The sequence below is a fragment of the Struthio camelus genome, chromosome 4, assembly GCF_040807025.1.
Source record: "Struthio camelus isolate bStrCam1 chromosome 4, bStrCam1.hap1, whole genome shotgun sequence".
Classification (NCBI taxonomy): Eukaryota; Metazoa; Chordata; class Aves; order Struthioniformes; family Struthionidae; genus Struthio; species Struthio camelus.
Window position 1 is genome coordinate 8,179,436 of NC_090945.1, and position 70,881 is coordinate 8,250,316.

The following is a 70,881-nucleotide window of genomic DNA, read 5'->3' on the forward strand; positions in this document are numbered from 1 at the left end:
CGCCAAGAAGCTATCGTCAGCTATTCCACTGACAGGCAGATAAAAGCTTGAGCTGTAGCGCTTCAACAGACCTTTGAGCCCTTCCAGAGGAACAATGCTCTGTGCGCATTTATTCTATCAGTTACTGATCCCCCCACTACTAACTCCTTGCACTAACTTCTGTATGCGCTTAACGCAACCAGACCTGTTTAACATCCCCAGGTAAGCTAGAAGTCCATTCCAATTCATTACATGACCAGCGACCTGCAAAGGCCGTTAACTCGGCTGACTTACCAAAAGGTGTTTTCAGGCCTTACCTGAAAAGCTCCAACTGCTTTGGACAATACTGACTTTTCCATCAGTCTTTCAGCTGCACAGGTATGGAAAATAATTTAACAGGCTGCATCAGGTCAACAACGAACGCGGAAGACAAGATAGTCCTATTGCTGTGGTCTGTCCACTTCTTCTGACTCACTGTCTCTTTGAAAACCACCGCAGCAGCCATATCCACCAAGTGCTCCATCCTGAGTCCGAGAATACTGCCTGTATTGCTGCATACAAACAAAAATCCCTCCTTACTGTAATTATTAGCCCCATTAAGCTGCTTAAATAGGGTAGAGCATGAGAAGGAAGGTAAATCTTCACTTTGGGATTATTTCAAGTATGTGTTCTCAGATTAACTCCTTTTCCATTAATTATAAATGGAAACAAAAGCCCTGAGAAGAGCTGGTGATGCTTTTCTCCATAATTGTTTGCACCTATGCACATTTCTGCCTGCATTTTCAGGAGCGAAAAACAGCCTAAAGTAGTAAACAGCTCTAAATATCCTACCACTTCCTAGCATGTTTCGCTACGTATTTGCTCAGAACCAGCAACAGATCTGCGGTGGGGTGAGGGAGTTAACTTACCTCAAAACCAAGCCCCTCCTGGAGCCTCAAGGGATTTATGTGCCCAGATCAACTCTGAGAATAACTTCCCGACTTGGAATTTAGATGTTTTCTTATAATGGAACAAAAAAATTGAAAAAAAAATCAGAACAAATATAAGAAAACTACAACATTCTTTAAGAAGCCAATCAACTCAGGGACAGAAGCTTATCCACATACCAGTTACAGTTCAGTCTAAGAGCAGAGCAACAGATAGTGACATCTCTTTCAGATGCTGAAGTTTCCTTCATTGGATGGTGCTCTTGTAGGCGTTTCTGCATTCCACGCTGAGGAACAATATCCAAGCAGCAGTGCGCCAAGTGAATCAAGTCCCCCCGTCATCTACAAGGCATTTTATCTGCATACCAGCTTCCAGTCTAGTGTTTCCCTCCTAGTTACTGATGGAATTTTTGGTTTGGGTTTTCCTCTGTGCACTTGCATATCAAACAACAGCAATATTTTATAGCTAGAGTAGCAAATGAACACAGAAAGGAACTGCTAATTTTACTTGAGACTAAAAGTTGTCACTGGAACATTAGATTTCCATATTCTGTTTTTAAATTGCCTTGGAATGAAAGCAACTTGCTATTTAGATGTGTGGCCTATACACTTCCAGACTAGGACTAAATTAGGACCTTACAGCTCTAAGGTAATCATCTGCTACAACTGCTACTGCTTCCTGAAATTATTAGCTCAATACTGAGGTCTTAAAGTACTTACTGTTAAATTAACACGGTAATCTATTTTTAACCGACTAAAATAGGCTAGGGTTGTTTCTAACGTATTTTTAGGAGACCCTTCCCCATGAAACAAAGGTAACACATACAACTGTTTGTCACTTTCTACTCACTGAATTCATGGCACAGTTGCTCATTTAATTTCAGGGAGAAAACTCCCTTCTTTTCCAAAGAGAAAGCCTGTACAGTCTTCCCCTTCCACCCCAATCCCTAAATTTATTCCTACTATCAGCATTTTACACTCAGCTGTCTGTGACTATGAAGTCCCCACAATAGGGAATATGTCCTCCTGTTCTTGCGTCCCAGGCTTAGGACAGCTGGCTTCTGCTAGACCAAGATGGGATCCTCAGCCATACAAGTGCATTCTATCTCCAGAGTTACACATAAGGTCAGCTATACTAAAACATTATGAAACAAGCAAACCAGCTTTCCACGTATCTGCTGTAATTCTGAATATATTTTAGTGGACCACGTAACCTTTTTTCTGTGAGAGCTTTTGGGTTCTTCTTCTCCCCCCATCAGCTGAAGAATTAACACACATTTAGATTGAAATGCATAATCGAAACTAAACACTGCAAGTGAAGTGAGATAACTTGCTCTTTCCTTAAATTTTTCGACTTACGTGTTACTACATAAAAGGAAAAGATGGAAAAAAAAACACTAACAGCAATACTTGGATATCAAGTCAAAATAAAGCATTTTAATTGTCTAAATCACGGCTTCCTCCTCCATCTACACGGAGGCACCAAAACCAATATATTTGTCAAAAAGATTTGCTATCACAAAAATCATACCAAAACAGGCTTCAGTGAAACAATTTTATTCATTGATAACTACATTTCCATAATGACAGAAAGGTAAGCCATAATCACCCCCAGTCCTCAGGGAGCTACACAGGCTTTTGGATGTGGCAAACGTCTCAATCTAATAAAGAGAAGGCACAGGACACGTACTTCTCATTTCCGCAAAACTAAACAAACACACACTTGCAATTCATCCTTCACCTGCACTGCATTCTCCCTCTTGGAGAAAGACGCCCCTACTAACCAATTGCCTTCTCTCCAGCATGAGCTTCCCTGAAGGACTCCCAAGCCCCAGCTTTCTCTGAAACTACAACTTCCAGGGTGCTTTGCTGTGACACTAGACTTGTACTGAAACCTTAAAGCTGACCACACATTTTCTTTTCCGCTGGTAGATGGAATAAAGCAGTGTAAGACAGCCTGGCCTTCCCTGTATGGCTATCAGCTGGCATGGGGAGCAGAAGATTTCGAGCTTGCTGGGCAGCAGGAATATCATTTGCTGAGGTCTGCTCACCTGGTAACAAAAGCCAGGCAGGATGTTTTATAGCAAACAGGGTTGTGTCAGCAGTTTCCCGGGCCAAAGCAGGAAAAGGCTGATGTGCATTAGCAGGACACATCTAATGCTGGCCTAGCTCTGCTCTTCCCACCCAGTGCAGTGCTGCAGGTTGCACTGGGGTGAGAGGGGCTGATCTGCAAGGCCTTTGCCATTACAAACTATTTGCTCACTTCCTCGCGGTAATTTGGCTTTACAAAATTTAGCTGTAACCAGGCCTTCGCTTTTTGCCTATATCCAAGAGTGGAATCAAAAGGACAAACGTAACTCTTATAACACGTGTGATTATAAAACAGGGCCATAAGGCAGCTCCTGCATTATTTGCATCTGTCCTAGTTTGTGACTTTCTGGGATGCTCTCTCATACTAAATTGCCCAATAACAGCAAAAGAGAAGGGGGGAAGAAAAAAAAAAGTATGCATTTCTCAAGAAAAGGGCCTTGGATACCACAATGGTTAAGAAAGGTCTGCTGAAACCTTAAAACAAATAGGACACCAAAACCAAAAGTGAAGGGAAGAAAAAAATAGTTACTTCAGATAATATACATGACCTGTAACAGCAAATAAGTAACACCTTAAGACAAAGGCAGTTTTGTTCCAGAAAACGCTTCGCCTGACACAGACTTCGGGGATTGCTGGGCGGCTTCTTTTCCTAGGATGCTTCTTTGTTGCAACCTTTACACATGCCCCCACAGAGTCCATACCATTTCCATTACTGAATACAAGTTACAGGTGGTGATTGTAACAGCTCTTGGGAAAATTGTACCTCCTGCCCTTGCCAGGGAGGATGGTTTAAAGTACTTTCTGAGGCCAGTGGCAAGCAGAAAAGACTTAACTCATCAAAAATGCTGAAGCTGGGCAACAGGCACCAAAAATCAAGGGTCTCCTTCTAAAAGACTGAAATTTTGATTGCCAAGCTCCTTACATCCAGAGCTTCAGTGAAAGAGGTGATTTGCTCCCAGAGTAGGTGTTGGCTGTGCCCTGGCACACACCCTCAAGTCTAGCTTGTCTTACCTTGGGAAGGAGGTACTGCAGAGGTAACTGTGTTTGCTGCTGGCCTACTGAGTTGATATTTGAATATTTGAACCTCAGAACTATTAGCTATTTTTTTAGTATACCTCAAATACACATACTGAAAAAGGGCTTCCTCAATTTTGCTGAGAAATCCTGAACTAAGCAAGCTATGAACAGGGGAAAGCTTCGCATGGGACACTGCTTTTAGTCCAACTTCATTTGCATCCTCTTATTTATTAGGTGGCTGGAGAGTCCTGCCAAATGCAAAACACTGCACCATTTAGCTGAAATCAGCCTCCAAAAAGAGAAAGGGGCCAACGGTGAAAACACCGGCGTGAACATAGCGAGCCTGACTGCCAACAAGCCCGCGCGCTGCTTAGCCGCACTGACACCAAGGACGCCCCCACCTCGACTCCACCACACTCGACAGCGCAGTAAGCACCTGCTGGAGAAACACACCCTTCTGATATTACTGCAAAACAGAAAAAAACGTAAGTCAAGCAGTACAAAGAACTCCTATAGCAAAGCCGCAGCAGCTGAGGAAAAGGCACCTCAGCGGCACTCGGGCGAACCATCGCTCGCCCCACCGCCTTCTCTGCCGCCCAAGAAGCCGGAAAGCGGTTGCCCCCGCGGGGGGCTGCGCGCCCCGAGCCCCGCCGCCCGTTGGGCCGCTAACGGTCGGCGCGCGCCCCGCCCACCTCCGTTCCGCCCCCGCGGGCTCGGCGGGAAGCCGGCGCCCCCCCCCCCCCGAACGTCACCGCGGCAAGCCACACGGGATTGGCGGAGAGCGCCCGAAAGGGGTTCCTGCCTGCTCACGCAGGGGCAAGACAGTACGGCCGGCGCGGCGGCGCATGCGCGCCCGCTCTCCTCCCCCTCCCTTCGCTTTTGCCCCCTCCCCTCTGCGCACGCGCGCGCACGCGCGCACGCACGGCCGCACGCGCGCACGGCCGCACGCACAGGCAGGCGCGCACGGGAGCCCCGGCCGCCCCTCCCCCGCCCGGCCGTGACATCGCTGCTGCTGCCGCCGCCGCCGCCGCCGCCGCGCCCCGATCGCCCCGTCCTTCCCCCCTCCCCCCGGCTGCGGCACCCGCCCGCGGACAGGCTCGCCGCGCCCGACACCGATCAGGTCCCGGGGGGGGTCGTGCCCCCGCCCCACACACCGAGACTTTTTCCCTGGGTGAGTGAGGGGCGAGCGGGGAGGTAGGCCCGGCGGCCGTTTAACGGTCGCGGCCGTTTAACGGTCGCGGCCCGCGCGCGCGCGCGCGGGGTCGGGGGGGAGGAAAGCGGCGCGGCGGGGCCCGGCTTCGCCCGGCGAGAGCCCTTCCCTGCCTCGGTGCGGCCCCGGCCCCGGCCCCGGGCCCGGCCGGCGGCGGCGGCGGCTCCCGGCCCGCCTCGTCGCCCGGTGCGCGGCGGGGGCGGCGGAGCGGGGCGCGGGGGGAGGCTTTTGTTCGCCGTCACCTTGGCGGTGCGTCGCCTCGGCGGCGCTCCCCCTTCCGCCTCGCCCCGGGCGCTGGCGGGAGGCGGGAGGAAAAAGCGCCCCCTCGGCCGCCGCTCCCAGGCGTGACGCCCCGGGCCCTGCGTTGCTTCGTGCTCTGCTGCAGCGTTCGTCCCTTTCATCCCTTCCCGTCGCTCGATTCGTGCGCTGCCTTCCGTGAGCCCCTAGAGGTATGTGGACTCCGGCGTGTACAGGATGCTGTTTCCCAGCCTCGTCTGTACTGCAGAAGCGACCTTAGTTTTTTATCCTCAGCTCACTGGGCTGCCCCTTTCCTTTTAGGGTTTGGTTCTGTGATAGCGTCACTGGCTTTAAAACCTTTTCCAGCCCAGGTCTTGCTAATTCCATGGACCGTGCCATTCTGTGCTCCCTTTTGCTCCAATCACACCCCGAGCTTTTCTGTTCTCACTCATAACATGGCTGAAGTTGCAAGCATCTTTTATTCTGCAGATCTAGATACCCTGAGCAGCCCTTTTGTGAGCGTCTCTTATTTCACGTCTGAGGTGAATATGGTATTCTCTGGCATTTCCTTCCCTTAATCCTGGATGGGTAAAGTAAAAGTCATTACAGTTCCAGAGTGGGTACATAGGAACGTCCTCTAGCATGAGTATTTTAACTTCCCTGGTTAGCTGAGTAACGCTTAGGATCTTGAGCGCTGTGCCAAGCACTGCTGCATGAAGGAAAGAACACTCTGTGGGATGAGAGAAGATGAGATTGTTGCTTGATCTGAAGCTAGACCGACTGACTCCAACCTGCAAGGTTTTTGATTGTAGCCTTCCATGTGGGTTTGGCAGTTCTTGAGCCCTCATTATATATTAGGCATTTCAAGTTCAGTGTACAAGCGTTCCTCTTCATTACAACAGGAAGTGTAAAGATACTAAAGCTAGTTTTCATCTCTTGAGAAACAGGATAAATTATTTTGTTCTTAGCGCAGTACTTGTGCAAGTCCACTACTTCTTATACTCAAGCTTCATATTTAAAGCCAGATCAGTGTCTTTGATCTGTAATTGGGTGGACCAGTAAAAAGAGAAAGACAACTTGTCATAGTAGGATGTTTGGGGCAAACATCCTACTAAAGCACTCACTGTTGCCTGAGGTATATCTTCTTTTCCTTTTTCTTGTTTCTTTTATTGCCAGTTTTAACTGGGGAGCACTAGTAAAGTAAGATCAGCTTGGTAGAAATGGTTACTCTGCAATTTAGGCTGCACTGTCCTACTCGATGGCCTGTAGGAGACTTAAAATGAAGTAATAGCAAGCAAGCACTACTCTGTATATCCAAGTCCCTGCGAGTAGCATAGTTGTGTTACCTCAGCTTGGTGAGTAGGTAAAGGGTTTGTCAACCTCCATTCTTAGCCAAGAAGGTGTTGTTACTGGCAACTTTTGCTTCTGGAGTTAATTTGTAATTAGCAAGACGTTCTCTGTTCATTCTGAACATAAGTACGCCTGCAGGGCCATATCTGCCTCTGGAAAGCTTTTTCATTCTTTAGGAAACATCCTTCTTCTGAACCTATTCCGGAAACTATTAGCTTGGGTTTAAGAAGTGTAATCCTTGTTTCCTGTTTTAAGTGTTCTTGTAATGTTCTAAGTGGTAGATGTGGGCTCACTGTATGGAATTATGATCCGTATCGTATGACTATTTTTCACAAGTAGAGTAAAATGTCTTCTATGATAGCTAACTTACTGGAGAGGGAAGTTACTGACCTTTCAACCCACTGATCCGCTGGTGTCCTTATAGGTAAACTGTTTGTATGGAGTTGAGATTTCAAATTTTACACCTGCTGTCACACTGGAAGTGTCTTACCGTGCTGAAAATATGCTGAGGAAACACAGTATCTTAACGCAGGCGGTTTTGAACTTCTTCACTTTTACTGTAGCGTTTGTGACACTGGATGTCATTTCTTTTGAGAGTATTGGACAAATGAAGAATTGCATCCCAACTCAAGGAGCACGTGAAAAGACTTAATATATCAGACTAAAATATATCTATCTGATGAACTGTCAGAAGAAGGACACTGACCCTGGCTTTGGCTGGTAACCACCAGGGAGAGAGTTGCAGTAGCTACCACAAAATGTGGTGCCACTGAGGACAGTGGCCATTGTTATTCAGGTGGGCGTTAGCTGTTCTGGATGATGCAGTTTAACTGCCCAGAAGATGGTCCTTTGTAGTAGTCCTGTGCCTACACTATGTGGTGCCATTCAGCTTCTCTCAAAAACAACAAAAAACACAACTGCTTGATTTGAAAGAACTGTATGTTGCACCCTGGGGCTCAGCCAATTCAGATTTTATTGGATTAGGCAAAGTAGTTCCTAAAGTAAAGGGATTCTCTTAGATTATACTGGTTTGCTAGCATTCACTGCTGATGGAGGATGATCTGAGCACTTGCATAGCGTGAAAGAGAGGAGATAGTTTCAGTTGCTTGGGATTTGAAATTACTTCCCCCCCCTGCTTTTTTTTTCTTTTCCCTTATTTTAGTCAATGCTCATTTTACATTGCCATGGAACATAAGCCAGCCTTTGCAGGGCTGTATTAGTTACAGATGCCCTAGCTTGTGCCAGTTGTACGGTCAGTTGCAGTTCAGTTTTTTAGCTTTTTTTGAGGTGTGGCTGTCAACAGAATGTGTTGCGGTATTGTGATCTGAAAGTCACAGTTACGGATCACAGTAGCAAGCACGCCCTTGAAGCCATTATTTTCCTGTCTAGAGTCAGTGGGAAACGCAGTTCAAAAGTATCGTTGGTTCTTGACCTTCTGCAAACCCCAGGCTTACCTTCTATAAGCTGCATTTAAGGGAAATCTGTCTCCAAGTTCGAAAAAGCTGCTCTCTCCTTCCCCTCTTTTTTTCCCTAGGCTCCTGTGATATGGGAATCGACGCAGTGTCCCTTCAGTGCTTTGCTTTGCGTGCTTACTGTGTGAGGAGCATTCTTCTGATCTTCAAGAGTGCTTGGACAGATTTTATTTTCAGTTAGAGGGATGTGTCCAAATCCTGTGATTGACTTGGATGCAAGTTGCAAACCTGTGGATTTGAGAATGATGACGCTGTGGCCGTCTTAGGAGAAATGAGACTTTAATGCCCCAGTGGCTTTAGTCATGGAAGAATTGTTGTAGTTTTTGAATTCAGAGAATGAAACTTGCATGTCAGTAAAGCAAAATATTTTATCTGCTTAATTGTTTCTTAGTAAAACAAATTATAAAGTCTGCATCTCCCTCCCAGAGCTTTAAAGTTTGCGTCTTCCATGCCTTGATAGAGGTTAACTTTCAGTTCAGATTACGCTTTCTTGAGCCGCTTTCAGAATACAGCTGGGTATTTTGAAGCTGTTTTTTGAACTAAAACTGGTGAGACATTCAGGCAGTGTCACAGCTTTAGATCTATCTTGAAACACTATAGAAGTAGATGTGAACTAATCGGTTGTGCCAAAGTTGATTACCTGGATACCTAAATTTGAACATGTAGCTCCGTTGCCATCTCGGATAGCTTGCTCTCGAAAGCCTTGTCACAGATGACTGGTCATGTTTTTGCTTCTACAGGTTCAGGGAAATAATAATAGGAAAGCCTACCTATGTTTTGGAAAGCAGGTTTCTCTAACATTAGCGCTGCTTATCCAGCAAGATGCGTGCCAGTGAACATGTTGAATAGTCGACACTTAGCATTTAGTGGCCTTCAGTAATTCTTATCGAACAAAGTTCCCCTGCCTTCCTGTTTCCGTGGAGAATGGGTGTTAGTGGCTTGCTTCTTTGAAGAAGTGACAAACACGATTTAATAAATGAAAATTTTATTTATAAAGATGAGTACAGGCCGAACAGGTTCACACAATTAATTCACTGCGGACTTGAGAAATTACTGTTGCGGTTGATTCCAAAGTGCTCCAGCACAATTGTCCTAACATCAGCCGTGTCCGGTCCTTTTAGCTCTTAAAAGTTTCGTTTACTTGCAGGGACTGACTTCTTCCTTTATTTGCCATGGCTGGCATTTGTTATCCCAAGCCTTTGAGCCATTGAAAGATGTTGTTTGCAGAGCTGAACAAAAGTCGGAGGACTCAAGGAATCAAGCAAAGTATGGTTTTGATGTTGTCACTGAGTTAATTTACAGTTACTCGTATTTCAGTACAACCATGCTGTTGCACTTGGTGTTGCTCTTTGAAAGAAAATATGCTTTCTGTTTTTGTTCATTTGCTTATCTTCGCCTGCAAAAAAACAGGAGTCTCCTTCCTGCGGTTACTTTTCCTTTGTTTTGGTTTTCTCGAAAGGAGTGAGCGGGGAAAGGACTCAAGTTTTTCAAGATACGGATATGGTTGTTTGAGGTAAAGGTGACAGGCTTATCTAGTCCTGCCTGTAGGCTTAGGTTGTTGTGAAATTGTTACGAATTTGAGTAATGTGAATCGAAGTTGCAGGGAGTTTTGCACTGGTGCATGTGTATGTTCCTTTAGATTCAGAGTCCAGTCCCTCGGGTAGCCACATATTTGTCCTTTAGCTGAACCTTGTCTGGAAAAGACAGGGTTTCCACGTTTCTTTGGGGCTTCAAGCGTGTTAGTCTAACATGAAGTACAGTGAGTGGCTACCAGTTTTCCTTGGGAGTGCAGTGCAAATGCAGTATGCCTCCCTGGAAGCACGTGAAGCAGGTGTAGGGTGGAAGTTGAATGGTACAGATGGATGGTTATGCTGGCTTGATGTAGGCAGAATTACCTGTGCAACAAGAAACAATTGTACACGTGTTTGTGTTGCTTCACCTGTATGACTTACTGCTTTTATTTGTGTACGTGATTGGGGAGGGGGATGTTCTTTAACACAGCAGTTGCATTGTAAAGAAATTAGCAGATAAACTTTCTTACTTTCTAGTGGTTGTCGTCCAAAATTCAGTGCTTCGTTTCTGGCTGGTGTGTGCTCTAGTGCCTTGAACGATAAGGTCTCATTAAGACACTTTCCCAATGACTTAGGTTGATCTGATAATGTGGCTCATTTTATTCAAGTGAAAAAACTACTCAGGTTCTTCTTTCTGTCGTTTCTTGATTCTTGAATATGCAGCTATGAAAACTTGAGAAATAGCTTTAAAGGAGTATGTATATCAATGGAGCTGTCTTTAGTGTCTGGCAAATCACGGAGTTACTATTCTTCTTGAGTTTGGCCTATTTAAACTGTTGATGCGATGCTGTGGCTTTTAGCTTTAACTTCACTTGTGCGTTCGCATCCAAAACCACCAGGCCTGCCAGGACTCGGGTCTTTGGCTTTAAGGAGGTGCTGTACTAATTGGGACATGTGGAATTTTAAAAATCTGTTTAAAGCCTGATTTCACAGCACCCGTGTTGAAGGAAAGGAGTACCTGCGTTTTCATTTTATTGCCTTTTTAATGACTTGGAGACCTGAACAGATCATTAGGCCTCTGCTGCTTTTATACAGGTCTCTGACGAGATGATGAGGCAGGAAATAATACCGAGATAGCTGAAGAATTGTACTGAGACGTCCTGTAAAATACTGTGATTCTGTGATATAAATCAATAGTGCTGTCACTTGAAATATGGGCAGAGGTGGGACTATACTCATCTGTTTTAGCACGTGAACCGGCTTCTGTTTAAAGTCGTTAGGGAAGAAATTTGCTGTGTGTGATTATCCCATACTTGCCTTTCTCGGGTTTTCTGAAAGGTTTCGGAGGCCTGAGCTGAAATAACACAGCTTCCAAGGAAGAAAAGATCTAATGTGATACAGATCTGATGTAGTGTAATGGCTTCTCACCGATTATTATGTTTTGTACCCAAAGGCATTTTCAGTGTTCCGTGTGGTATGCCAACAATTTGTTAACATATGTACTTTTGCTTCATGCTGTATTCATAAGAACATGTGCTGGCTATGATCTGCTTTTTAATAAGTTCTGTAAAAAAACGTCTTTTGTTATGAAGCTCTGTCCTTGTGTATTTGCACAAGTGCTTATAGTGGTTACTGTATCATCAATTTTGTGTTCATTACCTGCTGTGAGGGGGAGGGCCAAAAATGAATGATCTGTAGAAACTGAGGTCCTTGTTCTTTGAAGGCTGCTGTCTAAGTCAAATTCTCATATGCATGCCTTTGCTGTAGTAGGAGTCATGCTAGGAAGCTCCCCAAATCACTTTTTCTTTTCTTTTTTTTTTTTTTTTTGGAGGTTCCTTCTTTGAACATGCAGAGGAGAGGGCTCAAGCCTTTGGTATCTCATAGTATTCTTGACTGTTGTTTTTTAGGTCTGATCATCAAAATGACTTCCAACTGGAATTCCCAGCTAATTAGCTGAGACTAGGACTCTCAGCTAATACTATGTTTCAGAGAGTCTTGGGAGATGATAATGAAATTTTTGATAACCCTGAAATTTCTGTAATCTCGTCTCCAAGTTCAATACTTGTATTTTGGACTTAATTTGTTTGCCTGCTGCCTTGCCTACAGGTTTCTTTTTAACACTGTTGATTAAAGTGTGATAGCTGGCTAGCTGTAATGGGGAATAGTCCTTGATCTTAGCCTTTGGCTTGGATTGCTGGGCTGAGGTTATTTTGATAAGAAAACAAAGCTTATTTTACGGTTATTTGCAAGTCTGAAACTTCTATTTTTGACTTCTTTGCCTGATGCCTTGCCTCCAGGTTTATTTTTTAAAACAGAGAAAGTGGGAAAAGCCTTCTGTAGACAACTGGAGGCAATCTCATGACTGCAGACCCCGGTATTCATGGGTGACATCAGTCACCCTGGCATTGGCTGAGAAGGCAACATGATGAGTCTGGGAAAATGTCAAAAAGATTTCCAAAATGCTGAAGATTATTCCCTCGCACAGATGATCTGCGAGCCAACTAGGGGAGCTGTGAGCAGAGACGTGAAAAAGATCTGGTGGGGAAGGGGTCATGGACGGTGTCAACCTCGACAGCAGTGACTATGAGATTGCATAGGTTAAGATTCAGAGAGAAGCAAGTAAGATGAATAATAGCATTACAATCCTGGACTTGAGGAGAACGGATTTTGACTTGTTCACAGATGTTTTTGGCTGGATCCTACGGATACTGTCCTGGAAGGCAGAGTGGCCTAAGAGAGCTGAATGATCTTCAAAGACAACATTTTCAAAGCACAACAGTTTGTTTAAAGATGCAGAAAGTCGAACAGGCGTTGCAGAAGGCCATTATGGATGAACGGGGAATCGCTGACTGAGCTCAAATGGAAAAAGGAAGTATACAGCAGTTAGAAGAGAGGATGGGCTACCTGGGAGGAACACAAGAGACGTGATCTGAGTGTTCACGGATGATATTGGGAAAGCCAAAGCTCAGCTGGAGTTGCAACCAGGCAAGAATGTGAAGGACAACAGAACTGGTTTCTGTTGCTACAATGGCAGCAAAGGAAAGAAAAGGATGGTGTGTCCAGTCCAGTCTTCCCTGTCCAGTCTTCAGGGAATGTGAATCCAGCCCGTACAGTAATTTCAGAATGTCACTGCTACCTTCTGTGTATTTAGATGTCACGGTAGCCTTTTGAAGGAGATGTGCTTTGAGCTGAAAGACTGTTACTGGCTTTCTACATAATAAAGCGTATTCCTCTTTGTTTCGTAATACTGTTTTAACTTGGATTTCAGTTGTTCATCGGTTTAGAGCTAAAAGGTTAAATAAATTGTTCTAGACATTATTAGCAGTGTTATTTGGAAAGAAAGCACCTGTTCTGTAAGGATCTTAGCAAGAAGTAGTTACTCAGAGTGTGGGGGGGCAGAGTTTGCATGCATTGATGGAGTAGTTCTCTGCGCATACAATTCCTGTTTCCATAATTCCTTAGATTGTAAAATCGTTATGTTCTTCCCTTTATGAGGGGGTTTGAATATATAGAATTGTCTTTGAACTAATGTAAATATTTTTAATTACAGCATTTGACACTGTGTACCAAAGAAATGGTGATGGAGAAGCCAAGTCCCCTGCTTGTAGGGCGGGAGTTCGTGAGGCAGTACTACACTCTGCTAAATAAAGCTCCTGACTTCTTGCACAGGTAACACTTCCATGCAAAATTAACTTATATGCTTGAAAGAAAGTGTCCTGTTCATCAGAAATTAGATAAATTTTAATTCTTGAGCGTGGCAGAAGAATTATCCGAATAATTTTGGTGCTCTTGAAGGCTATTTCAACTTACTGAAAACTCTTTAAGTTCTAGAACTAAGTCTGGTCATATCCTTGGCATATATTGCATGTTATCAAGTTATTTCCTATGTGGAAAAGTGAGCTGCTTTTCAGCTGATAAAATAGTAACATTGACGTATTACAGAAATACTTTTCAAGATAGATTGACAGCAAAGCACAATTGCAGAGAACTCACTTGCATGTAGTACCTAAGGCAAGCATGCTAACTATTTCAGGATACCATATTTTGCATTGCTTCTGAAATGTTTTATCCAGACCACAGTTGGAGATTTAAGTATAAATGTCAAGGATTGGACAAGGCAGGCGGAAAATGAAGTTTTTTTTATTCACCTGCAACTACAATTTAAGTTGTATTCTGAAAGTGTTCCTTTTCTTTTCTGGTTTTGATTGGCATATCACAGCATATCACTTAAGATTTTGCATTTCCACATTTGGACTTAGAGCAGCACAAACTTATAATAAATGAAGGTGAATATAGCTTTGCCAGCATTCTAAAAAACAATTGCTTGTGTGGGTTGCTCTGTCTTGGGCCTTAGCATAAGGTTGACGGTGAAAAATTGGACTGTTTGACTGAGAACAAGTTAGAGCTCTCAAACAGCTTTCCTGAAAATAGAGCTTTTGAATAGGGCTTCTTTTCATCTATAGTACTGAGGCAGGGAAAAAGGAATGGTGTCAGTTTTAGTTAAACAACCGATTGTTTTGATGGCAGTGAAACTGAATATTGGGGTAGATTACCCATGCTTCCAGCTTAGTGTTGCAAGTGGTCTTTGATTTTGCTCATAAGAGATTTACCTGTAGCAACAGCGATTGTAACCTTCGCAAGATGAGGGGGGTGGTTTAAAAAGCAGACTACTACTAGTATATTTTTCCTCCCTGGCTGCATGAGTCAATGAAGGGCAGCTAGCTGTTGCAGGTTTGCTTTCCACCCTCCTTCCCCTTAGTGTTGCAATATTACTTCCCTGTTTCATCAATATTAACGCATGATCTGGGAGCATTAAAGAACTAGCGTTCCTGATACATGTGGGATGTGGACTGATTTCTCCAGGTTGGGGTGGCATGTAATTCACAGAAGGACATGTGTGAGAAAAATGGTAACTGTGAAGGCATTTAGCATGTTGAAGGCAACTTTAGTGCTTTAAGAGAGAACTAGATATTACCCACATCCATCTAAATCTCGAGCTTTATTGGAGGAACCCTGAAATGCAGTCTACTGAATTATGCTGTATGCCTGGTATGTTGAGTGGAAATGGGAAATGTCTATAGAGTATTCCTTATTGAGGGAAGTGAGTTTTCAGTACGGGCTCTTGACCAAAAGTATTAGGTTTCTTTTTTTTCTTCCCCTTCCCTTTCCCCTTCCCTTTCCCCTTCCCTTTCCCCTTCCCTTTCCCCTTCCCTTTCCCCTTCCCTTTCCCCTTCCCTTTCCCCTTCCCTTTCCCCTTCCCTTTCCCCTTCCCTTTCCCCTTCCCTTTCCCCTTCCCTTTCCCCTTCCCTTTCCCCTTCCCTTTCCCCTTCCCTTTCCCCTTCCCTTTCCCCTTCCCTTTCCCCTTCCCTTTCCCCTTCCCTTTCCCCTTCCCTTTCCCCTTCCCTTTCCCCTTCCCTTTCCCCTTCCCTTTCCCCTTCCCTTTCCCCTTCCCTTTCCCCTTCCCTTTCCCCTTCCCTTTCCCCTTCCCTTTCCCCTTCCCTTTCCCCTTCCCTTTCCCCTTCCCTTTCCCCTTCCCTTTCCCCTTCCCTTTCCCCTTCCCTTTCCCCTTCCCTTTCCCCTTCCCTTTCCCCTTCCCTTTCCCCTTCCCTTTCCCCTTCCCTTTCCCCTTCCCTTTCCCCTTCCCTTTCCCCTTCCCTTTCCCCTTCCCTTTCCCCTTCCCTTTCCCCTTCCCTTTCCCCTTCCCTTTCCCCTTCCCTTTCCCCTTCCCTTTCCCCTTCCCTTTCCCCTTCCCTTTCCCCTTCCCTTTCCCCTTCCCTTTCCCCTTCCCTTTCCCCTTCCCTTTCCCCTTCCCTTTCCCCTTCCCTTTCCCCTTCCCTTTCCCCTTCCCTTTCCCCTTCCCTTTCCCCTTCCCTTTCCCCTTCCCTTTCCCCTTCCCTTTCCCCTTCCCTTCTCTGCTCCAGGGGTGTTTTTCGGGGGGATGTTGTTGATGACTGGTTAACCGCCTCGCAGAATGGCCCTGCCTCAGGTTGGGGGAGCTGGGTTGACAATTGTCAGGCAAGTTCTGCTGATGCAGGTGATATTCTGTGCTTGAGGAATGACTTAGGGCAGCTTGTTTCCTGAAAGTGTTAGATTGCTTTCTCGCTCTCTCTCGAACTCTGGACTCTTAAAATTCTTACGGACAACATAACGGCATGAAATTACAGGGCTGCCTAACCGTAGTCACCTTCATTCACTTCAAATGTCACACAAGTGTCACTAACAATAGTATCTTAAGTATTTCTGTACAGAACCCTCCTAGTGGCTATTTTGATCTGGTTTTGTTGAACAGGCTACAGGCTGTTAAGATCATAGCTGATTCTTGAGCTAGGTGGTGGAAACATCTTTTAGCCTGTTTTACTCTGTCTGTCTCTCTCTCTCTCTTTTTTTTTTTTTTTTTTTTTTGGCTGTACAGGTGGCTATTCCTCCTGAGGGTCAGATGTGGAAGACATGTTTGTCTCTTCTTTGGACCCACATTGTATATGAGTGATGGTCTTCTGACAGGGCATCTTATATTCCGTTTTTCTCTTGCTGTTAATTGGATGAACAGCAACATATTTACTATCATAAAAAGATTTCAGTTTTAAAGGTTCGACAATTTGGGGCTAAAATACTTGTTAGATAGGGTTTTGCTTGATTTCTTTTTTTTTTCACAGCTATAAACTTTACTTCTCTCTGCTTTTGCAGGTTTTATGGCAGGAATTCTTCTTACGTCCATGGAGGACTGGATGCCAGTGGGAAACCGCAAGAAGCAGTGTATGGTCAAGCTGTGCGTATCAAAATTGGTGATGTACTCCTCACTAATGTTCAGAACTTATTGTATGTGTCAGTCTTTTTTTTTTTTTTTAAATCTGTTGCTTTTCTGTTTATCTGGTAAATAATGGATTGTGATCCTGCCTGCTGTTCAAAGGCCAATACAAATTTAATTACTTATTAGTTTGAATTTTTTAGTTGATTGTTGCTGCTGTGATTGTGAGTTATATTTGATGCTCACATTAGCTTTAGCTGTGTACTTGGAGTGTAGAACATATTTTTAGGACAGGAAGCAAAGCATGTGTTAGACTGGCCTCTTGACATATCTGATTTCATATAGAAGTGGTTCTTTGGGAAAGGACCTGCGATCTTTGGGACTTGCATTGGATTCTGCATGTTACCAAATTCTTCTGTGGGTAGACTTCTCTTAAGATAATTTCCCTCTTAAGATAACTTTTGAAGAATTGTGCTTCCTGGAGTAAAGCCACATGCTTCTTTTAGGTTGTAGCTGCTTTTTGGAATGCCTGCCACTTGGGAGCATCTTTTCCTGTGGTAGCTTCTTTTGGGCAATTGTTTTGAGCAACAACCTTAAAGTTTCAAGTCTTAAAATGAGTCGTATATAGTGATGCAGCTGGAAAATTGGATAGCAAGTTGTGATGTACTTTACTCCTCTGATAAGTACTTGAAAAGTGCAGGAAAAAAATTATTTAAGCCCAGATAGGCTGTTCTAGGTGAAAGACAATGTTTTGTTCCTGTGTTTACCTTCTGAGCTTGAGTAGGGTGGGTTTTTTTGCATTAGTTCAGGTTCAGGTACTTAAAAAGTGCAAAGCTCTGTACAAAACCCCATGAAGCTAAAATGTAACTCTTTATTTCTAGGAGATACACAAAAAAGTGATGTCATTACAGTTCAGTGAATGTCACACCAAGATTCGTCATGTGGATGCTCACGCTACTTTGAGCGATGGGGTGGTTGTGCAGGTTATGGGAGAGCTGTCAAACAACGGGCAGCCGATGAGGAAGTTCATGCAGACTTTTGTACTTGCTCCGGAAGTAAGTATATCTAAGATTGGGTTTGACTTCAAGTAATGATGACGAAAGCCTGGCCTGTAGCTATGATCTGTCTTATTGGGCCCAACGATACTATCTGGCTTTTAGAGCTTGGCCAAAGGCTATGATTAAATGTGTCACGTTACATGAATGCAGAAGAATGAGTGTATTGGACCTGTCTCAAGCTGTTAAATTTTCTTAGACTTGAGGTGCTGCAGCAGTAATCCAAATCAAATTGGAAGTTGTGTTTGGGAGCTGTGTTTCCACCAGCGAAGGAAAATAATGGCCAGCCTTGTAGATTAGCACTCTAATGTAGTTCTGTCCTTTCTTCGAGTCTGCTGACAAATATGCAGTGCAAGTCACTGCTCAAATTCATTTCTTAGCGAGAGTGGAGCCCTATTTTGGTAAAGGGTTTCTTTTATTCTTTCTACATCTTTCCCCCCATCTCATCAAAAACTATTGTCTGGTCGATTATTAACGCTTCAGAGCTTTGTTGAATTTCTTCATTGTTTTCTTATGCGTTACTGTGAGCATACAGACACCCTGCGAATATTCAGTGTGGTTTTTGGTAAGTTTTTTTTCAATATGGAACATTTCACAGGTGACCTGATGAAACTGATGAGCTTAATGTTTAGTTAGGACCTATGATTACCATGCATTACCAAAAACTGTGTTGTTTTGTCTGAAACTTTTCGTCTTTCAGGTGGGTTGAAGTTTTTGTTCAATTATTTGCTTAGAGAAGAGATGCCACTTGAAAAGCAATTTTAGTGAAATAGTCCTGTTCCAAAATGCAGGTGTTGACCCCAAAGCTTATAACACTAATCCGTCCGTGTTGTTAACTGCCAATATATCATACATGCAAAACATGTGCATGTTCCTCTTTTACAGGGATCTGTTCCAAACAAGTTCTATGTCCATAATGATATCTTCAGATATGAAGATGAAGTATTTGGAGATTCAGAAGGAGAACTTGATGAAGGTGAGAAGAATTGTACTTCTGACATAACAGAGCTTGTCTTGTACTTGTTCCTCCACTGTGGGCACAGAGTTTTTGGAAGTGTCTAGAGGACAGGGAAAGAAACAAACTGTACCGTGTTATGGTGGAGTGCAGTAATTTAGAAGCGGGGAGAGGGAGAGTCTAGGTTATGTTGTTGTGACTGTCTGCTGGTCCAAAACAGTCCATGTAAAACGAAGCTCTTGTTGTAGTGCCTTGTTCCTTGAAAGACTAAACTTGCTTAGGCTGGGCGAGGCTTAGTGGAGAATGGCAATGAAGTGAGCAATTGTACTTTTTCTGCAATGGAGTGGCGTTAGGTAGAGTTGATTTCTCTTGTCAATTGGATTTGCAGGTGAAGTGATTTGAATAAAATCTAGCTGGCGTTTTTGAATACATGGCATAGTTTGCTTTCATATCATTACCACCTTCAGTGATTAATTTCTATTCACGGGCTTTACTTGAGTTTGTTCTCAAGGTTTTTTTTCCTGTTCATTGAGCCAAAGCAAATCGGAGAAGAGTACAGACAGAATGTGTGTACATGTGTTCACTGGGTTTCTGCTGGAATTTCCGTCATCTTATTGCTGTGGAACAAAGAATCTTGAGCAATCATCCTTCTTGTATTTGAGGTTAACCTTCTTAGTTTTAGGTACTGTGATTTATGAGCTAGAGAGTTAAACTTCCTTTCCTACTGCCAACATACGGAAAGCACCTGATGCTTAAAAAGACCTACAAACCCTCCTCTCTGAGCTTTCCAACAGCGATGCAGCTCCATTTCCTTCTTTTGTGAAAATGATAAGAAACAAAGCTTTCTGAAAGAGCAGAACGGTCCTACCTCTCTCATTGTAGCTCTTACTGATGAAGCTTTACTTAGATTGCTACCGGTTGAATCTGCTTATATTTTAAGTGGGGTTTGTGTAGACTTGCAGAGATGTTAAGGAAGTTTTTCTCTTGTGTCAGAATCTGAGGAGGAGGTGGAAGAGGAGCAGGAGGAAAGGCAGCCATCCCCTGAACCCGTGCAAGAAAACGCAAGCAGTGCTTACTATGAAAATCACCCTGTAACGTAAGAAGTTCATTTTATTACATGAAGTTGCTTTTTTAATAAAACCAGAATCGTTTTGGCTTCTGGATTCTGGATGTGATTTAACAGGTTTAGAAAACGATACTAAATTTGCTGTGGATTTATGTTACGTTGCCTTGTATTACTCTAAACATTGATTCTTGAATGAAGGGAGGAAGTGGGGTATGTTCTGGTGTTTGTTGGTTACTTTCACTTCTGGTTGCAAGTGTGAAGTGAGAAGGTAGCATATGCATTTATGTATACACTTATTTTAGTCTCTGTTATATAAAATTATAATAATGAGTTGGTATGATGTAATTCATATTGAACAGATGGTTTAACAAAGGGATGGTTGACGATATCCTATTGCTTAAATTTGGGTAGCCCCGAAAGTGAAAGGAAGGACTAATTTTTGAGAAGCCGCTCTACAGCTGCATTGGAAGAATAGGTTTGTGCCTCGGGTGTCTTAGAATCTAAACTAGAGGAAAGAAAAAAGTTCCTTTACATTCTTATAAGAAAAATATTTTTTTTAACGAATTACACTTTTTTAAACATGGGAATGCCCTTTTAAAGGCTAGAGCTTACTGTCTGGTTTCCTAAATCAAAAAAACATTTACAAAATCAGTAACGATGTCTGTTAAATGCATCAGTGAGCATGCTAAATACTGTTCAAATAATGATTTCATTGAGATTTCTAAATGAAGAGAGGAGTGTGCTGGAATTCTGGCAGCAACTTGCTCGAGGTCATGCAGGAAGGTTTAGATACCCAAAAGAGTTCAGTGAGGTCTTATTCATGGGGTATGATGCTATTCAGCAGGAACACGAAAATGTGAGATTCAGCCAGTCACTTAGGCGTGTGCTCTCACCTATGACAGGAGTTGCATAGATGCAAGTATTTGGAATTTGATAAACTTTTGGGGTGTCTAGAAGAGAAAAGTAAGGAACTTCAGACCCCTTATATGGAATACCCACAGATTGGAAAATGAGTTGCATGAAACTTTCAGTAAACAAAACTTGCAATTCCTTTGGTAATGAACTTGTATGGCAGTTGGCTAAGTAGGGTGCTGGTATGCTTCCAAAATCAGCCTAATTTATGTGTGTAGCTTAATCTTCTGTTGGTCTGTGCTTCTCGTCTTGTAGGAACAGCGCTTCTTGAGTTTAGCATCTATTCCTTAAAGGGTTTGCGTGCTTGGTGTTATACCCAGATTCTCTGCAGGGAATTGCAAAACTTGTCTTCGCTTCTGTAGAAATACAGTTTGATTCTGTATGCAACCAGAGTGGTAGAGCTTAACTTCTCACAAGATCATATGTATAGATAACATACAGTAGCAATTTGACACAGAATAATCATTTTAATACCGATCTTTACTATAGTATAGCCATTAAAAAAGTCAGAAAACACTAAGCAATTGATTAACCATCAAATGCTTCTGATTATTGTAGTAATGGGATAGAGGAGCCGCTAGAAGAACCGTCTCATGAGCCTGAGCCAGAACTGGAATCTGAAACAAAAACTGAGGAGCTGAAAGCAGAAGCAGAAGAAAAGACCCTTGAAGAGCTAGAAGAGAAGTCTCCGTCTCCACCTCCTGCAGAACCTGTTTCGCTACCACAAGAACCACCAAAGGTGAGTTAAAAGTCATATCTGTGCTTCTAGGTGAAAACGGTAAACCAAAGCATTTGGTTTTGAACTTAGCCTTTTTGAGTGGCCGGGCTGGTATCTGTTTTCAGTGTCATGCTGTATGAACAGCTAACCTTTAACTTACAAAAATGTGAATTTTCAGCAAAAAAGGAAATAATGTTATTTTAAAATGTTACTCGGGTCACCTTTTGTAAATATAACGCTCTGCTTGTAAAGTGTGTGTGTGTGTGTGTGGTTTTATGCATGTGTAAACCTTTTTAAATGTGGAGTTAAAATGTGTTTAAAAAAAAAACCCCAAACCACCACCACAAAAAACTCAAATAATGAGAACCACTGTTCTTCATGGGGGGCGGGGGAAACATCGTAATGCATTGAAGCTTGCAGAGTTACTGGCAGTATAGCTTTAAAATGAGTATGAGGGCTTTGACTGTCTGCCTTAGAGGCAAGATGCCACATCTTACAAAACATGATGTACATACACATCATGAGTCCTGCGATATGGTTACACCTAGGGTGGTTTGAAAGAGATGGGAGGAGTCGATGAAAACTGGAGAGGTCATTTTCTAGCTCCAGTGTCAGTCTCCCCTATTTTGCCAATCCTTTTTCTCTTTTCCATTTTAAGTTCTAACTTCCGGCGTCCACTTTCTTTCTTTCTGCAGAAGACACTTAATAGCACAGGGTTTTCAGTCCTAGGTTTGGTTGCATCATGGAAAGCAGTGATCTCGGGATGCTGAGGGAACTGAGCTCACTCAAATAGTGATAGTGAGTATGGTACATGCTTCATCTAAACTGTTGGAGTCCACAGATGGTTAGAACTGCAAATCCTTCTGTATCTTCGATGTAATGCTAGCACAACAACGATTTAATAGCTAGATGTGAACCAAAAGTATGTTTTCAGCAGACAAGTTTCCCTATAGGAATGTCAGTGGTTTGCCATGATTAGTAGCCTAGGTTTGTTGCATTTCCTGCAGGCTTTCTCTTGGGCTTCAGTGACCAGTAAAAACCTGCCTCCTAGTGGTACTGTTTCTTCCTCTGGAATTCCACCCCATGTTAAAGCACCCGTCTCACAGGTAACCCATCTGTGAACACCTTGGATTGTCTCATAACTTCTGCAAACTGCTTCAGTTTTTAAATTAACAGATCAAATGGTATGATTTAAATTGCACAAGTTAATTGTGTCTTAAATGTTAATGCACTCACCTTCTTGTCACAACTGAAGGCACGTACACTTAACAGGTGTAACTTTGGGTGATGGTAAAGTTAAAATCTGTTCATATGCAATCAGGAAATGACTACTGAAGTTTTTTTGACCTACCTTATTGGGATATGGTTTGGATTAAAATGAGAAACGACAAAAAAACACAAGAGAATCCCCAAAATAGTAGTTTTCTAATGCGTGTGCGAAGCGGGTATTTCATTGGCAGAAGTGCCCCAGCAGCAAAAGCGATTGTATCATTTTTAAGGGGTGCAAGTTTGCCTTGTAAGCCTTATCTCTACAAAAATATTTCGGACTCCATTATCCATTTTTATAGAACCCTGTACCAACTTATGACTGTGTGAGGAATGGAAGGATTCACATTTCCTTGCCAGGACAATGCTGTCTTCCCATTCCTAGGTTGACCGGGGGAGGAGGGAAAGGAGGAAAGAAAGTTTGACCGGGTGATAGCTCATGTCCTGCACGTGCCAAGTTGATGTGAGATGACCTGAGACTCTCAATTCAGCTGCCTCCACGTAAAAAAAAAAAGCCCTTGAAATAAAAAAATCCTGTGCTTTAATCTGTTCTACTGATGGTATTCCGCAAGCGTATTCCATATTGCGTAGCTCACGTCCAACTTTCTACAAAGACTGCAAACTTTAGTAGAGCAGCTGTGTTCCTGCAGCTGTTGTTTTTGCAGTGGTTTCTTCTCCATTTTTTACTGACAGAGAGGAACCTATCTAGGATTGCTCTTAGCCAAAAGCATGTTTAAAAAAAAAAAAAATCTGCCTTGTATGGTATTGCTTTTGGTCCAACCAGGTTGTTGTGGAAATCAGGTAATGGCTACATAATGAGCTGGGAAGCCTGTCTTTTTCCATCAGCTTCAAAAGGGCTTTGAGCATTCAGGTGGCATTTGAGCCGTCAAAACAGTGCTTCTTTTTTAGGGCAGAATAGATTTTCCTTACACAAAACCAAAATAGGTTTTTCAGTGCTGTTTTAGTTGCAGCAGAGAGAGGAGATTTTTGTAATATGACTGAAGAATCATTTAAAATGGTCTGGACCAGGGAATAGAATATAGGTTGTAGGTGTCCGCTTGAACCATCTTGCTGTTGGCTCTGCAGCTTGTTGTGCTTTCCGCCTTTTAGATTACATGTGCTGTGACTTCATGTTTAAGTAATTTTGCATGGAAGTTTTTGAACAATAGGGGAACAGGCAGTATCTTTACTCTCTTAACTCTTTTGGAGACAAGATAGTCTGTTCTCAGTTCCTTTTCTTGCATGCTTTTCAGACAGGGTGTACAGAAAGCTGGTGGAAAAGGCACCCAAACTATTTCTACAAGGGCTTACTAAGCAGCAGCAGTTTATTCCCGTTCTCTTGCCTTCATTAATGTCTGATACTGTACATGTAAACAAGGATATTAGATTGCACCAGTGGGTGGGTAGGTCCTTGGGGATGCTGTTTAAACCAGCGTCAGTGATGTTACAAAGCAGACAGCAAACTGTTTTTCTCACCCCTCTCCTCGCATCACTCCAAATTTTTTCCCCGTTTTTTATGAAGTTTCAAATGAAACCTCCGTAGTATAACTCAGAACACCTTGGAGAACGTCATATGTACTGTTTCAGTATAAACCCATTCAGTTCTTATCTGTTGACAGCTGTAGAGTTAAACAGGTCAGCATTCCTTGTTGAGGTAATCCTTGCTCTTTTTCTCTTTGTGAGCGATTAGAAACTGTCACTGAGTAACAACAGCCTATAGTGACAAGTTGGACCTTCTCTTTACAACAAAGAAGAGACTTAGTTTTGAACCTCAGGATAGCTGATATTTGTGAGTTGTCTCAGAGATCCGGTGCAGACCAGGCACTTGGACTTTTGCCATAAACTTAAAAAACTGACCTGCCGCGAGAGTGAGAGATGCCCTTGCCTGTTACCAGAGTGCCTTTACTTCTCCTACACTCATTAGCTGCATGTCTTGTTCTTTAAGGTAAACGAAAAGCCATTCTGACCTTCCACAGGCATTAATACAGTAACTGTCCTAGAGGTGGTGGTGGGGTACTCTTTGACTCTTTCCTTTTGGCTTGGAAATGGTGAGTTCAAGATAAGGTTGATGTTTATACAGGCTTCATTCCCCTCACCACCTGAAATCTCTTTAGACTCTAAATAGATATTTTTTCTGTGGAGGGATCTGTTCATTAAACATAACTTTACTGGAAGTCCTAGGTATTTTAAGGCTTACTCAAGTTTTATGGACCAAGGTTTAACTGAGGAGAGGGATCTGAAAGCTGATCCATCCTCTCTTGGTTTAGGATGGTCAGTGTTTTTGGCTTGGTCGCTAGTGTAAGTCTACGATGCCTCTGTGGAAGTGATTGATGAGTGCCTTCTAGAGTTCTTATGTGGTCCCCAATTACCTCGGAGACTGTGGTATCCATCTGAGGTATACATCCTGTGTCTGCTGGAATTCAGGTGAGGGAATGTGCTTTTTTTTTTTTTCTTCTTTTGTTTTATGTGATGCGGTTGGTTGGTTTGCTTGGCTAGTTGGTTCTTTGTAGGCATGTGTTTTCATTGTGGCAGACATCTCGCTAGGGAGAAACTTTTAAACCTTGAGGATGTCCAGAATAGCATTGTACCAGCCTTTGGAGCCACCTCTTGTCTTGCTCTTTCTGCCCCATCCTCCTCTGTGTGAAGGCGGTGTTCTGTTCCAAAGTGAGTAAAGGCTTGTGGCTAACTATTTTTGCCATGGTTGCCAGTAGCATTGCAGTGGCAGAGAGAGGTCCATTTCCTTCTTTCGAGCTCTAGGAGAAAACGGAGACGATGTCGTCTTCTCTGGACTTGTTCTCAAGGCTCCAGTAGGTTGAGATTTGTGGCATAATTTGCTCCTGGGCTGAGCGCTCCTTTAGTCTTTGAAATCCTTATTCTGTGACTTCTGGTCCACTTTGTGTGCTCTCTGTGAAATAGAAGTTGCAATTAGCTGCTGCTTGGACTGTAACTGGCTACAGGAATCTTGTGCTGCGGCTAATGATGACAGTACTTCGGCAAAGCACAGTTTTGCAGAAGGGTTGACCTCTTCAAGCGGCGCCAGAGAGCACTGAGGCAGTTTTTCTCTGTGAAAGGGGGTGGTGCTGACTGGAAAGCAACTCATGAGATTAGCTGTTTTTTCCTTAGGTAGAGAGAAAGTACTTATGTGGGCGATGAGAAGTTCAGTGAAATGCAAAGCAGTTTTCTGTTACACAAGGTTTAGAAGACGGACGTCGGTGACTGAGCAAATTTTTGCTATGGCTGGGCTAGGGAGAGAGTATTTAATCCTGATACTAGTAAGAGTCTAAGCAACGGAGGATCAGAAGGTCTTGAGTTTCTCCTGAGAGGTAAAATTTTTAATGCAGTAAAGATGGTGGTGATCTTATGACCCGGAAGGAAGTATTATGATTTTTCCGGCTAGTTCTTGGAGCTGAAATACTGATCCTAGAAATGTTTGAAAGCCAAGGTAATGCCTAGCTGAATAGAGCACAAGCGATATGAGGACTGAGACATTTATTTGGTGCATGATACCTGGGTGTTTCATGTCTTTTTTTCCCCCGTGAGGTGTTCTCCAGTTGCAACTGTCAGTTGTCGTGAGTCCTCAAAGGAAAACTGGGGAGATGTTTAACATAAACTCCTTTTCAGCAGCAGTCTGACAGACTGGGTTTATAGCCATTGTGCTTGTGCAATCGTACTCGGAAGCTAGTGTTCATCTTTATGCTTCTGTGAATTGTTTTGGTTTTCCAAGATAAGAACCCAGTACAGCAGCAGCTACTGGACTGTTGTACAAAAAACGGAATTCAAAAAATGTTGCAAATTACTTCAGTACCCAACAGGCTGCTTGGCAATAGTTTTGAAGGTTCTGTCTGTCTCTTCCTCAAATTACCTTTAAAAGCTTTTTTTGCTTGCAAAAGTTTGAGTTAGATGTTCTTGTGCCTGAGAATTTCAAGGCTGTCCTCTGTACATCATGACCTTGACATAATGAAAGCTGAGGAAGAATCTCAGCAGGTAGTCTGTAGAAATTATTGTTTCAGGAGGCTTTTTTATGTCAGAAATGTGCTCCTGACGGCTTTTGTTTGGTTTTCCTCTTGCTTTTCAGTAGTTGCCTTACAGTTCTACAGCACTCTAAAAAATCCTTCAGAGGCTCGGACAGAAAGCGTGATTTCTCCATCTCTTCATGTTCCATCTTGGACTACCTGCTAATCCTTGAACTTTGAGCTTGGCATGAGGAAGCTTTATTTGATCTGTGTGGGGTTTTCAGTCAGGTCAAGGGATTCTTGAATTATGGGGCGTTGAGGGTCTCAACGCCTGGTCAAACACAGAAAGTTCACTTTAGCTATGCTTTTGGGGAATAGTTATGATTCAGAGATGTTTGCTTTGCACCTTTTAGCAGACAAAATTGAACACTGCAGTCCTGGATTGGTACAGAGGAATTTATAGAGGTGAAAAAAAATGTATTTCTAGACACAAACACATTGACATGGATGCATATCTTCCTGAGTTCGTCTTGTGCATGCCATCTATCTGTCTTGAGTGGTTTTTGTTCTTTTATTTTTTAACTGTTTTTTTTCTTTAATACGTGGTGTTTAATAACGGATATTTACCTCCTGTTTCAGCCAAGAGTTGAAACTAAACCTGAAGCTCAGTCTCAGCCTCCTCGTGTACGTGAACAGCGTCCCAGGGAAAGACCAGGTTTTCCACCCCGAGGACCTAGACCAGGTAATGCTGATCAGTTTGTGTGCCTCCTTGGGGCTAGTTAGTGAGATGGGTCTCCTTGAATGGTCTTGCCTGTAACCATGAGCTGTACTTGGCTGATTATGAACTGTCTGTCCCTGCTGTCTTCAACCGGAAATGGGGAAATACAGTTTGGAGTCCACACTGATGATGAGTTGTTGCAAAGATTAGGCATTATTTCCAAGCTTCTGTTTTGTTGAATTGTTTATTAATAGTCAGGCCACTTGCTTGTACGCTTGAATACCTTTCAGGTGGCCTGATGCGCTTTGGGAAAGCTAGTCTTAAAATCTGTTGGTTTTGTGTACGTCCCTTGACTCTTGCTGAATCTTGGGAATGAGAGCTCTTACATGCTTGTCGTTATGGCCTGTAGTGCTCTTTGTTTTGGAAGAAAACCTTTCTACCCTGTCAGCTCTGTCTCGGCCAGTGAATAATTTTATTTCTGTTATTAATACAGAGTATCTAAATCCATGGGATGGTCTCATTAGAAAAGCTGCATTTCACTTTGCAGTTTTCAGAAGTGGTGTTGAGAGATGAAAGGCTTCAGAGTTGTAGTCATTAGTCCAGCATGCTTACTAGGTGAACCTCTGCGCAGTGTTGGAAAAAAGCTATCTAGTCAAAGACCCCGAATCACAGGTGGCTGAAAAGTTCGTCATCTGCTGTGGAAAGAAGTCTGGGCTTGTAAGGGAGAGGACAGTATCTGTGAGTATCTCAAGTGCTGGCATGAACTTGGCAAGAGCTCTCAACAAAACCATAGCATAAGTCAAACAGAGAAGCTGTAACAGAGCTCGACTCTTATAATAATTCTTGTTTTGAAGAAATTGGGAGGAAGCAGAGGCAGAAGAGAAATAGCTAAAATATGAGTTCACCAAATGGTAAAGCTTCTGCCCTGTGATCTTATTTTCAAAGGAAGTCTGTGAGCCATTTCGTCCACTTAATGAAACCTTTCAAACAACCTAGCAAGCTTTTTGTAAACTAACTCATGGGGGAAGGAGAGGAGAGAAAGGGGTGCATAGCTACACTACAGTACTTAAAGATAAAACACAGAACGGGTAACAGTGTGCTGCGGTCACATTGCAAGGTAGGTAATGATTTACTAGTGAGTTACAGGATTTCGTGTTACCTGCTGCTAAACATATCTATTGCATGTAGGGTGAGGATGAGAAATGCTGTTAGGTGACATGTGATTCAATGGGACTTACTTACCAATAGTTCTGTTTCCACTGAGCTGGAGAGAACTTCAGGAACTTCAGTTGTATTTGGGAGAAAATGTTGGAAGGTGAAAGCCAGAAGAAGTGACTGTCAACAATTATTTTTAATAGGGGTGCGAAATAAGGATATTTTTGTTGTATTAGGGAATTGACTAAGAGGTGACTTAAATCCAGATTTTTTTGAAAAGTACATGATAATAGGTAGCAAGCTCCCTTTCTGTATGATTTAGCAGGGACTGTAGTGGTATTTCCCCCTTTACCCCTTGAAAAAGTCTTCTGGCATTTGAAATGTAATTTTTTAATACTGTTTTTTTTTTTTTGATTTGTTGTATGTACTGGTTTAATTATCAGAAGATAAGACAGGATCCTCTCACACAAACTTACCTGGTATGCCAGATGTATTAGTGAACAGGGATTGATTTAACCTAACCGGGAAAACTAGATGAAAAGAAAACGTATATTTTGTGTTATTATTACAGAGAATTAGTAACGGAGATGTGCTCATAGGTGGCAAAATTGCCAGAACTTCATAAAGAGGAAGACGGTATCCTCCCTCCCCTGTTGCCCATGGTAAACAGAGGCTCAAGACCTGACAGTACAGGAGGCTTTGAGCGAACGTGCTTGATGCTGTTGATAGATGTGTTTGTCCAAGTCTACACGCAAGTTCTAACCTCAATGGCTCTACCTTCTTTTTTTCTGTTGGCGGTAGGGAGAGGGGACATGGAGCAGAATGAGTCGGATAATCGTCGAATTATTCGCTATCCAGACAGCCATCAGCTCTTTGTTGGGAACCTGCCACATGATATCGATGAGAGTGAACTGAAAGAATTCTTCATGAGTAAGTAATCATGTCAGCTGCAGAGATTAAGAAGAACGGAAGCATTTTCTGTGTTGAAAAGCCACGTACCGTTCACTCAGGAGTGCACAGGGGAGCTTTTGCATGCTGTAACACGACAGGTGCTGTCTGGGAAGAAACAGAGAGGTGGTAGAGCTGACGCTGTAGGCTGTAATAACTTGGCTCTTTGCTTGTGCTTTCCAGGCTTTGGAAATGTGGTAGAACTTCGCATAAATACTAAAGGAGTGGGAGGAAAACTGCCTAACTTTGGTTTTGTGGTATTTGATGACTCTGAACCAGTCCAGAGAATTTTAGTTGCAAAAGTAAGTATGAGCATTGAGTAGCCATCGAAGGATGGAGAGAACACCCGAAAAGCCAAATAGTGCGGGCTAGCCTAGTTCCTGTTGCGGTTATTTCTGGCATTCATTCATCTCCTGCTCTCTGATCATGAACAGTGGTTTGAGGAAAAATGTTTTGGCACGCTTGGTCTGTCACAAGGGTTTTCTGGCTTACATCAGCTGTGCCAAGGTTCCTCAGACAGTGACCTACTGGTTTCAGGTTGCGTACTTCTGCACGCAGGCATCGTGTGGAGCTGAACCCTTCCTATTACAGATCCTTGCAAGCTGAAAACTCAGTACCTAAGCTTTTGAAGGGCATCGCATAGATCACTAAATTGTGTGTCCTGGGGTTCAGAAAAGGAGCATGGTATTGGCAGCTGTGGCCGGAGGAACTGGAGGGGGGAAAAGAGCAATTTTCATTTCTAGTATATGGGAGATGCCTGACAGAGCCGTTCTTGAAAAATTTTTCCAGCAGGCAGGAATTCTAGCCTTGAAGTGAAAAGGCTAAAACCAATCCTTGCCCTTATTTAAGAAAGAAATGTTTAATCCTTGCATGCCAGGTGAATTTAAAAATCTGTTCGATTTTTGGTAGAAGCTTAGGGCTGAAGTTGTGTGTCCCAGGGAACTGTTAACAGTTCATGTTTCTCCTTTGCATACAAGTAAAGGTAGGCAGAGGCACATAGCGAATGCAGTGTTTTCATATGCCTTGTGTGAACGGACTCTTTGAAATGGTGACTAACGTGTGCCTTGAAAACTTTTCCCTATAAGCCTATTATGTTCCGGGGTGAGGTGCGCTTGAACGTAGAAGAGAAAAAAACAAGAGCTGCTCGTGAAAGAGAGACCCGAGGTGGAGGCGATGATCGTAGGGATATTCGGCGCAATGATAGAGGCCCCGGGGGTCCCCGTGGAATAGTGGGTGGTGGCATGATGCGAGACCGCGATGGAAGAGGACCCCCTCCGAGAGGCGGCATGGCACAGAAACTTGGCTCTGGACGAGGAACCGGGCAAATGGAAGGCCGTTTCACAGGACAGCGTCGCTGAAATCTCCACTGCGGGCAGACAGTCTTGGCAGTGGTACATTATCCATCGTGTTTGCATTCTTGTTAATTTTTTTTGGCTTTGGAATGTGACACAGCCCTTCTGATCATTTCTTTGACGTGAAAGCATCCTTTGGTTTCCAGTTTATATTGAGGTGGACGTTCTTTCCCCAGTTTCACAACAGGAGTCACACTGTTAATTTATAAATGTAGACTTGGAGAATTGAGGACTGAAAAAAAAAGAAAAAAGTGACCATTAAACTATCTGCAACAAAAGTGAACTAAAGGACATGCCCAATAGAATTGAGGTCCTTTCAGTCAAAAACCCTCTGCTGCACATTTTGTGTAAGTGTTACGGTTCCTGCCTATTACTGTTGGAAACACAAATAGTGCAATTTGTGCAATTGGAGAAGCTTGCCTTTGTTTTCCTCTTTAGAACACTCGGCTCCAAACAAACTTGTGTTTACGCACTCATCAAAATGCACTAATGGGTACTCTGAACTCATTTATATTGACATCTGCAGGAGGCATCGGAGGAGAAAAACCTTCATCCTCTTACTCAGACAGAATAGCTTGTGAAATGATGCGGGCATCTGATCTGCTTGCTGTGACCAACATATGTACACACGCAAACCTTAATAAGACTACAAGTATATTCCAGAAGGAATCCATTTAGTTGTAAACTAAACAACCCAGAGTTTCAAAGTCATACTCCTGAGTACTAAACAAAGTTTGATAGCTCACGTCAGATTTTTCTATCTGCCCCTCTTCAGTACAGGGATGGCTGCTCAACACACTCCTCCTTCCCCTTTCCCCTTCAATAAGCATTGTACAGTGAAAATTGTCTTGACTGTATTTGAGTTCTCTGGTAATGTAATAAGCATGATGGTGCCTTCTATGAATACATCATTCCAGTCTTGCTGGTGATTTTGTACAGTATAGTGTATGAATTACTGCGCTGCAAAGCCAATCCGCTGCAAAGCATTCAAAAGAAATCATTGAAAAATTGTATTAAAAAAAATTGCAGTATCTTTAAATCAGTAAACATTGCTAAAATTATCATTCACCTTGCTCTTCAATTAACAAGTTCGTCTGTTTTTTTGCAGAGGGGGGGAAGGGAGGAAGAAGGCATCCAAGTAGTCTCCAGGTTGTCTCTTCTCTTTAATCTGTGTCAAAGTTAAAGAAAACGGAGTTGAAATCTCTCTTGGACATTTCAGAAGTCAGTCAAGAGTCGTGAACGATTTTTGCCAGCTCGTAATCAGTAGAACTGAGCATCCTTTGTGAGGGTGAGCTTATCAAATGAGGATACTGCAATTTTCAGAGAACAAAATAGCAGCTCTAAGTATTTGCATTTTCCAGTTGCGCTTTTTTTTTTTTTTTTTTTTTTTTGTTAACTCTTACTCATTTTGCACATAACTCTCAGCTGAAGTTGACACCTTTGTGGCTCTGGACTTAAGGATAGAAAGGAGCCATCCTCTTCTTCGGTTTTACTTGTGGGTTTTGCAAGTTGAGAGGTCTGTTTCTGGATGACGTTCTGGAGCACATTCCCGTAAACTGCAGCTGCAGCAGACAGTACAGTTCGGCTCGATGCTGGGGAGTGCAGCGAGCACCCGGCTCCGGGGCGTCAGGAGTAAAAGGTGTGTGGGGGGGGGTGTTTGTGTGCGAGTCTGTGTGAAAGTGTGACCACTTAAAGCTGCTTCTAAGTGTGGAAGACCTCAAAAAAATAGCAATTTCAAGCAAAAGCAGATAGGGCATAATAGCAATCTGCCTCTGGATTATGCAATCATTTGCTCTTTTCTCGTAAGTTGGAAGATTTTGCACATATTTGTTTCTGATGATGTTAGGCAAAGGGAAATAGCATCCGTCTATTTTCTCCCAAACTCGAGGTCTTCTGTGTTTGATGGTAAGTCTTGCACTATTTTCATATACTTTTTTCTGGGACACATTTCTTGTAGTTTTTATTTTCATATTTTAGTTTTTTGGTTCAACTCTTGCATTTTCAGCTGTTACTTGGAAATCTATATTACTTGAACTGCTCACCACACAACAGAACTTAAGTTTGAAGCCTTCACTCAAATTGCTGTCTTCAGTTAGCAGTTTGCCACCAGTGTGTTTTGTGTAGCTTGTTTTTGTTTTTTAGTGCTATGGTGTTTTGCTGCCACCTATTTAATTGGTACGGCAAATGGCACTGGGAATAATCTCAACAACAAAAATGGAGTATTAGAAGAGCTACTGAGCCATTCTGCCTCCTGGCTTGCTTCTTGTTTAAATGACATGAAAAAACATTGGGACGTCATCCAGAGAAGTTTACATGGTGATAGTTCACCTGCTGTACTGTGGACTCTTAAATGTTCTTGACCCTCTTATAGTAAATGTACCTCTTAGAGCAAAGGAAGGGATTCACTGACCATTACTGTTAGTTGCTGATTTGTGGATGGTGGGAGTATTTTTATCATTACGGTTCGATTTCAACAAACTTGGCTGACCATCTTGGCTTTAGTGGGTATAAAAGACAGTGGATTACCATCTTTATTGCTGTAACGTGTCAAGCATTATATGCTAGTAGATTCTAGTTTAATTGTTGCAGGTGGAAAGTATTTTTACTTTTAAGTTTCCATTCTGAATGTGTTTTGACTAAACATACCAATAAACTACTGATGTCTGCAGCATTTATCAATGTCCCGAATTCTCTTGAATGTAGGTTGGTGGAGAGCACTAATTCACCCTTTACTGTGCAGAAAATGGATTTAAAAGAGAACTTTTGCTGGCTGGTCAGACTATGGGAAGCCGTATTAGCATGGTGTCACATACTTCATCTGAAGTGACTGCAGCAGAGACACCAAGCTCTGTTTCGCCGTGGCCCTGTGATCCCCTTGTCTGGGATGCTCACTTGGAAAGACAGCCAACGGGGAGGCCGAAAAGCCCCGCCAGCTGCACTAAGAAACAGCGTCTGGTCTCGCTGTGGTTGGTGAGGGCTGCTGGCGCTTGGCCCGGTTTGGGTTGCTCCCGCTCCAGAGCGGAAACGCAGGAGAAGCTAACGCGGTTCATCCGTGTTGGACGTGGCCAGCAAAACAGTGCCCTTGTTGCAAGTTGTTCCCCCCGATCTGACAGCTCTTCTCACCTCAGGGTGCACGGTTCAGGGAGGATGTGGGCTCCTTTCGAACGCGTCCGGGGTCGGCTCCTCAGCACCCAGCACAGCCGGCAGATTTGGGGGCTGTGGAGCCTGGCTTTGGGGGCGCTGCATAAACAGATGCTGTGATGAAAATGGGAGAAGCTTGAACTGAAACTGAAGCTAATTCAATTCACTGTGGGAACTGTAGTAGATAAAGAGTTAAATAATCAAATGAAGAAGCATAGGTGCAAGTGTGCGTGTCAGCAGGGCAGGTAGGTAGTGGAGTTCCTTACTATTGGCTGTGGTGTCACTCGTGATACTAAGGAACTGATTCTCATGCTGCAACATAACCCCGCTTTTCCCCTTCTTGCCTTTGCTGGCTATGCCAGTGCCAACATTGACCCAAAAATGCTGGTAAAAGGATGATTCTTGAAACGCTTGTAGATAAATCGTGTGTGAAACATGGAGTCCGTGTAGAGCTGCATCGTTCCTGCGGAAGTTCCGGGTAATCACCGTCTGCTGTATTTCAGAAGTCCTGAGTCTTGGCTATAATATTTTCTGCTAACTGGGAGAACCAAATTTAATTTGGAAGCTTGTAAAAAGTTGCACAGTTGCATGAATTCAAATACTGGAGCTGACAAGCGGATTCTGCAGCAGACCCCTAAGCTGGAGTCCCTAAAAACTCCTCCTCCGAGGAATGGCCTCAACTGCTCTGAGATGTGTTAGCACCAAAGGACATCACAGAAACACACTCCCCGCGATGGCATCTCCTGAAGCATTCAGACCTTTGCATGGCTTTACAAGGTGGATATACGAAGGCCTGCAAATTCAGGCTGCGTGGTTATCTGGGGGCTGGGGAAGACGGGAGAAGGCAAAGAAAACGGTATCTGAAGACTGATAAACACAAAAAAGATCTGCCAGGACCAAGTTTTATTTGTAACATTACATCTTAGATGCTTAAAATCTCGAAAGATTTTGTCGTTACCTGGGCTGCGCTGGTTCAGAGCAATGTTAAAACTTGGTGAGTGGTGGCGTGGGATGATCAGCTTGTACCGTTCTTTTCTTGAAACGGAACAAGGTACAAAATGATAGATGCATACCATCAGTGATAGCTTGTGCGCTTTCAATGGAGAAAAAAAGTGTATGAAGTAATTTGTGGAAAAGCATTTGTAAGCTGGGTCATGGGTATGTGTTTTGTGAGGAGCCCTGCAGGGCAGCCGAAGGCTGTTTGAAGGAGTGGTGGCATGCAGTGCTGCGGGGCCCCAAGTGTTTCCCTGGGGGCACACCACTTCCCACAGCCACCTGCACCAAGGTACCGCTTCCAAACTTCCGAGGACGTGCTCCGATGAAGGCCCCGGCAGACACAGTGATTGCTGAGGATTTTTTTCTATTTCAAGAAATAAAAATCCAACTTGGAAAGCTGGATTTGTTTTAAAAGATGGAAAAAGACAGTGGGTTACCTGATAAACCTTGGGAAAGCTCCACTTGTTGCCTGTGGTTAAACCTCAGCTTCCTGCAGAGGGAAGAAAAACAACTCAGGACTTTGGCTTACCTGTCAGTCATGTTCTGACTCTGGCATCTCTTGGACTTAAACAGAAGTGAAATGTCTCGGCAACGGTGCTTCTGATACCAGCTGTCCAGTGCTTCATGTTTCCTCTGACAAGTGGGAATGGCATAAAAATAGCGTGTGTGTGTGTGTATTTGTGCGTGTGTGTAAGCGAAAGTTGAGGACAGCTTTTGCAGGTGCTGATGCGACGCTCTTGTTTGCGGCCTGTTTGAATAAACACTTTTGACTGCAAACATTTCAGTAACCTTGAAATCCTTACCAGACGAGGTAAGGTACGCAACTCAAAATCAAATGTGGGTATAAACCAGTGGGCCAAGCACCTATGGCCTGCGCCCCTCTCGCTCAGGCAAACATGACTGCAGTTCTGCAGCGCACGTTTCCACCAAGGTAAGAGCCCGGGTTTGGTAGTGCACTGGTGTTTTCACTAGGTGTTAGAGGATGGTTTCCACTGAGTTTGCCAGCGCTTAGTTATACAGAAAGAAGTATGGCTGAGGCAGAGATGAAGAACGGAAAGCTCAAAGGAATCGGGGCAGGGAAGGCAAAATCACACAGGTAGCGTTAGTCATTGCCACAGCCAAGTTCGGAAGAACTTATTGAGGTGAAGGAGAAAAACTATCAAAAAAAGGTGCTGGAAGCATGCAGTCCTCTTGCAGGAACAGACCAGCTGCTCTGGATATTGGTGACGAGTAAAACAGCAGTACTGGGAAGAGGATCAGCTGTGGAAGTGGAAGCAAGTCACAGCATGGAGCAGCTACGGCAATGTTGCTTGGGGCAATGAAGTCGTCGTCCTGTTCATTGTGATGAAATGAAAATGAGGGAAAGGCCTGGGGAGCAGCGATGAACCCAAAGTGTGCAGGAGCTCTTGGCAACAGCGATGAACCATCTTACCGTCGAAGCACATAGAGAGTGTCTGCTCCATCTCAACTGCACGAGCGACCAGGTGTTGTATGGGAAGGAGTTTTGTGTTACGGAGTAGCTGCTGATGCAAAGGATCAATGCCAAGTCTGCTCTCTGGCTCAGCTCCCCTTTACAAAGCCTGTGAGTAAAGATAAAAGAAACGGGAGACTCTAAGCCTCCCACTGCACAGCTTGAACTCAGATGTGGGCTGGTGCAGAGAGCTGTGGGGGCGGCCGGGGGGGGGGGGGGGGACGACACAAAGGTAAGGCTGAACGTTGCTGAAATGTCCAGCCTGGCTGTTCACCATGATGCAGTGAGAGCTGCTGATATGTTTCGCCCTTGAAGCAATAAACAACTGATTTGGTCTAATAGCCACTGCCTATCTAGTCCTTGCAGTTCACCTATGTGCAAAAAGATGAAGAGATGCACGGTGTAAGCACTGGTAGGCTGGGGATGGATAAAGCCATGTTTTCTAAGACTGGCTTTGAAGACCTCTGGGCACCAGAGAATGGTTTCAAGAATTGTGCAATAAACGTAGCCAAGTTTTCTGAGCTGTAGGAAGGGGGAGGACAAAGTGCTGGAAAGAGAGACAGGGAAACATATTCAAGTACTCGCAGGGGCGGAGCTCCTGCCATGAAGGCGCTGCAGCAGTGCAGTGCAGGAAGCTCACCTGCAGGAAACAAATAAAAAGCTGGAGTTCAGTTATGCCCGGCCTAAGCCCGATGTTCCCCTGCTGGAGTAAAGTGCCACCGTGAGCCTGGCAGCAAGCTGGGCCTTGAATGCACCAAGGACCAGGCAGTGCCAGGGTTGGGGGGGAAGGGCAGCCTGTGGGGCAGCCACTGCCCGCCAGCTTCATGTGGGTGACTTGCTGGTGTCCAGGTTCTATAAAGCAAAGGCAGAGCTGGTGCACAGCAGGCGGGGAGCTGCCTGTGGGCTCGGTGTGTGAACAGCTTTGTCGGGGGTGGGGTAGGGGCAGCAGTCACACTCCCAGCCGGGGGGTTTGCCCAAAACAGGCTGAAAAGGAGCTGGGGGGGAGGGGGGGGGTGGGATGTTCCGCGCGGCGGCCGCCAGGGGGCGCCGCGGCGGCGGCACCGCAGTTCCGGAGCGGAGCGGGAGCTCCGGGGGGGAGCAGCGGCGGCGGAGCGGGAGGAAGCCGCGCGGAGCGGGTTTGGCTGCGGCGGGGCCCCCGCGCAGGGCGGGTGTCCGGCGGGGCCGGGGCCGTGGGCGCCCCAGCGGCCGGCGCCGAGGGGCCTCCGGGCAGCTGCGACCGGCGGGACGGAGCCTTTCGGCAGCCCTGCAGGACCCAGCGGTGAGTACAGTCGCTCCCCGCACACCGGTGGGTCCCAGCCTGCTTCTCCCAGGCTCGGGGTAGAGGGGCCGCCGTCCCCAGGCTGTGCCAGCACCGTCGGGACTGGCCCGGGGTAAAAGCGGGGCAGAGTCAGTGCGTACAAGACTGTGTCCCCCGAACCCACCCCTGCTGGGTCAGAGACAGGACTCGTGACCCAGGTGCGCTTCACAGGCTTGCTAGCGAGAGCTGCAGGGAGGGTGCTGCTCTCTGAAGGGCAGTTGTTCAGCTGCGCTGCCGAACCTGGGCGAAGCTTTTCTGCTGCTTTCCCCACAGAGAGAGCAGGGTTTCTCCTCTCTGGGGTCAGAGATGCTCCTCGTTCCTCCGAGGGCCTTGAGACTCGGGGAAGAGCTGTTCGCACCGGGTGCTCCTGCACTGGGGGGTTGGGGAGGGGGCAGCTCTGGGCTCTGAGCCCAGCAAAATGCTTGTGCTTGTTAGCTCTGTTTCAGTGGTGCTGCGCGTCCGGCTGTACTGCTGTGTCGGACGGGGGGGAGCCTCGTGGGGTGCCGCCGTGATCCCTGGCCGCTCCGTCCCAGCGAGGTCCAGGGTTACAGCCCGGCATTTGCTCTGAGCGTGCGCAGGCTGGGTGCCGGGGCCGGGAGCTCCTGCTCGAGCGAGAGCTGCGTCGTCCTCGCTGCGATTCTGCGGCCGGTCCCTCGCGAGGGCCTTTGCCAGCGCAGGTGACGCTGTGTGGGAGCAGCCGAGTCGGAAAGGCTCAGCCTGAGCCTCGTCGAGGAGCAGGGCGCCGGCACGAAGATGCAGGAGGCGCTGTGCGGTGAGTGTCCCAGTGCGGCGCCTGGGCAGGTCTGCGCTGCGCCCCTGCTCGGCGGGGGCTGAGCTTTTTTTGTTGTTGTTATTTTTTGTCATGTCTGCGGGGCAGTTGGGAGGGAGGAGAGCAGGCTCTGTGTCTCCACAGGGCCTGTGCAGGCCGTGGGGGTCAGTGCTGGTCTGTCTGTGCCGGCTTGGGCTGCTGGGGCTGCGCAGAGCTGCTGCGAGCGTTGTGCACCGAAGCCCTGGCGGGGCAGGATTGCGCCTCGTGTTTCGCAGGACGGGGCGCTGCCCGGGGAGTTCAGGAAAGCTCCGGTGACCAGCGCTGCCCTGGGGGCGGCTGCTGCTGGCACTGCCAGCAACTGTCCCGACCCACGCCTGCGGCCATTTGCCGCAGTGCTGGGCCTCTCCTGAAATGCCCTCTCCTTTTTTTTTCCTCTCCTACAGGGACAGAGGAGCCCCAGCCGGGCACTCGGGGGTGGCCGGAGCAAATGCTGAAGTGTCATCCTGCCACGGGCTCGCTGCTGCTGCTGCTGCCTGCGCACAGAGCCTGGGACAGCGCGTCCGGCAGCAGGGGCCGCGTCCCGGCCCCTCACCCGCACGGGGACCTCGGGGGCGCTTCCTGCGGAGCCTGGGGGCATCTTCTCCTGGGGGCTTCTCCCTGCATCGCCTGGAGGGGCTGCGTCACTGGTGAGTAACAGCTGCAGCCTCGCTGCCTGTCTCTGTGTCAGGTGCAGGTGGTGCCGACCCCGCACGACGGCCTCGCACCTCCTTTCTGCGCTCGGAGACGGAAGCGGGAGAGCGGCGCCGCAGAGAGGGAGGCTTCCTCCACCCCTGACGCAAGGCGCCCGGCTCCCCGCTCGCAGCAGGACGACTGCGCTCGCCTCGCCTCGCCTCCCTCCTGCCCTGCGCGCGCCCCGCTCCGGGCTGGGGCCGAGCTGCCTGCGCCCGCCGGGCTCTGGGCCTCCTTGGGAGCCGAGCTGGGAGTGCAGCGCCCGCTCGTGCCAGCGCAGCTCCGGCTCCTTGCAGCTTGGGCGACTGCCGAGGTCGTAAATCAATCACTGTCATAACTTGCATATGAGTATCATGTTCCATATTGCATCCATAGAGCATAATTAGTTCATTAATAGTATGTACATCTTGAGAACATAGTTAAATTACTATATATATAAAATGTATAAATGTTGAGTACAAAGGTATAAATTTGTGACAGCCCAGCTCTGGCTCCTTGCAGCAGTCTTGGTGACTGCCCAGGTCGTAAATCAATCACTGTCATAACTTGCATCTGAATATCATGTTCCATATTGTATACATAGTGCACAGTATACATAGCATTGTTATACATAATTAGTTTATTAACAGTATGTACATATTGAATACACGGTTGTTATATTTAAAAACATTATAAAGGGTGAATAAAGAGTGGAACTGGAAGACGGCGTCTGCTCGCGTTTCCTCCCCAAAAGTGCCTTTCGCGCCAGAAACTATCTCAGACGCGAAGTTCGGCCTGGTGCACGCCGGCCTCCCTGCCTTCGGGGCGCGCGCGGACGGACCCCCACCTCCGGTGAGGGTCCGCGGGCCCTGCCTACCCCCCCCCCACCTGGCCCAACCACCCTCCCACCCCTCTCTCCCTCCCACCACCCACAAAAAGGGCCCCAGGGCCTCTGGGTTGGGGGCTGAAAACGGATGACTTAGTAGTCTCTGTTTCCAAGCCCCCAAAACGCAGCACTTAGCCTCCGTTTCTGAGCTCAAAAACGCAGGACTTAGCCTGTGTTTCGGAGCTCTGAAACCAGTCCAATGAACCTGGTTTTGGGTACCAAAAACGCAGCACTTAACCTCCATTTCTGAGCACCCAAACAGCCCAATGAACCTGTTTCCAAGCCCCAAAAACGCAGGACTCAGCCTCCATTTCTGAGCTCTGAAACCAGTCCATTGAACTTGTTCTTGTGCTACAAAAACGCAGGGCTTGGCCTCCTGCAAGGCTTTGAGGCAGACGCAGGTCTGAGCCTCAAAACAGCCCAGTGGGCCTGCTCTGAGCACCAAAAACACAGGACTCAGCCTCCCTTTCTGAGCACCAGAAAAAGCAGGGCCTAGTTTCTGTTTTTGAGCCCAAAACCAGCCGCCGACCCTGTTTTTGAGGACAAAACCACAGGACTTGGCCTCCTCTTCTGAGCCCCATTCCCCCCCCCCCCCAAGATGAGCCCACTAAACCTGGTTTTGAATCCCCCAAATGCATGACTGAGCCGCTGCTTCTGCACACTGGAAACGCATGACTGCAGCTTTTTTCCCAGGGCCCAGGAACAGAGGCTGTCTAGTCACCCACCCCTGCACCCTGGGAGTGATGGGGGGGGGGGGGTCGGGGCAGGGAAGGAGAGCCCACCCACAGCCCTGTGCCCCCTGCCAGCCCCACATGCAGTCTCAGGAAGTGCTTGGGGACTGGGGAGTAGGGGGGCAGCCTCAGAGCGGGCTTAGCCCTCTTGCTGCGGGGCAGCTCAAGGAAAGGGTAGCTCCCTGCGCTCTGGCCATTTCGGCTTTATTCCCCTCCAGCTAGCGCTGCCTCCCCCCACTCGCAGCCCAAGCCGGGCCAGCAGATGCTTCAGCCCCTGAACGCTGTCTCCAGCTCGCCCCAGCAGCGCTGCCCAGCCAGGCACGACACGCTTTTACTCCCCCTCTCAGGCCTGGGGAGGCGGCTGCTGCTCCCTCCAGCCGCGTACCTGTTCTCCGAGGGAGCCAGCCCAGGGTCCCGTCAGCCTGCAACGGCCACCAGCCTCCCGCTCAAGCGCCGGACACACCACCGACAACGGGTCCCACAGAGGGGGGTGACTGCACACCGCACCGGGGTTAACTGTGCACGCGGCTTCCCGCAACCCCGCTCTGTGCTGCGGAGGAGCCGCCGAGGACACCACCAACTTCTGCTCACGAGCCCACCGAGCCCGTCGGCCTCCCGCCAGCCGGAGCGGCGCGCGTTACCCATCTCAGCAGCCGGGCAAAAACCCGCGCCCAGGACTCGGGGGAGGCAGGGGGCTCCCCTCTGCTCACCTGCGCCCAGACAAAACCCCAGCCGGGCCGAGGACAGGGCCCTGCCCAGAACCCCTCCAGCCGCCCGCGGCAGCAGCCCCAACGCAGCCCGTTTCGGCTCAGCTCCCAGCTCTCACCTTCAGACAACCGCCAAGAGCAGACAGCTCTGGGCACCTGCTTGCCTTCTGCCTCACCAGCTCCTTCCTGCCCTCCAGGGCTGGCGTCTGCAAGAGGAGGCCCAGCCGGCCAAGCTGCTGCCCCTGCCGCACCCGAGCGCCCTCCGGGGCCTGACTGGCACAGGGCGAGGCTGCTCCTGGCAGCAGCAAGGCTCCGCCGGGCCCCACAAGCGCTCTGGGGACAGAGCAGAGGCCCCGCACCCCCCGCCGCCCCCAGCCCGCCGACGCTAAGGTCCCAGCTGAGCCGAACCGCGAGGGGAGAGCCCGCAAAAGCAGAGGCCTCCCGAAAGGCCCAACCGGGAAGGGGAAGCGGAAGGGGAAGCGGAAGGGGGGGGTTAACAAGCGCGGGGCAGGCACCGCGCCAGCCCCTTCCCCTCGCCCCCGCCGCGGCCCCCCCACGGGCCCCCCCACGCGCCGGGGAAGGCGCTCCCGCCGCCGGCAGCCGCCGCCGCCCCGGCCCGGCCCGGCCCGGCCCGGCCCGGCCCGGCCCGCTCCGCTCCGCTCCCCCGCCGGCCTCGGCTCTCCCGCTCCCGGCTGCCCGGCCGGGCCGCAGGCGGCCAGCAGGAAGCAGCCGCCGCCGCCGCCGCCCTCGGCCGCTTTTCCCCGGCGGGCGGGTCCGCTCCGCCCCGCTCCGCCCCGCTCCGCCCCGCCGGGACCCGGGACCCGCCCCAGGCAGCGGGGCTCCGGCCGGGAAACTTCAGCTCCGCCGCCCTTTCCCCAGCGCCGCGTTTCGTGGCCGGTTTCCGTGGAAAACCGACCGGACGGCGTCGCTCGGTCGCTGCCGCGCAGCCCCGGGGGCCAAACGCCCCGGAGCGGCCCCAGCGGCCAGCAGCGCCCCGCCAGCGGCGGGAGAGGGCGGCGGCGTTGGCTCTTCTGAGCGCGCCAGGGCCCGCGGGCACGACGACCCGGCCGGGGCCGGGGCCGGGGCCGGGGCCGGGGCCGGGGCCGGGGCCGGGGCCGGGGCCGGGGCGGCCGCGGGAAGCTAAGCCCACACACAAAAAGCAAACACAGCAATCACAAGCAGTAAGGCCTTCCTCCCCAGCAGGGAAGCGAATCCTTTTCAGTCTGTCCAACCGCCCCAACCCCACGCTCCGACAGCCCTTCCAGCCGGCAATCCGCCCCGCGCGCACAAAGGGAAACGCTCCCGAAGGCGGCCAGACCCAGGCCAGGGAAGGCTCCGCACACTGCAACCTAACAGGCCTGAAATAGTGCCCGGAAAGCAACCAGCAGCTGGCGCGGACGGGTTTAAGCAGGCTGCCGGCTAGTAACAACACTTAGCACAGACGCTATAGACATCCGCACGCCCTCCAACGCTGAACTGCAGCCGCCGGCACTGAACGGTCTCATCCCACGTGCAGAAGCGGAGCCCGCACAACCAACGCTTTCGGTGCTCCGTCACAGCCACAGAAAGCCCAAAAGGAACTCGGCAACAAGCGAAGCTCGGAGGATGAAAAGGAAATTTCTGAGACCAACACTTCCAGTTCTTTGCCACAGTCGGAAACGCGCAGTTCCTCCGAACCATAACGCGCTGCCGAAACGTGCACGTGCTCTGAGCAGCTCCTCCACACCATCCTCCGCTTGTTCCCCACCAGCGCGGACCAGTGCCCGCGGGGGCCACTGAGCAGCTCGGCAGGAAGCAAAGCCCCAGGAGGCAGCTGGGGCTGGCGGCGCTACGCGTTCCAGTCCTGGCTACGGTGGCGGTTCCCTTCCGGGTTGTCATACGCTGCAGCAAGAGGCTCACGGGCAGCTTTCAAACCTTCACTTCACAGCTGTTACTTGCTAGGCTTCGTTTTGGGCTTGCGGAGCTAACGTCTACCCTGCTTCTGCCCAGGAAAAGCTCAGTTAAAAGAGCTATACCCTGTCAGCGAGTAATCGGTCAAGCTGAAAGCGCTCGGCGTGAACAAGAAAGCGCAGGCACACCCTTCACCTCAGGAGACCCCCTCTCAAACTGCAGACACCTTGGCTTAGCTGGCTGTTTTCATCAAGTCCTGCTGATGACAGCATCCGGCCTCTTCCTAAAGCCATGCCGCGTTTTAGTGCAGCATGATGGAGGCCACTGCTCCTTTTACGTTGCTGCCATCAGAAAGTGACAGATCTTAAGGGTTTTCAACTTGGGCTTCAACACACTTGTAACTCCTGCTTACACTGAGAGACCGGGCAAATGCAACAGAGGAAGACTTTCCTAGTGGGAGAAAGGGAGCAAGAAAAAAACAAAACGGGAAGACAGGCAGAAAAGGTCACAGACCTTGCACGAAAGGACAGGCCACAGGTCACAGACTAGACAGCAGAACGAAACAAATACTGCCAATTTCAACAAAATACTTCAAGATCATCTGCTAAAAGATGTCGGCACTATCTTCATCGCAGTAACGAAATATAAAGGACCATCACGAGAGGAACAGCAGCCTAAGACAGACAGCACAGAAGGAAGAGGCCTGAGGTGGAGCGCTCTGGAAAAAGATCAATAGGCCAAAACATGGTAGCCTGTTTGATACATCACGGGAGAGAGCTGGGCACAAATTTAAAGGCACTAAGAAAAGATAAAGAACAGTTGGATAATTAAAGGCACGTGCAGCTCTTCTGTTTATTTGGGAAGAAGTAGCAACAAAGACCTAGTAAAATCAGGAAACAAATTAGGAGAGCAAAAAAGGCAGCAACAGCTGCAGAAGGCAGACTGCTACTAACAAACAGAGCGAGATAGCATAGTGGGAACCCATAAAAATACCTACAAACACAAACCTTGGAAAGGATGTGCTGTACGATGGGGAGCCCAATGCCCTGCCTGAAAGAAGCCCACAGACTGCTTTGTGAGAACTGAGCTGCGAGAGAGTCGTGTTCAGCCTCACGCTAGAGCAGATGAAGGGGTCTTTTCCAAGTAGTTAGTGTAAGAGACCAGGTCAGACAGGTCAAAGAAAAGGAAATCATCAACACTAACGGGGGATGATCCTGACCTAGTGAGAAAACTACCTTTCTCCTCTTAAAGCACTCCACAAAAGTGTTTCCCACCAGATTCTTGACTGCTCTTTGCTCACTTAGCTGCTTTGCTTAGTAGCTCCGCAGAAAGAAGCAACTGGGACAGTTACTCCTGTGGACATAAGCCTTCAAACAAAATAAAGATCTGCTCTCTGCCATGAGCTCAGCTCGGCAGTCACCGACCATAACATCTGAACAGTTACACAAAGCAGTCAGATAAGATTTCCATCTGGTCATAAGAGCAATCCTCAGAGGCAACACTAGTTGCCTAGCGAAATACTTAATTTGATAGCAAAAATCCTTCGTGGCCTTCTGCCCCTCTTCTCAGGTCACTTGGGTTCAGATTTACATTTCTTGCTCTACGGAAGAAGGAATCCATGCTGTTACGGAAATAGTTCGTCCCTAGGTTTCCTAGGAGCAGAGTCTCACGTACGTCTAACAGTGAATTTAGTTATTTATTTAAATGACGGTACGGCAAAGTAACAGCTCGAGCTGGGTGCCTCCGGGGAGGGAGCCTGAACAAAGAAATTTTGGGCTAATTATATTCCTTACAGTCAAATTTCCCCGCCTGCTAGTGACAGTCTCTTCCGATCTTCTTTACTGGGTCGGCGGTCTCTTTCCTTTTGATTGGTTCACGTCTGCATCCCGGGACAGTTGCTATGTTCTTGCTTCATAGTGCCTGCTCTTATCCGAAGGTTAACCGTTACCTCTGGCCGTTGTGTGCTGTATCTTTGAGGGCTGGTTCTAGCTAGGTTTGCAGCCGCATCCTCAGCAATGTCCCTCGAGCTCATTTACTCGTTTAATCCCGAGGCCTGCAGGCTTCATCTACTTTAGGCACTAGCGCTAAGCTGGGCTAGAGCTAAATTAGCTTCCTTTTCTAACAACAGGAGAGCTTTGCTCCTGTAGCAGGCACGGGCCTTAGCACTATTCTAGCTAATGACGCCTCCCCTACAAAATCATACGCAAGGAATAGAAATGGTTCTTTGGGGCAGAAAACGTCCTCCTGTTTTCCTGCGTCGGCACAATCGCTGGCAGGGCTGCGAGGAGAGACCCCATTGCGCACGCAGCGACGAACAGCTCCATTCTGCCCAGCTCCACATCATAGAAAACCACCACGCTCAGACTTTGACTTCAGCCCTTTACTACAACTCCTCAGGTCCCGTACACACAAATGCACGCGGTGGTACTTTGACAGACGAGCGTCTGTCTTCGTGCTGGCAGCTTCTGTGGCTCACAGCCATGCACGAAGGTTCAGAAAGAAATGTTGTGTGTCCTGGTTTTGCTAGAAAGGCACCTTTAAATCTTGCCCATGGTAAGCTGGGGCATTATGTGACATGCTGTAGGGTAACGACTGACGCGTGGCAGACAGCAGTGCCTCTGTGGCCTCTTACGCCTAGGCCACGACGCCACGCAAGACGCAGGAAGCTGGCAGCATGGAAAACATCCATTAGGCACACTACAGAAACAGCTGCTAGGCTGATAGAAACGAGCAGCAGTTTTGATCGGGAGTGTCGTGTAGTGTCAAACGTCACCGAGCAGTAAGAATCACAACTTCAAAAGCTATTTTGCTGAGAGAACGTAACGTTAGCGCGCGCCAGCATTAGAAGGAAGATTTGATTATCGATTTGGAAACCAAAGGAATCAAATGAACATAACGCTCAGAAAGACTCTAATGGCTAAAAAATGACAGAATTGCAGAATACGGTCAACACTGCGGTGAGGCAGACATAGTTTGGCAAGGCAAGAGATTCAGAAATGAGGACAGTACTTTATTAATCAGCAATTATCTAATTCTGTGTCTTCACAAGTTTCCGGGTTGCATCTCTGCCTCATTACGGGAATATATATCTATCTATATCTATCTATATCTATCTATATATAGCTGCCTCATTAGGATACACACACACACACACACACACACACACACACACACACACACACACACACACACACACACACACAAATACAGCCATAGTAATTTGGCTGGAGCTCAAGAAATAAGTCTTTTACTAAGTCCATCCTTTCTACCACCACTGTCACAAAAATTAAATCTCGGTGAAGACAGCTACCAGGTGTAGAAAGTGAAGCATTTTCTTAAAGCAAACCAGAAGGCTTCAGATTTTTTCAGATTTCTCGGCTACTTTCTCTAGAATTGGATGAATTAGTATTAAATATCGGGGATAATTTTCACTCTCTACCCCAGTTAAGTTGCCCTCAACTCAGTACTACAACACCACTAAGTCACGTTCAACAGTAAGATTCCTGCAGACTTTACTTGCCATCTTACAGAAACTCACTGGCTCACTCACTTTTCAGCCCTTTCGGGACAGGAGAAGCATTCAATCTTTGGCATTCCTAGAGCCGATCCACTGCCCCCATCACCCAGGTCTGGAAGGAACAACTACAAAGGGGGAAAGAGCAAGGTGTTCCCAAACTGTCGTTTTCCCAAGCACCTCCCACAGATTAAAAAGCCAACCCTTACCAAAGGCACCCGCAAAGGCCATCAGCAGCACTTCAGATTCCCCATAGAGATCGGCCAGCTTCACGTGGAAGAGTTCGCTGGCTTCATGCAGTAAAGACGCTCGTGTGACAGCAGCATGTCCTGTATTCTAGTCCTTGCTCCCATCACATTATTACATCTTTTACAAAATTAGACAGAAAAGTTTGGGGTACGGGAGCCCAACTTCTGCCTGAATCTCTGTGTGACTCTCCGGCTGCTGTCACACATCCTAGAAGCTCCACCAATCACCAAAGTCATAGCTACACCTAATGCAAAGGTGGAGAGCCGAATAACTTCTGGCTTTGCAGAGACATGAAAGGAGACCCATCTTGGGCGCTCTCCCCTCCAGTTACTTTTAACAATCAGAGCACAAAGCCCTCTTCCCGATTGCTCAGTCATAAACCACTGGGCATGCCCGGTTTTTCATAGAGTCTGCAAGACGGCACACTAAATATGGCTCCTACACCACAGGCACTCTGTCTGTCTTTTGACCCTCAAAGACCGCATTTTCAAAAAGCAGCTGTGTGTTTCAAGACACAAACAAACGCTTCTGAAAGTAGCCGAAGCCACACTGCAACCCTCGCACATTTGGGTCAAAGGCAGCACCGACAGGGCCACTTTTAACTCTCAAGTTCATCAGCAATCAAGCAACTCCAAAGGGCAATTCTCGTTCTCAGAGCGCCTGACTGCTGTGAAACGTTGTACCGTGCAGGAAAAGCAAAGCAAGCCATTATTACGTTGAAGCTCCCTTACGTATGAGGGAGGGAACTTCCAGCAACAAGGTCAAAGCTATAAAATACTGCAAAAAAGGAGGTCCATGAACGCGACTGCTTTCCAGGCCAAAGGCAAGTCCCTCTTTGACCTTGCTTTTCCACACAGCGCCTTGCACTTTATCAGCATCTCTGGAAACCCACACAAGATCCTGCTTAGCTCCGTGCCCTAGGGAAGTGCAGTGCAGTGGAAAACGTAGCTTAAGTCACCTTGCAGAGCTATGCAGCCAGACTTCACAGGGATACGTAAACTGTAAATGACTTTCAAGCACCGAAAACAAGCATCTTTCCCAGCACACATTTCTGCCTGCGGAGGCTTTTCTGCCTCCACGCAGTACGAGTCATCCAAATAACATGATTCTCCTTACTGAAGACGATTGCCGATATGGATAATCACTGTCTTGGGAGAGCAATCCTGGCAGACTTCCCCAGTATAACTCAGCGCCACCTAGAAATGACTGCACGCCAGCAAAGCACCATACGCAACTCAGCAGCCATGTCGGTGCTTATGCTGTAGGTGCTCCCACACAAACACAAAGCACACGTCCTGGCTCATCGCTTGCCCTAACCTGCCCTGCTGCTGGTCCGCCTCCTTCCACCTCCTCTAGAAACACCTTTTCTATCAGGCCTAAAGTCAACAGTCCCTACTACTCCAACATTACATACGCTGCACTTGTTCCTTTCGTCCTTAGAGCTTTACTTGCCCACCCATCTGGGCGAGTACCACCTTCCCACTTCGATACACTGAAGGGTGCACAGAATAACATGGAAAAGTGGGGCTAAGGACCTCGTTGAGGTCACAGGGCGACAAACGCAACACTGACCATCGGCTTGCAGTCCTAGGTCTCGTGCAGGCAGTCAAGACTGTCTTTGATAGCATGGCGAAGGGCAGACGCGTGACATCATTTCACAAAAAATAAACAAGTGATGGTTGCTTATTTTTCAACCATAAATAATGACAGAGCTGAACATATACATTTTCCTCTTACACTGCCTTGCTTTTCTTCTCATGTCCCATTTCTTCTCCTGAACTGTCTTCTCCTCAGTTTGAAAAGTCTTGGAGCTGGGGACCAGCAGCCAGACTGTAAGAGTTACCTGTGTCAATGGCAGACAGCCACCTAGGGACCTTGTAACATTCTGCCACTTAGCTGCAGCCAAGAATGGAGAAAGTGCTGCAGCCACAATTACAGTGAAGCTGAGGCACACAGTCATCGGATGGAGACTTAGACTTAATTTCCCCCAAAGCCGGCCACTAGCCGGCCACTAGCTCTACAGAACACGAGCCTTCTTTCTTTTTCATTGGCACTATTTTAACAGGATGGCAAAACACACACCCTCCTCTCCTTGACGTCAGAGCAAACACGGAGTCAGGCTGTAAGGCATATGTATTCTATCCGGAACAGCTGACGGGAGAGAAATCTAGCTCAGGGACATAACAAGCACCACCATATGCAGTCTGCGATAATTTTCAAGAAGTGTTGAGCTGACAGGACATCTATGCCCGCCTGCTCTACAATAACAGCACCTCTGGAAATAATTCTAACAAACCGCCCACACTTCTGTGTATGGGGGTTGCAGTAGCCAAGACTCACAGATCAGTTCAGTTCTTTCTTCCACTTTCCCATGTGAAAAAGAAAAGGAAACTGTGAAAGGGCTCATTACTAACGCTTAGTCTGAATATAATGTACTTGTTGCATATTTAATTTTAATGCTCTTGCTACTGTCAATTTAATTCCGTACCCCATTATGCAGAACACTCTCAAGAAGCTTCATCTAGGCCCTCCACCCCTCTTCCTTCCCACTTTGCTCGGGGCTGCGTCCCAGCCCAGGCCCTGCCCGGGCTGTGCCATGCCAGGCCTTACGCCTTGCTCGTCTGACTTCACTTTGGTCCTGCCTCGTCCCTGCAGACTGGGCTGGCGAGCCCACGGCTGACCCCGGTCACCATCACCAGACCTGCCCTGCCCTTCTTGTCCAGGCGCTACGGGAGCGCGCCAGGTCCCTGCCCTGCCGTCACCCTTGGGTCCCAGCTCGCCTGCCTCTGCAGAGCTGCCCGACGCTTGCAGCTCCCTGACAACTACGCTTACAGTCTCTGGCTTGCTCCAGCTGGCACCCAGCTCGAGCTGAAATGAAGGATCGCGTACGAGGCTGACCCTGACTTAGGGGTGAATGCCTGGGGACTTTTACAGCAGTTTGGCAGCCCAGGTGGGACCCAGGCTTCTCTGCTTGATGTGACTCTGGAGCAACTGCTGCCGGCATACGGGTGAGTTCACCTCATGGACTGCTCCTCGGGTTACACCGATTCAGGGATACTTAATTTCCACCACTAAGTATTTTATTTGGGGCTCAAGTCTCTTGGAAAAGCAGGAAAAAAGAGCAGGTTATTTGGGGTTCAAGTCCCCTGAAAGAAGGGAAAAAAGAAGAGAAAGGAAAAAAAAAAGAGTTTGAAAAAGGGAAGAGGAAAAAAGTGGGTTCAAGTCCCATAGTGCACACACTGAAGGAGGATGAGTGAAGGGGTTTGAGTCCCCAAGGGAAAAAAAAAGAAAAAAAAAGAGAAAAAAAAAATCTGAATTCGAGTTTTGCCCCACAGATAAAACACCTTCTGTGGAGACGTCCTCAGACTGGGTGAGTACTGTCTTTCCTACGTTCCTATAAGCTTTTACAATTTGGTGGAGTGCGAGAGGAGAAGAAAGAAAAAAAAGAGGGAAAGAAAAATGGGAACTGGATTAAGTGCCCCAAAAGGGAGACCCTTGGCAGAAAGTATTACAAATTGGAAACGTATTCCAGGGATCGCAGGTATGTCATTGAGGCGATTAATAACTTTGTGCTGGGAGGACTGGGCTTTTATTACTTGCGATGGCAATGCAGATGAACGCTGGCCGTCGAGTGGAGGTTTTGATTCACAAATATTAACTTTCTCATGGCACCAGCCTGAGGATCATTATCCTGGTCAAATGGATTCCTGGTACGTGTGGGACAACTGGGCATATGAAGGCCAGAAGGACAGCACGGTCCGAACAATGATGATGCATGCGGGAAGCAGCAGACGGTCAGGGCATGGTAGTCATGATAATGGCAATGGGAACGATAATAAGATCAGAAAGGGGAATGAGAATGGAAGTCCTGAAGAGCGTGAGGAAGGGAGAAATAATGATGAAGGAGGGGCTGCTTCCCCGTTGTATCCTGCCCTCCCATTACCCACTGCGAATGCTGAAATAATACAAGCCCCCTTACGGGTAGTCCCAATAGCTGGTGCCCTGCGAGAGGGAGGAGGAGGAGTACCCCAAGTCTTTACTGAGTTTATAGACCCTGCGGACCCCTAGATTTGATTATGTGGCGGCAACAGTAGACACAAACAGTCAAAGAGGTTCCTGCAGAGCATTGATGATAATTTCTTGACACAGGTGGTGGAGACGCCAACGAGGAGAGGTGCGCCGCTAGGCCTTGTACTAACAAACAAACAAGGTCTAGTTGGAGATGCGAAGGCTGGGGGCAGCCTTGGCTGCAGTGACCATGAGATGGTAAAGTTCAGGATCCTACGAGGAAGAAGCAGGGCAATAAGTAGGATCGCAACGCTGGACTTCAGGAGAGCTGACTTTGGCCTCTTCAGGGACCTACTTAGGGGAATCCCATGGGGTAGGGCCCTAGAAGAAAGGGGCGTCCAGGAGAGCTGGTTAATATTCGAGTATCACTGCCTCCAGGCTCAAGAGCAGCGCAGCCCTCTGAATCCAGCAAAGGGGGCAGGAGAGCTGCATGGATGAGCAAGGAACTCCTGGCAAAACTCCAACAGAAGAAGGACGTCTACAGAATGTGGGAAAGGGGACAGGCCACTGGGGAGGAATATAGGGGCGTTGTCAGAGTCTGCAGGGATGCGACAAGGAAGGCTAAGGCCCAGCTGGAATTAAATCTGGCGAGGGATGTCAAGGACAACAAGAAGGCCTTCTTCAAATACATCAATAGCAAAAGGAAGACTAGGGACAATGTGGGCCCGCTGCTGAATGGGGCGGGTGCTCTCGTGATGAAGGATACGGAAAAGGCAGAGTTGCTGAATGCCTTCTTTGCTTCAGTCTCCACTGCTAAGGCCAGCCCTCAGGAATTCCAGACCCTGGGGACAAGAGAGAAAGTCTGAAGAAAGGAAGACTCTCCCTTGGTTGAGGAGGATCAGGTTAGAGATCTTTTGTCCAAGCTTGACCTCCATAAATCCATGGGCCCTGACGGGATGCATCCACGAGTACTGAGGGAGCTGGCGGATGTTATCGCTAGGCCACTCTCCATCACCTTGGAAAGGTCCTGGAGAACAGGAGAGGTGCCTGAGGACTGGAAGAAAGCCAGTGTCACTCCAGTCTTCCACAAGGGCCAGAAGGAGGAGCCAGGAAACTCCAGGCCTGTCAGCCTCCCCTCCACAAGGACAAGAAGGTGATCAGGAGTAGTCAGCATGGATTCACCAAGGGGAAATCATGCTTGACCAGTCTGATAGCCTTCTAGGATGGAATGACTGGCTGGGTAGATGAGGGGAGAGCAGTGGACGTCGTCTCCCTGGACTTCCGCAAGGCTTTGCACACTGTCTCCCATCACATCCTGCTAGGGAAACTGAGGAAGTGTGGGTTGGATGAGTGGACAGGGAGGGGGATTGAGAACTGGCTAGATGGCAGGGCTCAGAGGGTTGGGGTCAGTGGCGCAGAGTCTAGTTGGAGGCCTGTAGCTAGCGGTGTCCCCCGGGGTCAGTCCTGGGTCCAGTCTTGTTCAGTGTACTCATCAATGACCTAGATGAAGGCCCAGAGTGCACTCTCAGCAAGTTTGCTGATGATACGAAACTGGGAGGAGTGGCTGACACACCAGAAGGCTGTGCTGCCCTTCAGAGGGACCCGGACAAGCTGGAGAGCTGGGCAGAGAGGAACCTCCTGAAGGTCAACAATGGCAAGTGCAGGGTCCTGCACCTGGAGAGGAATAACCCCCTGCACCAGGACAGGCTAGGGGTTGACGTGCTGGAAAGCAGCTCTGCAGAGAAGGACCTGGGAGTCCTGGTGGACAAGCTGACCGTGAGCCAGCAATGTGCCTTTGTGGCCAAGAAGGCCCGTGGGATCCTGGGTTGCATTAGGAAGAGCGTTGCCAGCAGGTCGAGGGAGCTGATCCTCCCCTTCTACTCTGCCCTGGTGAGGCCTCACCTGGAGTGCTGGGTCCAGTTCTGGACTAGAGACACATGGCACTACTGGAGAGAGTCCAGCAAAGGGCTACAAAGAGGATGAGGGGACTGGAGCATCTCTCCTCTGAAGAAAGGCTGAGAGAGCTGGGCCTCTTCAACCTGGAGAAGACAAGACTGAGAGGCAATCTCATCAATGCCTACAAGTATCTGAAGGGGGGGGTGTCAAGAGGATGGGGCCAGACTCTTCTCAGTGAGTGGCCAGTGACAGGACAAGAGGCAACGGGCACAAACTGCAACACAGGCAGTTCCATCTGAACACGAGGAAAAACTTCTTGACTGTGAGGGTGACAGAGCACTGGAACAGGTTGCCCAGAGAGGTTGTGGAGTCTCCTTCCCTGGAGATACTCAAAACCCACCTGGACAGGATCCTGGACAGCATGCTCTAGAAGACCCTGCAGGGGGGACTGGACTGGATGGGGGCAGGGGGGCTGGACTGGATGATCTCCAGAGGTCCCTTCCAACCTCAACCATTCTGTGATTCTGTAACAGACCCCTCAGTGGCAGGAGGACCCCGAGAAGGTCATTCGAATCCTGAAAGGCATATTTCAGGCATACGACCCTCCCTGGGGAGGTGTACAGATGGTAGTAGACACTCTGTTGACACCAGATGAGAAACATGCCATTTTAGATGCCAATCAACATTGGGCAGGAGAGGGAGGGGATCCTGAGGCTCATACCCCCTGGCCTGCTATAGATCTTGGGTGGGATTATTCAAATGATGCAGATCACAGGCACCTTGGACAGGCTCAGAGAGGACCAGAAGAAGCTATTAGGCTTGCAGCTGTTAGACCAGCAAATTGGTCAAGGGTGGGGGAGCACCACCAACAGCCTACTGAACCCCCATCCACATCTCTGTCTTGCTTGTTTCAGCAATTTCAGATGTATGGGGGGGAAGGGGGGGGGCAGCGGTGGAGCAGACCCAGAAGCCAAAGCTAAGAGATCTATTAGTTGATCAAGCTGCCATAGATTAGAGAAATATTTTTCTAAACATGGGCCTGACGACTGGCCAGGAAAGACTAGGTGAGATTGTCTGCCTGGCAACTCTTGCCTGTAATGGGCATGAGGCTAAGAAATTAGAGGGAAAAAATAAATTAAAAAAAGGAAGCAGCAACAAGTCTGGCTGCAGTCATGCAAGGGCTCCTCCCTCCGAGTGTGGAACTGGGTTCTTTAGAGGACAAGGTCATGGATCTTCCCCTGGACAGCAGATGCATGGGATGGCTGCAGGACAAGGAGTCACAAGGGGAGGAAGGGGAATGCCACTAACTTCTACACCAGGGTCAGGGGTCTCAGGAATGCTGTTTTTGTGGCAACTCAGGATATGGGCAGTGTGAGCACCCAAGCCATCCACAATTTCCAGCACAGTCAGGGTGAACCCTCCTTCTGGAGAAGAATCAAGTCGCAGGCCAAGCTGATCAATGACTACTCGAGGAGGAACATAACTGTCCTCGTGTTAAATGTGTATGTATGTTCTCAGATGTAATCCCTTTGGAGAGTCAGGGCTGCACAACCAGGAAAGTTGCTGGAAAGCAAGTAACCTTTTGAGTGGATACAGGGGCTACTTTCTCCCTTGAATTATGCAGATGAACAGTTGTGTTGCGGGGAGGCCTGGAAAGTAGGGGGGTGATGGGAGGAGGAGAAAAACCTGAGCAAACCATTACTGACAGCTATAGACGCAAAATCAATATGGAAGCAATAGCTTTTGGTTGAAGAATCACCTGTGTTTATTAGGGTGGGATTTGTTACAAGCACTTCACACACAGATACAGGCAAGTCCAAACAGTATGGATTTAGTAGTTAGAGGCGTTTTCAAAGTCAGTGCATCAGAAGTGCCAGTTCCAGGGGCCGATGTTCCTATTGAATTAGCTGCTGTGCCTGCTAAATTGTGGAGTGAAAAAGGAACAGACAGGGGGCTTGCTTTTATGCACGCAGAGCCTGCGTGCATAAAAACTCTCCAAGGGCCCCCCCCCCCGTAAAACAATATCCTATCCCACAGGAGGCAGAGAAAAGCATTCAGAAACAAATTGACCTATTTAGAGCAGGGGGTTTTGAAGCCCTGCATTTCTCCTTTTAATACACCCATTTTACCAGTACATAATCATCATCTGGACAGTGATGGAGATCCTGAGCATCCATTTGTACAGGATTCACATGCCTCTGTAGCACCTGACCCTTTCACAATTTTTAACTCAAACTCCTGTAGGGGTTAAGTGGTTGACAACAGATTGAACTTCAGCTTGCTTCAGTATACCTGTAGCAGCAGAGTCAACTTCTGTTCACCTTTACCTGGAAAGGACAACTGACCTGGACACAGCTTCCACAAGGATTCACTGGCTCACCAGCTCTTTTTGCTCAGTTGTTGCAGAAAGGTTTGCATAACATTGTCTTATCCTCCCACTCAGTGGTAATACAGTATGCAGACAGTTTATTGCTTGCTAGCAGAACCAAAAGTGTTTGTAACTTCAGATACAACAATTCTGTGTACAGCCTTAGCTGAAAAGGGACACCATGCATCCCCATCTGAACTCCAGTTTTGTCGAGAAAGAGTAAAACATTTAGGATTTAGTCTAACTGAAGGAAAACAACCAAACAATCCTGAGCACATCAAAGCCATTGAAGATCTACCTTGACCTGTGATGATGAAAGACAGATTAGAGGTTTTTAAGGGGCAGTAGGCTTCTGTAGACCATGGATTCCTGGGCTGGGGGAATTAGTTAAACTGTTACTGGAAGCGACTAAACAGAAACAAGTAGAACCTATAAAGCAGACACCTCAGATCTGGCATTTAAAAAAAAAATTAAGTCAAGCCCCAGCTTTAGGGCTCCCTGGTTATTAAAAAACCTTTCCAGCTGTACATTCATGAACAACAAGGGGCTGCCAGTAGACTGCTGACTCAAATGCTAGGTCCTCAACCCTCATCAGGCACATATCACCCTGTACAATCAGATGCTGCCCTCTGGGGAACTCCTGGGTGTATCCGTGTGGTGGCTGCTGCAGCAATCATTGCTGAGAAACATTGAACCATAGGTTCTGGGACCACCCCCCGACCATATACATCCCCCATGAGACAAAAATTCATTAAGATTTCCACTCCAAGTTCTGTCTCCACAGCAAGCATATAAACAGGAATTACTTTGTCAACATGGTAACAAATTGAACCCAGCTACCCTACTTCTCTCGCCTAGGGACAAGGAAAAACATTACCACGATTGCACGAGGGTGAAGCACCTTGGGGGAAAAACCTCAAGACTTACAAGAGGCTCCCTTCCCTAACCCAGGGTTAGCTTTGTACGTAGCTGGATCTGCCTACTATCGTGAGGGTAAGCAGCCAACTGGTTACACAGCAGTACCCGATTTCAAAATACTGGAAGCTCAGCCCCCTAAGATCTACTATGAGTGCGCAAGGGGCCCAACTGGTCACTTTGGCAAGAGCAACAAGGCTTTCTAAAGTCAAAACTGTTAATATTTATACCGAATCAAAGCAAGCTTTCGGAGTCTGTCATGCAGTAGGGGCACTATGGAAAGAGCAAGGGGTCTTACCCTCCAGCAGAAAGAGCATCCCACACAGCCCACAAGTACATGAATTGGTGGATGTTACTCAAGATCCTAAACACACTCCTGTGATTCACGGCCCTGCACATCACCAAGGCAGGACCACTATAGAAAAAGGCAACAATTATGCCAACTCAGGAGCCGCTCAAGCGGCTCCCTCACAATGGGATGCTTTGTTATGCCCTACCATGACAGAAGGGCCAGGCATGTCCTAACTATCCAACATATATGACAAAGAAGGTGCCAAGGAAGAAAAGGATAGTTGGGAAGAACTTGGAGGGGAACAAGACAAAACTGGAATTCGGACCATCAGAAGCCAGCCTCTATTGCCTAGAACAGGCCTGTTACCTGTGGCACAGTGGTGCCAATGAAAGGGACACAGCAGAATTGAAGGTGTCCCAGAACAAAGACCAAGAGCATGGGCAGCTCCAGGGATATACACAGTTACCAAGCAAATAGTATCAAGCTGTGATCAGTGCCAACACTTTGCTGACAAACATAAAACAGTTTCAAGGAGCAAGGCCATGGGTTTACTTTCCTTTTCAGCACTTGCAAATTCATTATGCAGACATGCCACCAGCCTACAGGTATCATCATCATCATCTGTTGGTAACTGCAGATCAATTGACTGGCTGGCTGGAGGCATTTCCTACAAGGAAAGCAGATGCAGCTGGGGTGGCAAAGGTTTTATTAAAAGAAACAGTGCCATGTTATGGAACTCCAGAAAAAAAAAAATGATTCTCATAGGGGAGCACCTTTTACAGCTCAAGCATTACAAAACACTTGCAAGTCCTTAAGCACAGTATCCCAACTACATGTTTCACCCCGTCCAGAATCTTCTGGACAAGTAGAACAAAGGAATAAAACAGGGGAAACGAAATTAGCAAAGTCTTGTGCAGAAACTAACCTAAAACAGCCAGAGGTTTTAAGTTCAGGATTATGGGATATTAGAAACACCTCAGAAAAGTGTTGGTCTTACCCCCCCCCAGAAGTGCTATTTGGTAGACATTTGGCTGTCCCAGGGACTTATTTACCTGTATCAGAACTGCTGGACAGGGATGAACACATAACTAGGCATGTAATGCATCCTCAGAACTCAACTAACCATTTACAGAAACAAGCTGTTCTGGCACAGCCTGTACCTCTAGCCTTACAAGTCCATACCTATGGACCAGGAGATTTGGTATTGACGGAAAAGTCCGTCCAAAAGCATAAACTGGAACCAGAGGGGGAAGGACCATATACTGTGCTTCCGTTCCTATTTTGCAGTCCAGATTGCTGAGCAGGAATCCTGGATTCACATGTTAAAAATACAATCCACCAGAACACTTCTCAGAAGAGTCATCTTCATCATAGGGTGTTGCGTGGAAGCGATGGAAGGACGGATAGCAATTCACCGGGAGACTCCCAAACACCCTTGTATACGACAACAGGCCGCTACCAAGAATGCCACGGATGCTGCATGGGTAACTACGGTAGCCTCAACAAGGGGTCACAGAGACAAGCAAATCTTTTGCCGTTTTACTGATCAAACAGTTACACTGGAAGTAGAAGTGAGCCATTGTTGTAGTATGACCTGTTACGGCCAACAAAGTCATATAGAGGTCCCTGTGAACACTCGTGCAAGTTCTGAGGAAATTTCTACGGAGGTTCAAAGCGCGTCCGGTAAAACATGCGCTAACTACTCCTATGACCACTAGTAGCATTACTCCCACTATTAAACCTCCCACCCCTAAATTAAGACTTTGGACCTATCCAATAGGACCATCTGTGATGAAGACAGGAGGTCAAACTGTGCTGGTTAATCCAACTTGGTCCTTAAAATGAGGAGAACCTAGTTGGCAACTAAATATCCCAGGGATCAAACCTCAATGGGTGACTTTCTTGCAAAAGAGCTATGTTGGATGGGAGACACGGTTAAATTGCAGGGACCAAAAAAAAAAAAAAAACACCAAAGACAAGACATCCACTGGCCTGATGGGTACTGGCCTAGGTGCACTAAATGGTATTGAGGCAGAAGTGCTGATGAATAAACTGGCCACATCCACAACAGATTTGTCCAAGTTGCAACATCCATTGCAATCATCTTTGACCACATTAGCCATTGTGTTTTCCCTAATGTCAGACATGTTACCTCAGTGGGAAGTAGATTAACAAGCACAACCACCAATTAATAATAGACACCTTAGGGGTACTTCAAGGAAATACATCAACTGCCCTTAGTTGCATTCAAGCCCAACTGTGGACAGAAACAATAGCTGCATCAAGAATAAGGGCAGGGGAGACCGGCATCCTTCCAGCAGAAATCCAAACACTGGTGATGGGAAAAGAGTACTGTCTCTGAGCAGAAATATCAAGCTTGGTGGCAAAAGCTTAACTTTACATTCAATAAGGAGCAAAAAGTGATAACTGCTTTCATTCTCACTAGTCAAGAAGCACAGGTCTACAACCTACCCTATTATCCCTCTCAGCCTGATCCATAGGGATGTGACATTACATCCTTTGCAACACAGGGGACGGGCACAGCACATCTGCGATAGGTGGAACACTATAGACTTAACCACCCGCACAGTTCAGGATGAATTAGGATTTGCCCGCAAAGGTAATGCCCTACAAACTCAAGACATTTGTGTACACACAGAACAAAGTGCTTGTCACTTCAGGGGGCAGACAGAGTGAAAACGAGAACGTAACTTTGGTCTACATTGGAAAGGGTTGTGTATGTTTGCAGAATCAGTGCAGAACTTCGATAATTGACGGTGCAATGTTTATCACAAAACTAGTTAAATTTGTGCACGTGTCTCTTCACAACAACAAAAGGGATGTGGCTACAATTACACAAGCCCAGTAACAACTCACTAGTTACTCCAGGAAAGTTATTCCTGGATTCACGAATCACCACCACTGCCTACTGGATTGAATCTCAATTGAGTGCAGGAGTTATTACACCATGACCAACTGCACACATTGCTCCAAAAGGTCAAAGACAGAGGGAAAAGTACACTGACTGCAGGGCATGAGACAACAAATTCAAACAGTACTTGAAAGAGCCAAAAAAGACAGAGCATAAATGGTGGGAAACTCTGGGTGGTCTCCCACCACTTCTGGCTCCTATAATCCTTTCGCTGCATCCTGGAGCCATTCTGTTCTGTCTAATCATTGTGCGCTTTGTGCTCACCTTGGGATTGCACAGAAAATCACGGAGGCTGGCTGCTCATCTCAAAAAATGGACATGTTACTAAGACCAACAGCCAGAAAAACAGGGGATGTGTACGAAAACTGTTAATTCCATTGGCATAACCTCGATTAACTTGGCATCAGCGCCTAAAGTAGATGAAGCCTGCAGGCCTCAAGGTCAAACTGTCAATGAACTCAAGAAACACTGCTGATGCTGTGACATTGCCCATGAGGCAACCGCAAAACCAATTAAAACTAGCTAACAAAGATACAAAACCAGCTAATGAGGATACAAAGTAGAAGGCAGGAGACAAGATGCAAGGCACCTGAGTTGCAGCTGACCTTTGAGAAGATCAGGGACTGTGAGAAACAAGGACATGGCAACTAGCCTGGGATGTAGGCCAGGACCTGTCAAAGGGAGACAAGACACCAATCAACCAACCAGGAGGAGACAGACCACCACCAACTCAGTAAAGAACATTGGAGGAGACCTTCTCTGGCAGGCAGGGCAATAAAACTGTAAAGGGTATAATTACCCCACAGTTTCTTTGTTCTGAAGAGGGGCCCTGAGGCACCCAGCTCAAGCTGAAATAAACCATCATACAGAAGCCCGACTGACTTGGGGGTGAATGCCTGGGGACTTCCATAGCATCTGCATTCACAGCAAGTCCTAAAAACGCACCTCACTCGCAAATTCTGTTTTGTTCTGGCTGTCTGGCTCAAGAAACTTGTTAAACATTAGCATTAATTTCTTTGAGGTTTTTTGTCTTTAAGGCAATTAGTAAAATCTGCTCAGGAGTAGAATTGCTAAAGCACTCTGAAATGCATTTCATTGGACAATGCCACATACACAGCTACCTTACATCAGCCAGCTCTTCCCACTAAGTTTTTTCCCCCCCGTTAATGATGGTTTTACTGGCGTTCTCCTTAAAAAATAAAAAAGTGAATAACCCTGCCAAAAGAGATTGTTAACCATCGACTCCATGGAAATCACGACTCCCAGGTGGTTCTCCCTTCTGCTTTCTGTTCCAGTGTACATTTTTCCCTCAAAGAACTTGCCCTTCAGCACCAGTACTCACATATGGACAGGGAAGAACACTTCTCAGGCCCCTCGTGGAGAGCTCCACTTAGCTAGAAGCTGTGGTGGGTTGTAATATCTGCCTGAATACCGTGTATTATGACACCATATTCTTGGTCTAGAAACCTGCCACATGCTGCACGTGAGGTGTCATGAGAGGCGACGAGGTTTCATGTCTCTTGTCTCTGGGTTTTTCTGTCAGCCTCTCATCTAAAACCTCTGTCATTCCTTCTGCAAGCAATAGCAGGACCTACTGCCGAGGATTTCTCTTTTGAGCTTGTCCTTTCTTTCCTCCTCTTCGACTTAAAATAAGTAGGAGTCCCATCACATGCGTTTCAACATCTCCTCCATAGAGCTTACTGCTTTCAATATTTAGAGGCACTTTGGAAAGACAGTCTTCAATGAGAAGCGTCTTAGTGGCCTTATAGTCTATTTTCACTAAGTCCTATTGGAACGTCAGATTTCCCAAAATTTAGGCCATGTTTTCTAAAAACATTTTTGTCATTGGGTTTCCACTAGCCCACAGGTGTTACACAGATCATTTCCCCCAATACCCTTTTCCAGGGGAAGGGCTCAAAGTGCCAACATAATGCTTGACCTCATTCTTCGGCCTAGCCCCTGTCTGCTTCGGTCATTATTTGGAGAGGCATGCCACTAGCTAAACCTGCAGAAGGACAACTCTCAATCCACGTGAGGTTGCTCTAGCTGATGATTTAGGTTGCTTCCTTATACCCAAGGTATTCCCGCACTATTCAGCAATGCCATCAGGCTTTGGAATTCTTCATTCCACAAAGCTCTCTCCCTGCCTATTCTCTTTGCCACCTTCCTTTATCCTCAAGCAGAAACCTGAAAGAACTATGATAAATCAAGAAGGAATCCTCTCAATTATATTAACACATCCATGAAGCTCTGCTTTTGAGCGCTTTGCTTTCGTATAGCTGTCTCCTGTTGGCAGAAGTCTCACTGCATTTTTGTCCCCAAGTACGCCCTCTATAGCTAACCTTATCCACTCCTGTCTAGGATCTACTCCTGTTCTTTTCCAATTCTTTTCTTTGCCATGCTGCAAACAGTACTGCTTTCTCAGTGTGTATATTCAATCACTATCCCCTCCCCGTCCCTCCCACCTCATGATCAACAGTTACTTCAATCTTGTTATGACTATCAAATCCACTTGAAACAATGCTGTGGTACCAATCACAGGCAAAGGCACATGCCCCGAGGAGACAGGTCCTTCTGTTCAAGGACCAAAAAGATAAAGGTACTCTGCACACGCCGTAGCAGTTTAAGACTCAAAAACACCTCGCTCTCCATTCAAAACTGAAAACACCCTGATACAACTTCCGCAGTTGCCCTCACCCTTTAGGGCCTAAGTCCTAGTTTTTAGCAAGACCCAGCCTGTTACACCGCACAGAAATGGCCTGAAATACAAGACACAAGTATCTAGCCTTACACGAACAAGGGCAACATCCATTTAGCCACCTCCTAATCTTAAGGCTTAGGCCTCTTCAGGTTTCAAGACAGAGGCTCCATCCTAACCACGCTTGCCTCTTAGGGGTTCTCTGCATTCTTTTTACTAAACGCCCCTGGGATTACCACACTGGCAAGGTTGAGTTAATGTGCCAGCTAACTCCTCCTTCATGATGTAAAGACACATATTAAAGCTTTTCCAACAGATCCTACGTTCACAGAAAATAGACCCCGATTTGATTTCCTTGTCGGACAATACCTACTTTACAAACTCAACCTTGGCCCTGCACTCAGGCAGTCATGTTTTTAAGAGGTATTTAATTGCCTCAGACAACACACAAGCATTTTAGGAGGATTTGCTAAACTTCTAGTTTCCTGGGCCTTTCCAATCCTGCTACTGACTCCCTCAGCTGCTCAAGCATAAACATCATCTACAGTATGACTCCATCTTCCCAACAGGGAAAAAAACTAGTAGCGCTACCAAAAAAGACTTGCCTCAGAAGACGCTTGTGTAAACCATTTATACTGTCAGAGATGCCATTCACATGGCCTTCCAGTTTCTCTGTGTACACATCTAGCATTTCATTTTCAGCATTCCTGAGTTTTCCCTACTGAGGCTAGGGAAAAGTTACCACCCAAAAGCCATTTCCAGACCTTGGAGAAAAGAGAGGAAGGCTGGAGAAAGGAAGACTCTCCCTTGGTGGAGGAGGATCAGGTTAGAGATCTTTTGTCCAAACTTGACATCCACAAATCCATGGGCCCCGATGGGATGCACCCACGAGTGCTGAGGGAGCTGGCGGATGTTATCGCTAGGCCACTCTCCATCATCTTTGAAAGGTCCTGGAGATCAGGAGAGGTGCCTGAGGACTGGAAGAAAGCCAATGTCACGCCAGTCTTCAAAAAGGGCAAGAAGGAGGAGCCAGGAAACTCCAGGCCTGTCAGCCTCACCTCCATCCCTGGAAAGGTGATGGAACAGCTCCTCCTGAAGGTCATCACTAAGCATCTGGAGGACAAGAAGGTGATCAGGAGTAGTCAGCATGGATTCACCAAAGGGAAATCATGCTTGACCAATCTGATAGCCTTCTATGACGGAATGACTGGCTGGGTAGATGAGGGCAGAGCAGTGGATGTTGTCTTTCTGGACTTCCGCAAGGCTTTTGACACTGTCTCCCATCACATCCTGCTAGGTAAGCTCAGGAAGTGTGGGCTAGATGAGTGGACGGTGAGGTGGATGGAGAACTGGCTGGATGGCCGAGCTCAGAGGGTTGTGGTGAATGGCGCAGAGTCAAGTTGGAGGCCTGTGGCTAGTGGTGTCCCCCAGGGGTCAGTCCTGGGCCCAGTCTTGTTCAATATATTCATCAATGACCTGGAGGAAGGACAGAGTGCACCCTCAGCAAGTTTGCTGATGAGACTAAACTGGGGGGAGAGGCTAACACACCAGAAGACTGTGCTGCCATTCAGAGGGACCTGGACAGGCTGGAGAGGTGGGCGGAGAGGAACCTCATGAAGTTCAACAAAGGCAAGTGCAGGGTCCTGCACCTAGGCAGGAATAATCCCATGCACCAGGACAGGCTGGGGACTGACCTGTTGGAAAGTAGCTCTGCCGAGAAGGACCTGGGAGTGCTGGTGGACAACAAGTTAAACATGAGCCAGCAGTGTGCCCTTGTGGCCAAGAAGGCCAATGGGATCCTAGGGTGCATTAGGCAGAGTGTTGCCAGCAGGTCGAGGGAGGTGATCCTGCCCCTCTATTCAGCCCTGGTGAGGCCTCACCTGGAGTACTGTGTCCAGTTCTGGGCTCCCCAGTACAAGAGAGACATGGCACTGCTGGAGAGAGTCCAGCGGAGGGCTACCAAGATGATTAGAGGGCTGGAGCATCTCTCCTATGAAGAAAGATTGCAAGAGCTGGGCCTGTTCAGCCTGGAGAAGAGAAGATTGAGAGGGGATCTCATCAAAGTGGACAAGTATCTGAAGGGGGAGTGTCAAGAGGATGAGGCCAGCCTCTTCTCCGTGGTGCCCAGCAACAGGACAAGAGGCAATGGGCAGAAACTGAACCACAGGAAGTTCCATCTGAACCTGAGGAAAAACTTCTTCACTGTGAGGGTGACAGAGCATTGGAACAGGTTGCCCAGAGAGGTGGTGGAGTCTCCTTTGCTGGAGATATTCAAAAGCCGTCTGGATGTGATCCTGGGCAATATGCTCTAGGTGACCCTGCTTGAGCAGGGAGGTTGGACTAGATGATCTCCAGAGGTCCCTTCCAACCTAAACGATTCTGTGATTCTGTGATCCCCTTCGCTTCTCGTCAGAGAAGATTATATTGCTCTTGCTCATGCTCCTACCTTACTGGCTCCTAATCCCTTGTTTGGCAAGGCCTCACTGTGCTGTAGTCTGGCTTTTAAAAAGTCCTCCTTCCTTCTGCCTTGGTTGGGAAGCCAGTCAGTTTTTACCTAAGAAAGTTGACAGCCTTTAAAAATGACTTCATGAAACCACCACAACTTCTCTACTGTGCTACAAAATCATGACATTAAATTTAAACTACGAATTTTAGATGTGAAGAAGTTAATCCTAGTAGCTCTCTCCTTATTTGTTATATTCATTCAGTAATGCAGCAAAGCATATAAGCATTTGGGTCATTCTGATACATTTGAAAACCACTCAGTTCCCAATCAGGTAACATTGATTTTATAAACAACAGTCTGTGTTAGATGGAAACTAGCTGGAGCTGTCAGTATTGCCAAACCACAGAGAAATAGCCTATACCTGCCTACTGCTAGAAAGCTTGAGAGAACCGCAAGCGACATCCTCTCCAGTCCAGTCAGGGTCTTCCGAGAGGCTAAATACAACCTCAGAATCCACATGTGCAAAACAAATATGGCATCTGTCAAAGCTTCCACGCATCAAAGGAGGAACAAAAGGGATCCATGCTAAAAACCACACCCCACTAGGCTGAGCAGCTATTCATTACAAAACAAATAGGCAACTGCACATGAAGCACCCACCAACCAGAACTTGGTGATGCATCATGCTCTGACAGCATGCGAGTGATAATGAGACCAAACAGGCACACTGCAGTTCCACGTAGGACTCTTTCAGCAGCCACACTCAGCACCTTGAAAAACCAGCTAGCACCTGAGCTCAGGGAAGTCTGGCCACTTCTTTAAACTCTGGCCCAGCTGAGGACAAACAGGAGCCTCTGCAATGCTCCCTGCCAGGCTCTCATACCTATGAGAACTATCCACTAGCACAAGCCAGTTCTTGGGGGACAGGTCAACAATTAGTCCAGCCCAGGGAGCCCTTCACCTTCAACTCCTGCGAGAACACTTCCTCCACATTCCTCCAGTGGAGAACTGAAAAAAACAGGCCATCTTTGAGAGCATTCTCCCCAAAACAGCAGAGAAGCCTTTTACAGCACCATGCAGCAACAGGCTGAGAAGACTGTTCAAAATATAAGTGCTCTGGGGCAAAGACCACATTCAGCAAGCTGGCAAGTCACTCCAGCAGGGAGAGGGGTGAGTCTTTCAGAAATCACCCAAGGGGACAACCAGCTCCTGCTCCTGTTTCCCCACTGCACATGCTTTTGCCCTCATTCCCCAGACACTGCTACCACAAACACAGGAGAACCCCCGAGAAACTACTCTTACTGCAATTCAATTCACCTCAGACTTTCTCCTGCAGTTCTGCCCACAGCTTTAAAAAGAAAAACCACAAGACTTCCTCATCAAAATGACTCTAAGAAATCAAATTGAGAAAGCCAAACAAAAACTTCTCCCCTATCTGCATCTCTTGTGTCCTGTACCTGGCAAGCATCCAGACAGAGTTCCCCATGCTCCTCCTGAAAGCAGACTTCCCAGCTGTGCCGCCAGAGATGGATGAATTGTTCTGACTCATGGCTGGTGCTTCATTTTTTGGTCCTCTCCAGTATGTTGCTCCCTGGCCTCCACCATCCCCTCCTCCTCAAATAAGGGAGCAAGATTTTCCAAAGTGGCCAAAGTGCTCTCCACTGTCTATCTCAATTGCCAAATATGCCAAAGCTTGCTGCCCTTATTAGTCTCATCAGAGGTCATCTGCTCCTGTAACTACTCCATTGTAAGATCTAGACTTCACAGCAATTTTTTTTTTTAAATCAGTTAGGTGAAATCTTTTACCCAACAAGTTATTTCTCAACCTTTTACTTTGGAAAAGATCAAGAAACAAACTTCTTTAATCTGGAATACATTCAGCAAACACAGATTTCATCTTGATGATCATAACAGCCCATCTCTGCTCCAACTTGGACAGTTCCCACTCAGGAAATGCCTCAGGATTATCAGCACCTATCAGTTCTCCCAGCAGGTCTTTCTCCCCAGTCTCCTTGCACTGGTCAATTACATTATATTCAGTTACCATGTAACAGGCCACCCGGCCCTGGTACCCAGAGGACAGGACTGAGAAATTAGCTGCCTCTATACTGATAGAGCAGCGCCACCTGGTGCTAACAGTCTCCAAGTATGAATTTCCTTCTAATCACCACACCCAGCTGGGCCACTCCATTACATCCCCTTGCTCACTTTGTCACCCCCAGGGCAAGGCTCTTCATTTGTCCCGCACCTGCTCCCAAAAAGTCACTGCTAAAACTTGTCCCGAAGCCACCAGTAACCAAAGCCTCCCAGCTCATAATCCTTCCACATTGGGGAAAAAAGGCTTACCCCTTCAATGCCAACCCCCTTCACCGTAACACAAGCAGGAAGCAGCCTAGACTCAAGCCCCTTCTGCAGCCCACCCTGCTGATGCAACAATAGGAACCATTGGGACTTGAAAGGAGCTGAAGGCAGGCTTGAGAAACCAACCTAGACACCGAGGTCAAAGATTGAGGAGACCCTTCTAGTCTTCTCAGCAGAAGAGCAAGCCTCAGCCAGTATTAAGCTGGCTCTAGAAGGTAAATTCTAGAGAGTTCACTCTGGTCACTGACAGCAAAGGCAGATTTCAGTCCATCACAAGTGCTTCTCCATCTCCACCTGCCAGCCATGACCACCTTACCACCTGCAGGGCCTTTCCCTTCTCAACCACCCTGCAATGCAGGCTACTAACCCCCTCACAGAGAAGGGCAGATGGGCCTCAGCTACGCCCTCTGAAACCCACAAGGCTGCCCTCTTGACCAGACTCACTTCCACCTCAGAAACAGGGCCTCAGTCAAGTCTGCAGAGCCTTCCCTGAAGCAAGCACACCGGCATGCCCATCCACACTCGGCATAATCACCATCTGCCAACTAGCTGCAGGCAAGTCAAGGACTCAGGGCAGCCAGACCTTGAGGCCAATCACCACCACACTCCACAAGCCATTCCATCCCTGCAACATTAGACACAGAAGCTAAGCAACAGCAAAAAAGACTGCCAAGCAGCATATCCATGGTGTCAGAATTCAGGCTGTCTTCACCACCGGAACCAAGCTGCTGGACCAAGACCACCACTTCAATTTTGGTTTAATCACTACAGTAGCCCTCACAGGGGCATCTCTGTGCTCCATACAACCACCACATGCCAAAACACCCTCTTCTGAAACAACCACAAACTTCCCAGCAGAAGCTGTAGCCAAGTACTTGCAATCAACTGCTACACAAAGCAGCAGACACTAGCATCAAGACTTCTTCTCCCTCAGCCTCAAACACACAAGCTGCAACCCAGCACACCAAGAACCAGGCCCAACCTTCTGCCTGTTCTGCTAGCAAGTGGCAAGCAAGTACATTCATCAGGACTAGCATAACCTTCATCATCTCACCAGGCAAACCAAGGAAACTCATTACACAACTCGGTAGACCTCCAGTAATGTTATCCTTCGTGTCAACTACGGCAGCTTCCCCACAGGCCTCAGAGCTAAGGTGACAGAAGACAGAAGAGGAAGCTACAGCTGCTACCTGACCGGCATCCAGACACAGCAGGTACTCCCCTACTTCTTCACAGCAACCACCCCATTGCCTATTCTGTCCTAGGGAAATAGTGTTGCTCTCACACATAGAACTCCAACTCTCTTGTCAAACTCTGTCCGCCTCAACTTTGGGCGAGTCACAAGAGGCTCAGTATATCCCTAGGCAGTATATCCTGCCCTCAGAAAAGGGACACCGCTGTTTCTTTGCTTCTGCTGATGCCAGCTCCCTCGCACTACCTACTCTGCTGCCTTGCTCCCCCTCAAACTCAGTATTTCAGGGCCTGCAAGATGCCTTCAGTTCTGCCCTCAAAACACAGGTGTCTCCGTGCCTCCAGACGGCACTGACCTCTGAGCCAGGCAAAGCAGTTCTGTGGGACTAAGGCTACTCACTCACAATGGGCCCTTTCACCAGGAAAGAGACAATCGGTGGCTCGCAGCGCTTCTGCTCCTGCACCTTAGGGCACCCGACAGGGACCCCAAGCCCCACCACCACTGCAGGAAAGCCCCTTCAAGCTTAAGGACAAGGACAGGGGCACCTCAACCGACCTACCCTTCTCAAGGAGTCCAGAGGAGCCTCTCAGGCAGGCCTCACCTGCCTGAAGCATCACTACCTGCACAAAAGGCACTGCAGACAGCTGCCTGCTGCAGTAAGCTCCACTACAGCCCTTGGAGCTCCTCCCTGCACCTGGAGCTGATCCTGAGCCTCTGGCTGGCTGTGGAAGAGACCCAGAACTCCTCTGTCCTGCCAAGCTAAGGAAGCCAGCCCACACAGCTGCAGGTCCCACTGGCCCTCTGCAGCCAGCCCCCAGGCCAAGAAGCCCACATCCTTCTCCATGTCAGCACAGCACTCTGCAGATGACCAAAGGCCCAGTTACACACCCTGGAAAAAACCTGCTGGATAAACACAGAAAAAGGTCAGCTTGCTGCTGACTTCAACCAGGAGAAGTAGACTTTCCCCACAAGGAACACAACGCTGACCCTGGAAATTAAGACAACCAGGAGCCCCCACCAACTTCACTCTCAACTGCATCAGTCAATATCCAGTTCCTTTGAACACCCTGGCCTGAGCTCAAGGTGTCCTTGCCTTGCCTGATTTAAGTTAATCACAAAAGGCACAAGGGAAGGCAAGGCACCCCAATAGTCCAAGGCACCCTCGATGCAATGCTCTGAGCTGGTACTCCATCTGCTTTAAAAGGCACAGCACAAAGGCAGCAGGGGCCTGCAAAGGACAACCATATTAACCCAGGACAAAATCCACTCCAGCATTTGGAATGGAACTGGGGGGGGGAGGGGGGGAATCAAGTGCTTTTAATTCATGGGGTGGAGTCTGTGCATTTTTACTAGTGCATTCCCTACAGAGCACCACAGGGGGAGGAACTCGCCTGATGAGAACACTCTACTCTTTGTAGGCTCAACCAGGTCTGCAGTATCATTCTACTGCTACATGTTGCTCCCAAGGGAGCAACAAGCTTCCACTTCTCCCAAACACAACCCCACGTACATTATTATGGCCTTGACATTCCCTCCCATGGATGGATTTTCATCCATCACTACCTCAAACCTTAGAGGGTTTTGTTTTTTTTGAGGTTCCCCTCTCATTCACTATTAGGCAAATCAGGGGGAAAAATGCACTTCTCTAGTTTCTTGGGTTATTGCATACTTCCCAGTCCCCAAGTTAGGGTAAAAGAAGACACAAGGACGCACGCTCCGGAGGTTTTGTGCTTCCCTCTGAAGCTGCTATTCAAGCAACACTAACCCCTCATTTGAGGCAGTTGGGCAAGTTCCCCGCCCACGGTTTCGGGCCATGCCTGGATTATTTGGGGCATTAGCTGAGGGCTTCAGCTTATGTACTGTTCAAAGACACACCGCTCAGCAGCACTAAGCAGCTTAAATAGGGCCTCGCCTGCTGATGCTGCCTTTCGACTGCTGCTCCTTCTCACTGGCCACACAACTCATTCATCCCTTTTGAAACTACCCACAAACTGGTCTCGCTCTCCTTTCAAACCTGCATTCCAACTCTTACACAAGACAGCAAGTGCCAAGTGCCACATTCTACAACTCACTTCTCCCCAGCTGCCCCCTGGCCCCACTACATCCAAAACACAGGGTTTCTCAAGGGCCCTCGCACAGGATTAACTTTGAAACACACCATGCCAAGCTCCAAAGGGTCCCCGTGCCCTGGTAAGCAACACAGTTTCACATGCCGCCCCAAGTTCCTACACACATCATACACTGCACAGGCGGTCACGGGACCTACTTGAAGATGCAATAGCCTCAGGTGGTCTCTGAAGCAATCCTTTGACTCGTCCTCTACATAGACATCCCAAGCAACACGAGGCAGACAAAGCAACGACGACATTTTTCACCTTCTCGTGGGAGCCTTCAGGTTCCAGGGATGCCTGCCATGCAAGACCACCCCACCTTCTCCTCTTTGGGGGCTGAAGCATTTTCCCAAGGCCTGCAATGAAGAGGCACAGCAGACACAGTTGTACCTTGTGATTGCCTACAGTACTTGACACGACCCATCCTTCCACACAGGGCCAGCCAGCACCTGTCACACCTCCAGGTAAAGCTTGTTCAGGGGGTTATTTCAGCCCAGTCCAGCTGATCAACACTGATGTCAATGGACTAGCCAGAGAGTGCAAGGTCACAACATACAGCAACTCACCTCACCGGATGGCTCCTCTGGCAATTCACTAGCATCTCAAGCCTACCGAGCTCCACAGCTTGTCCACGGCAAAGACCCAG

The 70,881-nt window shown here is 47.5% G+C and overlaps 1 protein-coding gene and 1 long non-coding RNA gene across 4 annotated transcripts; both read left to right on the top strand.

Annotated features, from left to right (window-relative positions):
• The first annotated feature begins 4,911 nt into the window (after positions 1–4,911).
• Positions 4,912–33,311, top strand: G3BP2 (G3BP stress granule assembly factor 2). Of its 3 annotated transcripts, none has more exons than XM_068941312.1 (12): positions 4,917–5,184; positions 13,344–13,462; positions 16,478–16,559; positions 17,420–17,593; positions 18,479–18,569; positions 19,542–19,644; positions 21,085–21,265; positions 22,252–22,350; positions 27,103–27,205; positions 29,138–29,266; positions 29,468–29,586; positions 30,370–33,311. In XM_068941312.1, the coding sequence occupies exons 2-12, from the start codon at positions 13,368–13,370 to the stop codon at positions 30,640–30,642; spliced, it is 1,449 nt and encodes a 482-aa protein (XP_068797413.1). In that variant the 5' UTR covers positions 4,917–5,184; positions 13,344–13,367; the 3' UTR covers positions 30,643–33,311. The 3 variants fall into 3 exon arrangements, with proteins under 3 accessions (XP_068797415.1, XP_068797413.1, XP_068797414.1); XM_068941313.1 differs by lacking the exon at positions 4,917–5,184 and adding an exon at positions 5,550–5,672; XM_068941314.1 differs by lacking the exon at positions 22,252–22,350 and having other exon boundaries at positions 4,912–5,184.
• Positions 33,312–37,329: 4,018 nt separating this feature from the next.
• On the top strand, positions 37,330–39,905 carry LOC138067022 (uncharacterized). Its single transcript, XR_011140695.1, has 3 exons — positions 37,330–37,523; positions 37,998–38,334; positions 38,775–39,905. It is a non-coding gene; the product is annotated as an uncharacterized lncRNA (long non-coding RNA).
• Positions 39,906–70,881: the final 30,976 nt, after the last annotated feature.

Bases quoted from the DNA above. Each gene is read 5' to 3' on its own strand.
- G3BP2 (XM_068941312.1), top strand. From the start codon at position 13,368: ATGGTGATGGAGAAGCCAAGTCCCCTGCTTGTAGGGCGGGAGTTCGTG. The intron at 17,594-18,478 runs GTAAGTATATCT...CCTCTTTTACAG, and splicing joins CTTTTGTACTTGCTCCGGAA to GGATCTGTTCCAAACAAGTT. The intron at 29,267-29,467 runs GTAAGTAATCAT...TGTGCTTTCCAG, and splicing joins ACTGAAAGAATTCTTCATGA to GCTTTGGAAATGTGGTAGAA.